General features: G+C 39.9%; 5 protein-coding genes, 1 long non-coding RNA gene and 1 pseudogene across 9 annotated transcripts in view; 4 read left to right on the forward strand and 3 right to left on the reverse strand.

Annotated features, from left to right (window-relative positions):
* The window catches only part of zgc:65811 (uncharacterized protein LOC393524 homolog), an 11799-nt gene extending 8657 nt beyond the window's left edge, over positions 1 to 3142 (forward strand). For 2 of the 3 annotated variants that reach the window (XM_058404798.1, XM_058404800.1), the window contains 2 exons: positions 1136 to 1213; positions 1712 to 2170. In XM_058404798.1, the coding sequence (XP_058260781.1) occupies positions 1136 to 1213; positions 1712 to 1888 (255 nt within the window). In that variant the 3' untranslated portion in view covers positions 1889 to 2170. The other variant, XM_058404799.1, reaches the window with a different exon arrangement.
* Positions 3143 to 11102: 7960 nt separating this feature from the next.
* Positions 11103 to 17806, forward strand: LOC131362679 (epithelial membrane protein 2-like). The gene is made up of 5 exons (XM_058404867.1): positions 11103 to 11259; positions 14370 to 14452; positions 15624 to 15726; positions 16122 to 16262; positions 17330 to 17806. The coding sequence occupies exons 2-5, from the start codon at positions 14375 to 14377 to the stop codon at positions 17485 to 17487; spliced, it is 480 nt and encodes a 159-aa protein (XP_058260850.1). The 5' UTR covers positions 11103 to 11259; positions 14370 to 14374; the 3' UTR covers positions 17488 to 17806.
* An 11731-nt stretch (positions 17807 to 29537) lies between these two features.
* LOC131362982 (uncharacterized) lies at positions 29538 to 31145 on the reverse strand. The gene is made up of 4 exons (XM_058405377.1): positions 31067 to 31145; positions 30939 to 30973; positions 30294 to 30778; positions 29538 to 30177 (listed from the first exon to the last, which is right to left on the reverse strand). Exons 1-4 carry the CDS (start codon positions 31067 to 31069, stop codon positions 29672 to 29674), a joined length of 1029 nt encoding a protein of 342 aa, XP_058261360.1. The 5' UTR covers positions 31070 to 31145; the 3' UTR covers positions 29538 to 29671.
* A 51-nt stretch (positions 31146 to 31196) lies between these two features.
* Positions 31197 to 38815, forward strand: LOC131362981 (myosin-2 heavy chain-like). Of its 2 annotated transcripts, XM_058405374.1 has the most exons (3): positions 31246 to 31301; positions 31490 to 31567; positions 36128 to 38815. In XM_058405374.1, exons 2-3 carry the CDS (start codon positions 31491 to 31493, stop codon positions 38184 to 38186), a joined length of 2136 nt encoding a protein of 711 aa, XP_058261357.1. In that variant the 5' UTR covers positions 31246 to 31301; position 31490; the 3' UTR covers positions 38187 to 38815. The 2 variants fall into 2 exon arrangements, with proteins under 2 accessions (XP_058261359.1, XP_058261357.1); XM_058405376.1 differs by lacking the exon at positions 31490 to 31567 and having other exon boundaries at positions 31197 to 31301.
* Positions 38816 to 54743: 15928 nt separating this feature from the next.
* Positions 54744 to 55411, reverse strand: LOC131362989 (uncharacterized). Its single transcript, XR_009206260.1, has 3 exons — positions 55354 to 55411; positions 55122 to 55156; positions 54744 to 54959 (listed from the first exon to the last, which is right to left on the reverse strand). It is a non-coding gene; the product is annotated as an uncharacterized LOC131362989 (long non-coding RNA).
* Positions 55412 to 64777: 9366 nt separating this feature from the next.
* Positions 64778 to 66531, forward strand: LOC131362623 (uncharacterized; annotated as a pseudogene).
* A 193-nt stretch (positions 66532 to 66724) lies between these two features.
* The window catches only part of LOC131362624 (germ cell-specific gene 1-like protein), a 7246-nt gene continuing 6470 nt past the window's right edge, over positions 66725 to 67500 (reverse strand). The window contains exons 4-5 of the mRNA XM_058404779.1: positions 67395 to 67500; positions 66725 to 66803 (exon numbers count right to left, since the gene is read on the reverse strand). The exon at positions 67395 to 67500 is cut by the window's right edge and continues 191 nt beyond it. Of these exons, the coding sequence (XP_058260762.1) occupies positions 66725 to 66803; positions 67395 to 67500 (185 nt within the window). The remainder of the gene's footprint in view (positions 66804 to 67394) is intronic.

A 67500-nucleotide genomic window follows, 5' to 3' on the forward strand; every position in this document is an offset into this window, starting at 1 on the left:
GGCTCAGTTTCTCAGGTACTCTGTAGCTAAACGAGGCTCAGTTTTTGAGGTACTCTTTAGCTAAACAAGGCTCAATTTCTGAGGTACTCTTTAGCTAAACGAGGCTCAGTTTCTCAGGTACTCTTTAGCTAAACGAGGCTCAGTTTCTGAGGTACTCTTTAGCTAAACGAGGCTCAGTTTCTGAGGTACTCTTTAGCTAAACGAGGCTCAGTTTCTCAGGTACTCTTTAGCTAAACGAGGCGCAGTTTCTGAGGTACTCTTTAGCTAAACGAGGCTCAGTTTCTGAGGTACTCTTTAGCTAAATGAGGCTCAGTTTCTGAGGTACTCTTTAGCTAAACGAGGCTCAGTTTCTGAGGTACTCTTTAGCTAAACGAGGCTCAGTTTCTGAGGTACTCTTTAGCTAAACGAGGCTCAGTTTCTGAGGTACTCTTTAGCTAAACGAGGCTTAGTTTCTGAGGTACTCTTTAGCTAAACGAGGCTCAGTTTCTGAGGTACTCTTTAGCTAAATGAGGCTCAGTTTCTGAGGGACTTTTTAGGTAAACGAGGCTCAATTTCTGAGGTACTCTTTAGCTAAACGAGGCTCAGTTTTTGAGGTACTCTTTAGCTAAATGAGGCTCAGTTTCTCAGGTACTCTTTAGCTAAACGAGGCTCAGTTTCTCAGGTACTCTTTAGCTAAACGAGGCTCAGTTTCTGAGGTACTCTAGCTAAACGAAGCTCAGTTTCTGAGGTACTCTTTAGCTAAACGAGGCTCAGTTTCTGAGGTACTCTAGCTAAATGAGGCTCAGTTTCTGAGGTACTCTTTTGGCTAAACGAGGCTCAGTTTCTCAGGTACTCTTTAGCTAAACGAGGCTCAGTTTCTCAGGTAGTCTTTAGCTAAACGAAGCTCAGTTTCTGAGGTACTCTTTAGCTAAATGAGGCTCAGTTTCTGAGGTACTTTTTAGGTAAACGAGGCTCAGTTTCTGAGGTACTCTTTAACTAAATGAGGCTGCAGTTCTGAGGGACTCTTTAGCTGAACCAGCATCTGATTCTGAATGACTCTTCAGCTAGTCATGGCTTCATGTTTGTGGTTTTATGAGGGTAATGAGAGTGTAGGACTAAGTTAACGCTAACCTTCTCTTGATACGTCTCTCTGCAGAGTTGCTTGCCTTTGATTATGAGCGAGCTGCCGGCCTCTTCAGTGCTGATATTTTTTATGGTAATCGCTGGTATTCTGGTGAGTATAAACCTGCACAAAGAAGAAATTTTATAAAGAAATAACTTTGCTTCATTTGATTGTGGGATTGGACCCTTCAGGAATTAAGAGAATCAGTCTGGTTTAGAGTTTGAGTCAGACCCTGAAGTTTAGGGTCTAAAGCAGAATCAGGTTAAGGGTGTAATCAGGGTTGGGTGGTTTAGCCAGAGTGAGGTTTAAAGTTTGGGTTATAGACAGAGGATTTCTAGTGAAGTTCAGGAGGTTTAGTGATTAATTATTTATTTATTACTTATTTTTGATAAATTATTTAGAGATTAGTTATTAAATTAGAGACTGGTTTAAGGGCTCTTCAGATTGAACAATCATACTCTTTTGTCTCTTTTGTCTGACTATTTCTCTCTCTCTCTCTCTCTCTCTCTCTCTCTCTCTCTCTATCTATCTATCTCCATTGTCCATTGTCTGCAACTCTTTCTGTATCTCTTTGTCTGTTTGTCTCTCCATCTTTCGAACCATCTCCAGATCGTGGCTGTTGTATGCGCTGGTTTTATGTATCAGCAGCTGTCTCGCCCTGTCCTCGCTTCACCCCCGTACATCCCTCTTGCCCCGACTCCTTGTTCTCCCTCCTCCATCACCGTCTGCTCCACTATCCCTCCTTATTCCCCTCCATCCTATAGCACTTCAGCTGAACAAGTCTGACTGAACATATAGGCTCCTGCATACTCGTTAAATCATCCCGCTCTCTCTCTCTTTCTCTATATAACTCTCTGTTTTGGAATATTGCTGGTTATTGGGTGTTTAGTAGATTTCTCTCCACCATCTGTTAGTTCACTGTGTTCTACTTGACACTTTGGTCTATTTTCTCTTCTGGTTTTCACCTCTCTCTCTCTCTCTCTCTCTCTCTCTCTCTCTCTCTCTCACTCTCACTCTCTCCCTCTCTCCCTCTCTCCCTCTCTCCCTCTCTCCCTCTCTCCACCTCTCTGCTAGTTCCTGGTGTTGGTCTGCAGTGTTATGCTGTGCTTCAGCATAAAGAACCGTGTGTACTCTTCACCACCCTTCTACTACTGACCTACAAAAACTCAACGATGCAAAACACCATCCTTGTGTCCTCCACATAATATTATCATTTCCTCCACCCAAAGTGAAATCCTTCCCGCATCCACCCAGTCTTTTCCTACATCCCCCCACTTCACCTCCAGGCCTTCTCCTGCTTCCATCCAAACTTCTCCTTCTCCTTCTACCCACCCAGTGTCATCCAACCTTCTTCACATCCTCTGCCCTCCACCTAATCTTCTCACATCCTCCTCTTCTCCACCCAACATTCTTTCCTCTTCTCCCCCCCCCCCCTGCACTCACACCTTCACTTCTTCTCTTCCATCTATTATACCATTTTTCTAGATTTGTTTTCTCAAGTGGAGTCTTCAAGCAGACATTGAGGAACCACTAAAGAGGACTGTTGTGCCAAACACACATACACACACACATACACACACACACACACACACACTGAGTTGTTTGCATTGAGTTATATACCTTTGAATGATGCACAGGTAAATCCTGGATCTATATCAGTTATTCAAATGTTATTCCAAACTTTTTTAGCGCTTTTCTCCTGAGGACCAGACAAAATTCTACTCTGAGCCAAAATCTGTCTTGCATTCCTATGACTGTGGGGACATTTATTCCTCATAAAGATCTAAAATCTTTGCATATACATGAAATAAATGTTTATATACATTCCCAGTCATACCATACACACACACACACACTATATAGCATTTCCATTTCATCAATTTTCTTTGCCTTTTGTTACTATTGCACTGCTGAACATGTTTATTATTTAGACTCATGGCGTATTAATTTGTCTGAAGATAATTATTAATGTTACATTTTCCTTCTTAAAAAATGTATAAAAGTGTTTTCCTACATTAATAAACATTGGTGTGAACTTTTCATGACGTTTCCATGAGTTTAGTTTCCAAACAGACTGAGTGATCTTCTTCCGAGAAAATGAAAGTTAAAGACTGCTGTGAGAACATGACTCCAAGTTCTAGTGTTTGTGAAGGAGCTTTAAAATGGCTGACGTTCCCACACTCGTTTGAGGCGTGTCCTCACACTCGCACGCCCTCCCGCTCTGCTCCCTCACCAACTCCAGTGTGTTTGTGTGCTAGGTTCTCCAACAGCATGGACGCATGCCAGTCGTTAAAGTTCCCCTTAAGTGATAATGAACGTTGCTCAGCTAGCTGACTGAACAATGCTGGAGTGTGTGAACACAAGCAGAACATCGAACACAGATGTAACAGAAAGGACAATGAGGTCAGTGTGTAGAGAATGTCAGAAATTAACGCAGGATTCTCATTAGAGTGAAAGAATATCGCTTAAAGCTTGAAGTGTTTCAGGGTGTGAGGTTTCACAGGAAGTGTTTAGAACACCACTGCTGGGGTTCAGCTCAGGGTTTGACCTTTAGGGTTTACGGCTCTAGGTTGAGGCTTTGGGGTTTGGTTTGTCCTGATGTGAATTTTGCACATCCATGTTGCTTTTTACTCTATGAAAATAATTTTCATGACATTAAGATCAGATTCGTGTATGAACATCTTTTTAGTTTTTGTTTTTTCTCTCATTCTTATTGTCATGTTTGTCTTATTGCTTTTACCATTATGTACCATTAAAACAAAAAAGAAAGAGAGAGAGAAATAAAACTACTTTCAGTGAGAGCTGTAATTTACATAAATACAGTGGGGTCTGTTCTCCTACACACACACACACACACACACACACACACACACACACACACAGAGTGAAAATAAATTACTGCACACTGGTTTAGCAAAATGAATGAAAGTCACATCTGGCTGATTTTAAGATAAAGGTTAATGCAGTCATGTGTGTTTGTGTGTCTGTAAAATACTTTACTCCTGAACATCATCGGTTTATATTTATCTGTTTAGTAGTTTATTTATTTCTAGACACATTCTTTCACTAACAATATTTAATCTACACAAACATACCCTCGGTGATGTGAGATGTTAATGAACAGAGCATGTGATCTTAAAATAAAGCAATTAAGACCCATCTGTAAGGACCAGTGTTTACTCTGTTTATGAAAGATCTGCATAAAGTGTCCCAGTGAACATGTCTGTGATGGTGAATTAGTAAAATGGTCTAATGAAGCTAAAACTGTAGAGTCATTATTTATACTCACTGAACCAACATACTGTCTTCGTCTTCTTCTATGGGCTTTTCCCTTCAGGAGTCTCCACAGCGAATCATCTCTCTTTACCTATCCAGAAATCTATCACCTATCTTCTGCATCTTCAACACTTGCACCAAATAGCTTCATATCCTCATTTATTCCATCCATAACCAACATACTGTAGTTTAATAGATTCTCATTTGTACAGGATGATTATTTAGTGAAATCTGTTTTATTAATGCATGTGCACTCAGCTTAACATTACGTCCAGTCTGTATGAGTGGACATCAGGGTGTCAGTGATTCTCTCTGTGTGGACGGAAATGTAAACACATATACACTTCATAGTGTTTATTTTTATAGTGATATTTGTATGAGTTTATGTTTATATGAGAACGTCACTTTAAAGTTTCACTGTGACCAGTGTTTATCCAGTAGAGGGAGCTGCACACACACACACACACACACACACATGTTGGGCGGGTCAGTGGGAGGGTACAAGGGTGCCGCGGTTGATGATTCATAATGTTCTGAGTTGCTAAGTGACAGGAGGAGTTGTTTTCAAACTTCAGCGCAATAATGAACGTCTGGAGTGTGTGTGTGTGTGTATGTGTGTGTGTATGAGAATGAGTGTATAACATTCCATTCTAAAAGGGCAGAGAGAGAGAGAGAGAGAGAGAGATGTTCGTTGTAACCATGGAAATACAGAGCTCACCATGGAGACGTCTGGAATGTAAACACCAGATGATGTCATTTCCTGCACTTTTACTTGCCATCCGTTTATACACATTAATTAATCTGAATAATAGCAGTTATTGTCAAGTTACAGCGCTGGATGACTTGACTGACTGGTTCTGTTCTATATTTTAAGACTGTTTAGATTAAAATTAGTAAGACGATTTGAACTGGCTGTGAGCTCTTGGCTAAAACACCTAGCATGGAGGTGACTCACAACTACTTCTGAAAACAGCATGAGCTATTGGAGAGATTGAGATATTTAAAGTTACACAATCTACAAAATAGCAACATACATCGATGTAATTAGAACAGGTTTTAGCACGGTTTGATAAATCAATACATTTTACATATATATTTAATATTGTAGTACTGTATAGCTTCTTTCACTTTATTTTACTTCAGTATTCTTCAATTTCTTTATTGTTTATTTTATTTTGTTTTATTGATCTTGTGTCCATGAAGGGGCTGCCCCCAACCCCCACCCCCCCCGCGCCCACACACACAGATTACAAGTCGCATAACTGTTACTACAAGTTAAATAAGACTCTTGGTAAGCTTGTATATATGGCATTGATCTCTTCTATATTTGTATAAAAATCAAAGGACAAAACGTATTTGAATAAAATATATATATAAAAAAGTATTTATGACTGGAAAGGGGAGTCAGTAATGAAGAATTTTGTGAAATCTTGCTTGACAGGATTCTAAATTCCTATCCTCGGTCATCATCAGGGTGTGTACTGCTGTAGGAAAGTGTGTGTGTGTGTGTGTGTGTGTGAGAAAGAGAGAGATCCTGTTCGGTGCAAATAAACACAGATACACAGATGCTCTGAAATCAACACGGTGTTCTCTTACCTAATGACTGGTTTGTGTATGAGTGTAGAACCGTAACTGTGCTTTTTTTTTTTTTTCATTTAACAGGATGTGTGTGTATGTGTGTGTGTGTGTGTGTGTGTGTGTGTGTGTGTGTGTGGCTTTGCCCACAGGGTGACATGGTGCAGCTAGTGTAGTCAGGGAAAAATAGAGAAAATGCATGTTTACTTTCATGCTTTCTTGTTTGCTTGCTAACCTTTTCGCCTGCAGAATGCTGCCTCTGGCTAGCCCTTGTGATGACCTGGGAAGCTGCCTTGTGCGTAAGCCTGCCCTTGCATGATAACTAGGTGTTTTGTTGGTGCACGCTAATGTTGGTGAGGATCTGAGAGCTGCAGTGGTCCCTTGAGGTTGTTCATGGCCAGCCACTGCCCTGATACCTACTAAGATAAATGCGAGGGGAGCAAACCCTGAGAGAAAAGCTAGGTGTTGCAGGCACACATTAGGTAATCCTTCGGTAGAATGAAGCTCTGGCAACCTTCTGCAGCCCTGGTGGGGGAACTGGCCTCATCATGGTAAAGATAGTGCCACTGGGGTGGGGACTGCACACCCCATGTGATGACCTCTTTGTGTGGGTCTTGTCAGAACTCTGAGTGGACACATCACAGGGTGGTCCAGGGTCTTCTCCAGTTACCTATTATTTACTATTTACTTTAATCAAAAATTAAACAGACTTTTTCAGAAGTTTTCCAACCAAACCTTTTTTAAAGTAATGACCTTATATTTGAATAATTGATACTATAGCCATCTCTCTCTTCTCTCTTCGGCCTTTGTTAAAAAAACTACTCACATTCAGCTCTGAGCCTTCATTGAAACAGAAGTCTCTCAACAATCTCCACCTCTGACCATGGCATACAACATCTGTCCTTATGTAGGTTGAAGAATGGCACTGATGAGATTGTCTGAAAAAAAATGGAAGAATGGTCTTAGAGCCCCTTATTAGGACCCTGCACATAAGTGACATATGGCTATGTGGTTGCTATCAGTTAAGGGTGAGTGGGAGCTGTTTTCACCCACGGGGAATTCCATTTTTCCCTCAAAATAAGAAAAGAGACCCTTTCAGACTGGCGGCTTGGAATGTTGGAACCCTCCTAAGAGACTGAGGTGCAGCTAGACAAATGCTCCAGGATGATGGTTCTGTGAAAGGGAGACAGGTGCACCTTCTTCTGGAGAGGCCAATATCAGCATGGTGTCAGACTGGCAATTAGGAGCATTTTTCCCCAGCCTCATTATAACACCCACTGGAATAAGTGAGAGGCTGATGATTCTCCATATCCCCCAGCAAAGTGTAAAGGATCGCTTCTATCAGCTATTAGAGACACCCTTCACTATATCCCCAGGAATGACAAGATTTTTCTTCTGAGTACCTTTAATGCAAGGGTGGAAAGAAACAGTAAGTTATGGAGTGGGGTTAAGGGTAGACATGGTGTCGGGCAGGTGAAGGCAAATCGTTTGATGCTAGCATTCTGTGGAGAGCAAAAACTCACCGTTAGGAACATACTGTTTCAGCAGAAGTAGAAAACATCTTGCATGCAGTCATGATCTGAACACTGGCACTAACTGGACTACATTATAGCCACACGTCTTGACACCGGCAACACCTAACTGATCCCGGTCAAGAGAGGTGTGGAATGCTGGACTAATCACAACCTGACATTACTACAACTGAGTTGATATGCCAGTGGAGATCCAGTCCCCCACCCACTGTTCCTCACTGTAGTTTCATCCTTTAAATACTGGGGCATTATTCTGTCTGGAGGCTGCAACATCAACCACAAAATACACAACCGGATAAAACAAGCCTCTACAGCCTTTGGCAACCTCAAACAAAAACCTTTTCAAAACAAGCACTAAAGTTACCATCTATAAAGTCACTGTATCACTACTCTCCTCTATAGCTGTGAAGCCTGAGCCATGTACGGCCACCATTCGCCTGCAGTGAATCCTGGGGTTCATGTGGTGTGATTGTGAACCACATTCTGAAGTACTTTACCAGAACAAACTGCAAGAGCATGGAGGCCATGACCAGGATGCCTCAAGATCACCTACCACAATAAGCCCTGTATGGACAGCTTCACCTGGGCCACCAAAACATCACTGAGGAAATGCTGACTCACGACCAGAAGAAGCTGCTGTTAACCAAACCGTTTGGTGGGAGCTCTGCTTTACAGGAATAGAGCAAATCAGAGAGAAAGAAGAAGAATCAGCCAAAATAAGTAAGGACCCGGGACCCACTAACACTGAACACGATGTTAATGAGGAGGAATATGTCACTGGATGTAATGTAACGTGTGTGTGTGTGTGTGGGTTTATTAGTGTTATGCTTGAAACCTGACTCAATACATACTCCAAAAGAACAAGAAAGTGACTACAGAAACCCTGTAAAAGATGCCGCATAAACACTGCAGAAATAATAAACAAATACTCAGAGTGCTACATCAATATTACAGAAAATCTACATGAAAGCTAGAAATATAAATATATAAACACTACAATGTTCCTACAGAACATGTCCAAAGGACTACATACAGTATGTGCTATAAACATACTCAAAACAGTAGCAGATACATTCTCAAAACATAAGCATATACATTAAAGAAACAGATTACTACACAATACTACACAATACTACACAATAGTACACAATACTACACAATACTACACAATAGTACACAATACTACACAATACTACACAATAGTACACAATAGTACACAATACTACACAATACTACACAATAGTACACAATAGTACACAATACTACACAATAGTACACAGTAGTACAAAATACTACACAATACTACACAATAGTACACAATACTACACAATACTACACAATAGTACACAGTAGTACAAAATACTACACAATACTACACAATAGTACACAATACTACACAATACTACACAATAGTACACAATACTACACAATAGTACACAATACTACACAATACTACACAATAGTACACAATACTACACAATACTACACAATAGTACACAATACTACACAATACTACACAATAGTACACAATACTACACAATAGTACACAATACTACACAATACTACACAATAATACACAATACTACACAATAGTACACAATACTACACAATACTACACAATACTACACAATAGTACACAATACTACACAATACTACACAATAGTACACAATACTACACAATAGTACACAGTAGTACAAAATACTACACAATACTACACAATAGTACACAATACTACACAATACTACACAATAGTACACAGTAGTACACAATACTACACAATACTACACAATACTACACAATAGTACACAGTAGTACACAATACTACACAATAGTACACAATACTACACAATAGTACACAGTAGTACACAATACTACACAATACTACACAATAGTACACAATACTACACAATACTACACAATAGTACACAGTAGTACACAATACTACACAATACTACACAATACTACACAATAGTACACAATAGTACACAATACTACACAATAGTACACAGTAGTACACAATACTACACAATACTACACAATAGTACACAATAGTACACAATACTACACAATAGTACACAGTAGTACACAATACTACACAATAGTACACAATACTACACAATACTACACAATACTACACAATAGTACACAATACTACACAATACTACACAATAGTACACAATAGTACACAATAGTACACAGTAGTACACAATACTACACAATACTACACAATAGTACACAATACTACACAATACTACACAATAGTACACAGTAGTACACAATACTACACAATACTACACAATACTACACAAAAGTACACAATAGTACACAATACTACACAATAGTACACAGTAGTACACAGTAGTACACAATACTACACAATACTACACAATAGTACACAATAGTACACAATACTACACAATAGTACACAATAGTACACAATACTACACAATAGTACACAATAGTACACAATACTACACAATAGTACACAGTAGTACACAATACTACACAATACTACACAGTAGTACACAATAGTACACAATACTACACAATAGTACTCAATACTACACAATAGTACACAATACTACACAATAGTACTCAATACTACACAATACTACACAATACTACACAATAGTACACAATACTACACAATACTACACAATAGTACACAATAGTACACAGTAGTACACAATACTACACAATACTACACAGTAGTACACAATAGTACACAATACTACACAATAGTACTCAATAGTACACAATACTACACAATAGTACTCAATACTACACAATACTACACAATACTACACAATACTACACAGTAGTACACAATAGTACACAATACTACACAATACTACACAGTAGTACACAATACTACACAATACCACACAATAGTACACAATACTACACAATACCACACAATACTACACAATAGTACACAATAGTACAGAAGTGCAGCATAAATATAACTATATGAACACTACTACTCCAAAATCCTATATAAATACTGTAATAAAACAAAACCAGACAAACAGCTCTATTAGAATAGCTCTGATTTAGAACATGTCTATCTATCTATCTATCTATCTATCTATCTATCTATCTATCTATCTATCTATCTATCTATCTATCTATCTATCTATCTATCTATCTATCTATCTATCTATCCGGTATCTCTCTCTCTCTCTCACACACACACACACACACTTCCCCTCCTGTGATGAGGAAGGGATTATCTCTCACACACTAAAACTATAACAGCAGCAGTTCCACCACACCACTGTTCCCATAACAACACACACCCAGGACAATATTTAGGAGTTCCCTAAACAAGAAGGATTATATGACGAAAGCAGTCTGGACAGTCACAGTGTGTGTGTGTGTGTGTGTGTGTGTGTGTGAGAGAGAGAGAGAGAGAGAGAGAGAGAGAGAGAGAGTGGGAAAGGAAAACAGTCAATGCAGAGTAAAGGTTTCTTACAAGTTTTGGCAAGTTGAATAGACAAACTACGCCAACACGCGCACGCGCACGCGCACACACACACACACACACACACACACATACACACGCACATGCACACACACACACACAAACACAGCGCAGAAGGAGGGAAGTAGTGATGAAGAGGGAGGAGACTGAGTGGGTTTGGTCCCTTTTTTTCTGCATACACTCACATGAGCTCTCTGAAGTTGGAAAGCAAAGTGTGTAACGGACTGAAGCGCACAGGAGGAGAAGACACACAGACACACACACACACACTCGCCAGCTTAACTACAAGGTAAGAAAACCCACAAAACACACACACACAGTGAATGCGTTTACTCTGCATATGTAAAAAAATATTTTTTAAAAGAAAAAGTGTGTGTGTGTGTGTGTGTGTGTGTGTGTGTGTGTGTGGTTAGTAGCGTCTGAAATTTCTTGGCAGGAGAGAGGAAGAATTTGTGACTTTCCATACACATTTATATCACTTGTGGGGGAATGTGGTAATAAGAGTTCCTAAGATTCATTGGCACACACACACACACACACACACACACACACAAAATTGGGGTGTGTCGTCGTAATGTAGCTGTCTGGTTCAGCCAGATCTGATCCTACCAGCGTTAGAATTGCGCCTCTTCTGATTGGTCGATCCTAACGAGTGAATTGTTGAATGTTCCAGTGAATAAAGTCACTGAGTCACACATCACCCATATGAAGGTGACTCATGCAGAAGGCAGCGATGGGGTTTGGGTCTGTCTTCTCATGTGGACAGTGTGTGTGTGTGTGTGTGTGTGTGTGTGTAATTATGTGTTTGTGGGTCACAAATGTTCCGATTTTGTCCAGTAGAGACCTCTCTCTCTCTTACACAATCAGAGTGTTTACTGAGCTAGTGTTGTGTCTCCAGAAATGTAGCACTGAATTCGGAAAACTACACAATTTTCTGGTTAAGTTTGTCACAGTATTTTTTAGAAATGTGTATAAAATGCTTTGATGTGGAGTGTTATCACTCAGATATGAATCTGACTCCCACTTCCCCTGAGAATGCTGAGAAATGTTCATGGTGGAGCTCTGAGATCTGACTGGTCCAGAGTTAGAGGTGTAGGGCTTGTGTGTGCACATAGCGTTCTTCTTCTTCTTCTTCTTCTTCTTCTTCTTCTTCTTCTTCTTCTTCTTCTTCTTCTTCTTCTTCTTCTTCTTCTTCTTCTTATTATTATTATTACTAGATTAAATGATAGAAATAAATGTGTGTTTCATTTTGAAACACTTCTGAATCTTAAGAATCCGAGGTCCCCACAAGTACCTTCATTCAAGAATGTGTGTGAAAGTAGGGGAGGAGGCTATGCAGAGTGTGTGTGTGTGTGTTGTGTGTGTCTGTGTGTGTGTGCGTGTGTAATCCTCTTCGGATCAACATGCTTGAACATCTTCAGGTGTGTTTGGTTAAGGCCTTTCAGGTGAGACAGCTGCATTTTTTAAAAATTGGATGATGGGTGGAGCAAACTGCTGTGTGTGTGTGTGTGTGTGTGTTTGTGTGTGTGTGTGTGTGTGTGTGTGTGTGTGTGTTTGTGTGTGTGTGTGTGTGTGTTTGTGTGTGTGTCTAGCGATGCAAAACACTTTAGAGAAAGAGAGTTACAGACAGACAGAGACACACACAGAGAAAAAGAGATAAAGAGCAAGACAGACAGACAGACAGACAGAGAAAAGAGTGTTATAAGAGCTTTATTGAGAGTGTTATAACATGTTTATTAATAATTCTTTGTTTTTCTGTTTGTCGTAATGTTAAGGCAATACTGTACACGTTGTGTATACGGTCGTGTCAGTAAAGCTTGTTAAACTGAATTGGATTGAGAAACAGAAAAAGAGACCAGAGAGAGAGAGTGAGAGAGAGAGAGAGAGAGAGAGAGAGAGAGAGAGCGAGACAGGTGGTGAAAGAGTGCTATGTTTGTGGACGAGTTGTAACGTGTCTGAAGCTTTGCACCAAAATGCCACTCCCTAAAAGTAACTGCACAAAATACCTACACACACACACACACACACACACACACACTGCTGGTGTGTAATAGGCATGGTTTTGGGCGGTGATATTAACTGAAATCAATGTACACTGTGTCATCAGCACACACACACACACACACACACACACACACACACACACACACTGACTGACAACCAATTCATACTTCATTCACCAAAGAGTCACTACAGTGATTCACTTCGGTCACAGAGGTTTATTGTGTTTATTGCTGCTGACAGGCTTCACAATCGCAAACTTAAAATCTGGAAAATAGAGTATGACATTTCCATTTCCATTCAAACATACAACGGATGATTAAACATTACGAATCACACTGTTTTATATTTTATTATGTTTTATACATCACATGTGAATCTGTTCCTCACTCCGTGACTCAGTGAATCAGTGAATCAGTGAATTGGTGAATCATGACAGAGACCCACTCCTTTGAGTCAGTGATCCAGTGAGATCCATTCAGGCTCACACAGTCAGCGTTTGCTCTAGTGTTGTAATGAGGGCTGTGTGAGAAACCCAATCCTTCTGAACGTTTACAGGAACATAATAATAAAAGATTTGAATGAAACATTTAACTAAACTGATTGAAATGACTCAAGTCACTGAACAATACAAGTATATATGAATAAATATTCACATTGTACTAAAAAACTGTATGTTTTATATCAGTCAAGTAATCAGTCACGTCTGATGGTATTTAACTACAGAACACACACACACACACACATACACACACACATACACACACACACACGTACACACACACACACACACACACACACGCATACACACACACACACGCATACACACACACACACATACACACACACACACACACACACACACACATACACACACAAACACACACACACGTACACACACACACACACACACACACACGCATACACACACACACATACACACACACACACACGCATACACACACACACACACACACACACACACATACACACATACACACACAAACACACACACACGTACACACACACACACACACACACACACACACACGCATACACACACACACACGCATACACACACACACACACATACACACACACACACACGCATACACACACACACACACACACACACACACACACATACACACACACACACACACATACACACACACATACACGCACACACACACACACACGCATACACACACACACACACACACACACATACACACACACACACACGCATACACATACACACACACATACACACACACACACACACGCACACACACACATGCAAATGAATACTGTATTAATGCTGATAAGGCAGCTTTCTCTCCCTGTCTCACTCACTCTCTCTCTCTCTCTCTCTCTCTCTCTCTCTCTCTCTCTCAGGCATCATGTTGTTCCTCCTCGGCGGCATTTTTCTCCTGCACGTAGGGACGGTCATCCTCCTGCTCGCTGCCACCATTGAGAATGTGAGTCATGATAAATATGTCATGTCAAACAACACTCTCCTGTGCAGAGCCTTTCTTATTCCTGCTCATTTGAAGCAGATGAAGGAGAAGAAGATGATCATATCCTATAAAGTTCTCTAAACTCGGCAGTGGATTCGTCAAATTAAACCGCATGGAAACGCGGCCATCTGAGTGCGATCGGATATTTATTTACTGACAGAGCGTGTAAAAGTGTGTGACGATCGGATATTTATTTACTGACAGAGCGTGTAAAAGTGTGTGACGATCGGATATTTATTTACTGACAGAGCGTGTAAAAGTGTGTGACGATCGGATAGGAGTTTGATTTTTCAGAGATTAATCTGTTTTCGATGAATTCACAACACAAGGAAAAATTTCTATCATAAAAAATCTCTTGATTGTAAGAGATGCAGCTGTGGGTGAGTTGAATGTATTTACACTCAATAAACAGACTTTTAAAACAAAACAAATCAAAACAACAGGTAAAGTCTTACAGCCTAAAATGGAACCTTGAGGAACAGTGTATTAAAAAGTTCTTCATAAAGACATTTAAAGCAGAGCTGCGTGACTACGACGCTGTGATAACTGTTTAAACTGTAAACACTAGAAGTTTAAGTCGTCTTTATTTGTCACATATACATTACTGCCCAGTGAAATTCTTTCCTCATATATCCCATCCTTGGGGGTTGTGGTCAGAGCACAGAGTCAGCCATGATACAGCGCCCCTGGAGCTGGTGGGGTTAAGGGCTTTGCTCAGCTTGGTGGTGTTGGGGCTGGAACCCTGATCTTCTGTTCAACAACCCAGAGCCTTACCCACCTGAGCTACCACCACCCCAATCCTGCTTCATTCATTCTGTTATTTTAATAAAAGATCGAGTTTGATACCTCTCTAGATTTCAGATAAAATATTTTATTATTGTAAACGGATAAAGCGTGTAACATTTCACGTCATTAAGTGTTTAGATTTTGTTCCTCAGACCTCGCTGATGGAAATTTATTATCTTAGGCTAATTAGCCGATATGCAAATGAGAAGAGTAGCGATTACTGGCTAATTAGTGAAATGTTATGAGTCTGTAGTGGAGGTGAAGAAAACGCAGCATTTATTTATCAGAGCTAATTGACTGATGCTAATAAAACGCTAATGCTAATAATTACTCTGTGTGCCTGCAGGCCTGGTGGACTAATGGGTTTATGAACACTGATATCTGGGTTCGGTGGTACTGGCATGATGGTCAGTGGAACCAAACAGCACTTCCAAGCACCTATCCTGAAGGTACAGACACACACACACACACACATATATATACACACACACACACACACACACACACATATATACACACATATACATTAAATAAACAGCATAAATAAATGCATTCTCAATATTGACAGATTGGAGTAAGTGTCATAAATATGAATGAAATGCAGTTTGTGTGTGTGTGTGTGTGTGTTTGTGCGTGTGTGTGTATGTGTGCATGTGTGTGTGTGTATGTGTGTGTGTATGTGCGTGTGTGTGTGCATGTGTGTGTGTCTGTCTGTTTATGTGTGTGTGTAAGAGAGACTGTGTGTTATATACTTTCAGTTGTAAAACTATTATAATTGTTATTTTGCTTTTTTTAGTTGTTATTTAAATTGTACTGTCCTGTGTGTGTGTGTGTGTGTGTGTAGATTACCTCCAGGCAGTGCAGGCCTGTTCAATATTAGCGTGTGTGTTTTCGGGGATTGGTTTGTTCGTGTTCCTCGCTCAGCTCTTCACACTGCCCAAAGGAAAACGTTTCATCCTGTCTGGAGTGTTCCAGCTGCTTGCTTGTACGTACACACACACACACGCACACACAAACACACACACACACACGCACACACACACACACACACACAAACACACACACACACACGCACACACGCACACACACACACACACACACACACGCACACACGCACACACACACACACACACACACAAACACACACACACACACAAACACACACACACACACATGCACACACAGTCTGTAGGTCTGCAGTCCTTCTCATTTCTTACTTGACTGATCTCGAGCCCCACCCATGCTTGTTTCTATAGGCATTAAGGACCAGGAAGGTTTCACTGTTTGTTTGTGTTTAGCCCCGCCCCTTCTGTCTGAAACATCAGATTAAAATAGTGTGTAAGTTTGATTAGGACACAGGACCTGAGAACACAACAGCTGGCTCTGTCCCAAATCACTAGAATATCAGGCCAGTCAAGGCTGTGTCCCAAATACGGAAACCTATAGCGCCCTCTGGTGGTGAGGAACACAAATTAATATTTATTCTGCTTATTTCTAGAAAAAAAATAAGGGTTTCATTGGCTGTAGAATGGTTTCAGGTTTAGGGTCTGAACCCTTTTCTCATGAGGAAATCTACAAGGATGTTGCCCCAGAGGGAAAACCAGTGGACTGATTTACGGGTTCTAGAGCCGATTACTCTAAGAAACAAACCCAAAAATTCTGTGTCTGGATAAAGGTTCTACTGAGGAGAACGGAGCATCCTGGATTTGACCCTTTCCCATGAGTTCACTTTTTTCTCTAGTACACTTTTAGAATAAAAAGGGTTCTTTGACATGTCCAGAGGGTTTAGTTTCTCACAAAGGATCTCCTTTTAAGCAATGTTTTGAGAAAAAGGAACACAGTTTTAGGGAGTTACCAAATGCTGGAACACACATCGCCCTCTGGTGGTGATCAGAGCAATATCACTCTCTTTCTAAAAACAACAACAACAGTAATAATAATAATAACAACAACAACAACAACATCATCAACAACAACAACAACAATAATAATAATAATAATAATAATAATAATAATAATAATAATGTCTCTCTTTGCCTGTCTCACTCTCAGGTCTGTTTATTATGATCGCTGCCTCCATCTACACTGATATTTTCCACAAGAATGAGAAAGGATTTTACGGTCCGAGTTTCGTCATTGCCTGGGTCGCCTTCGCTCTCACCTTCATCTCCTGCGTCATCTACTTCATCCTGCGCAAGAAAACAACCTGAGCAGCTCACACACTCCTACACACACCTACACACTCTCACACACTCCTACACACTCTCACACACTCTCTCTCTCTCTCTCTCTCTCTCACACACACACACAAAACACAGCTTGATCAGATATGTGTGATTGTAGAAGGAGATGATTGTTTATATGCATTAATTCATTCGCATAATCCATAAACTGGAAAATGGTGAGGTAGAAGGGAAAAAAAATCAGAACAGAGGAACAAAATGTGTGTGTGTGGTGTGTGTGTGTGTGTGTGTGTATGTGTGTGTGTGTGTGTGTGTGTGTATGTGTGTGTGTGTGTAAAAAGCTAAATAAATGAAATAAATGTTACAATTTTGGGGAAAAGTCATAGATTTTTAAAATTCATTCCGTACCGTAACGTACCACTTTTATAATGTTAGAAGTTTTTATATTCTGGGTTATAATATGAATATGTTCCAATGAATTACAGATAACTGGAATGAAATGTAATTCTTTATTAATTGCTATTTTAATACAAATATTCCAATTTTGCATACCATTTATTTGCATAAAAACTCTGTGTATGTGTAAATATGGTGTATTTCAGTAGATTATTTCTTGTGTGCTTCTAATTGGTTTACACACATGGCTTTATGAAATGCTCGATTCTGATTGGTCCATGTAGTTATGAGTGCGTCCACGTTTCTACGCCACTCATTTTACATACTTTATTTTTCATCATGCACATTTGTGATGTGAAAATAACCAAATAATTTTCTCAGATTCTGATACTCGAAACGTCAGGAGTCAATCAGTGTGTAAACAATTGTGAAGAAAGCACAGCAAGAACAATTCGTCTTTAGTTGTTTTGTTTTGTTTGTTTTTTTTGTCACGTGATTTTTTTATGCAGTGTGTAATAAAGTTTGATCCCAAAGTAGAGTGTGTGTTCTGTTCAAAACAAAAAGAATGTCAATTTAGCAAGCAAAAATATCTTTAATAAAATATATTTAATATAAAACAGAAATAAGTTTATTAATGTGAATAATACTATATTGCTATTTGTAATACATGTGTGTGTGTGTGTGTGTGTGTGTGTGTGTGTGTGTGTGAGACACACCTGCTGACTGGAGATGTTATAACTGAAAATAAAAAAGCATCATGTAACTGAGGCAAAGTTGATCTTAAAAACATAATTTCGTTATGAAACTCTTTCTCCTGTGCTGGTTTGTATCGTAAACGTCCGTGACCCACTGGTGCCTAGAATTTTGGAAATTCTTTCCAATCACAACATTACTCCTCCAACTGAACTGTCTCATTAAAATCTGTTTACCTTTCCCTCGCATCCTCCAAGCAGCCTAGAGCACCGAGCTCCACCCTGGCTAAGGCTAACCGGAAGCACACTGTGCTCAGGACCCAGTCCTCACAGCACTCTTACTCTCTTCCACCTCCTTGATCACTCCCACACCTCTTCCAAATCTCCTTCCTGTTTTCCCTGGAGGTCTTAATCCTGAAAATGTCGACCCCCTAATCCAAAAGAAAAACCCTATGTGCATTTAATCAGTCTCTTCTGCCACTCTACATTCCCTGTTTTTTTTGCATTAACCCCATAGACATCACCACTTCTAAATGCTTGGGTAAGAACACAGTGATCATCGACCTGTCCTGCTCGCACCACAGCCCAACTCCTAGTATCAACAGTCTAATTCCCAAAGATGTATTTTTGGGTCATGCACCTCTGTAGACCGCTCCATTCAATCAGTCAAATCTGCTGTTAAAGGCATCTTTTTGGCATTAAACAAGGCACTTTACTGTGATACCTACCTCCCAGGCCTTAGTCATGATACAGCTCATGCTATTTCCTGTTTCCAGTTTCCCCCTCAACCAAAGATAAACTCTCTCACCTCACCTCCTTTACAATCATTAGTGCCTCATCTTAGACAGGTGGGGTCTTCAGACTCTACACAGATACTCCTTTAACAAACAGTTTTCACTGCCTTCTACGGATTTCTCATGAATTCACCTGTAATCACTCTCCTTTAATCCTGCCCATGATGCAATGCTAGATAAACACCAGTTCACTCTATTCCCCAAGCGCTCTAAGACTGACCAATTTATTGAAGGTTGCTCTGTCATTAAATCTCGTATTAATCCTGTTTTCTTCCCTCTCTTGTCCATGTTGAGACACACCACCGTGCCACTCCCAATGACCTGCTATTTCTCACGGCTGACAGCCATCCTGGGACAAGCTCCTGGTTTATTTACGAACTGAAGCAGTGGAGTCATCTCTCTGTGGTCTCTCTCCAGATGCCTACACCCCACATTCTTTCAGAATTGGTACAACAACCACAGCTGCTCCTAAAGTAATATTTTAAATACTATGTAATACTAGTGGTATGTCAGGTAATATTACTAAATTTCAGTTTCTTATTTCTTGAAATAAATGTTTGAAAAAGACCACAATGATGCACCGACTTATTTACAGAATTTCATGCTTGTTTTTTAATTAATTCATTTTATATATTGTTTATTTATTAAAATAGTGGAAGATGATAACCTCAACACCTGTTGTTGGTTTACTGGTGAAATTAAGAAACATACAATATTTAAGGTATTGTACAAATTTATAGATGATGATATAGAGATGAGATAGAAATTTAATGTTGTAATGAAGAGACAAGATAATTCTGCAATAAACATTCTCTCTCTCTCTCTCTCTCTCTCTCTCTCTCTCTCTCTATTTATTTTTAAAATTCCACTTATTACCAGTATTAGATTATGTGGAGCTGTGAATGAGCTGATCCTCAACAATAACATTAAATAAACGCATTAATATAAACCTGTCTCATTTATGTGATAATTTCTTCTTAATGCATCTGAATGGCCAGCAGGGGGAGACACAGTCCCTCAGAGGTTAATCAGAATAGACTGATGAATTTTAATCAGAATTAGAAAGAGCTTTATTGCAGAGTATGTTTGCGCATAAAAGGAATTTATTTTAGTGTCACAAGCAACAAGAACAATACACAGACAATAAAAATAGTATTAATAAAAACACACATGTTTAAATAGAAAAATAAATTGAAAAATAAAATTCTCTCAGGTTCTCCGGTATGTTGTTCATTTCATTTGTTGTTGATCTGAAGCTAGGACTGTTAAATATAAGATCTCTTTCAACTAAAGCACTTATTGTTAATGAACTGATTACTGATCAGGAGTTCAGTGTTTGGTATTTAACAAAAACAAATTTTAACCATATTTTCCCTATATAGATGTTTATTTCTTCTTACTGTATCTAATTTGTGTCTAATTTTTATTTCTTTACCGTATTTTTATTCTTTACCTTAGTGTTGGCTAATTATATATATATATATATACTACATGTCATACTGTGTAGGTTTGTGTATGTGACAAATAATATTTGAAGAAACATATTAGATGAAACATTAATTGTAGGAGACATTAAAGACCCTCTGAGAACAGCAGTTGTGTCCACCTTAGATTCAGTAGGTGTTAATCAGAGGACCCACTCAGAATGGGGGTCACACTCTGAATCTTATTCTAACATTCGGCTTAAATATAGAACATATAATCACACTTCCACAGTCGGAAGCTATCTCAGATCGCTATCTTGTTTTGTTTAAAATGCGTCTTAGACACGATATATGCAGTCTACAACATCACCGTGTTAAATGAAGAGAGATTTAAATATTCTATATGTACACATATTATATTATATATGTATTTACATATTATATGTAAATATTTTATTATATCTTTTCATGTGACAACACTGAAGAAATGCCCCTCTGCTCCAGTGTAAAGTAGTGAGTGTCCAGCCTGTATAACAGTGTAAATTTACTGTCCCCTCAAAATAACTCAACACACAGACATTAATGTCACACCCCTAAGTGGAAATGTCCAAATTGGGCCCAATTAGCCATTTCCCCTCCCCGGTGTCATGTGACCCATTAGTGTTACAAGGTCTCAGGTGTGAATGGGGAGCAGGTGTGTTAAATTTGGTGTTATCGCTCTAACACTCTCTCATACTGGTCACTGGAAGTTCAACATGGCACCTCATGTATGAGTGCTGCCAGCATTGCTGCAGAGGTTGAAGGGGTGGGGGGTCAGCCGGTCAGTGCTCAGACCATACGCCGCACACTGCATCAAATTGGTCTGCATGGCTGTCGTCCCAGAAGGAAGCCTAAAGATGATGCACAAGAAAGCCCACATACAGTTTACTGAAGACAAGCAGACTAAGGACGTGGAATACTGGAACCATGTCCTGTGGTCCGATGAGACCAGGATAAACTTATTTGGTTAAGATGGTGTCAAGCGTGTGTGTGGGGGCAACCAGGTGAGGAGTACAAAGACAAGTGTGTCTTGTCTACAGTCAAGCATGGTGGTGGGAGTGTCCTGGTCTGGGCCTGCATGAGTGCTGCCGGCACTGGGGAGCTACAGTTCATTGAGGGAACCATGAATGCCAACATGTACTGTGACATACTGAAGCAGAGCATGATCCCCTCCCTTCAGAGACTGGGCCACAGGGCAGTATTCCAACATGATAACGACCCCAAACACACCTCCAAGATGACCACTGCCTTGCTAAAGAAGCTGAGGGTAAAGGTGATGGACTGGCCAAGCATGTCTCCAGACCTAAACCCTATTGAGCATCTGTGGGTCATCCTCAAACGGAAGGTGGGGGAGCACAAGGTCTCTAACATCCACCAGCTCTGTGATGTCATCATGGAGGAGTGGAAGAGGACTGCAACCTGTGAAGCTCTGGTGAACTCCATGACCAAGAGGGTTAAGGCAGTGCTGGAAAATAATGGTGGCCACACAAAATATTGACACTTTGGGCCCAATTTGGACATTTCCACTTAGGGGTGGAGTCACTTTTGTTGCCAACGGTTTAGACATTAATGTCTGTGTGTTGAGTTATTTTGAGGGGACAGTAAATTTACACTGTTATACAGGCTGGACACTCACTACTGTACATTGGAGCAGAGGGGCATTTCTTCAGTGTTGTCACATGAAAAGATATAATAAAATATTTACAAAAATGTCAGGGGTGTACTCACTTTTGTGAGATACTGTAAATAGGAATAACATTCACAAAATGTACCAGTCAGGATTTAGGCCTCATCATAGCACAGAGACAGCACTGGTTAAAGTGGTCAATGACCTGTTACTGGCTTCTGATCAGGGTTGTGTCTCCCTACTGGTGCTACTGGATCTTAGTGCTGCTTTTGACACCATTGACCACACTGTTCTACTTGACAGGCTAGAACATGTTGTTGGTGTTAATGGAACAGCCCTCTCCTGGTCTTATTTGACTGACCGTTATCAGTTTGTAGATCTAGATGGTGACTCCCTATATATGTTACCCCTTAGTGTCATTATTCCTAAACATGGTATTAGCTTCCACTGTTATGCCGACGACACACAGCTATATGTTTCAGCTAAGTCAGATGAGATACACCAACTTATTAAGAGTGAGCTTTCTGATTACAGAGTAACGGTGGATGGTCTTTCTGTTTCATCTTGTCCAGCAGTAAAAGATCTTGGTGTGATTATTGACTCTGGTCTTTCGTTTGAAGCTCATGTAGATAATATCACTCGGGTAGCCTTCTTTCATCTCAGAAATATAAGATAAGAAATATGATGTCACTTCATGATGCAGAAAAATTAGTTCATGCTTTTGTTACCTCTAGGTTGGATTATTGTAATGTCTTACTGTCTGGATGTTCCAGTAGGAGCAGGAACAAGCTCCAGTTAGTCCAGAATGCAGCAGCTAGAGTCCTAACTAGAACCAGAAGATATGAACACATCACTCCTATTTTAGCCACACTACATTGGCTCCCAGTCAAATTTCACATTGATTATAAAATACTGTTACTGACCTATAAAGCACCAAATGGTCTCGCGCCACAGTACCTGAGCGATCTTTTAGTCTTTTATGATCCGCCACGCCTACTCCGATCAAAGGGTGCTGGTTACTTGGTAGTACCTCAAGTAGCAAAGGCTACAGCAGGGGGCGGAGCTTTCTCTTTCAAAGTCCCACAGTTATGGAACAGCCTTCCAATTAGTGTTGGGGATTCAGACACAGTCTCAATGTTTAAGTCTAGGCTGAAGACACATTTGTTTAGTCGAGCTTTTAATGTATAGTTTTCTTAGGTAAAGGAGCAGATCGGGAAGGTTCATGGTCATAGAGTGTTTGGTGACTGGGATGTGTTGGATGCTGTCATCTTACCACCCTCACATGGTCACTCGGGTTTGCTGACTGTGAAGTGGTTGGATGCTTTATGTCCCGGGAAGCCTTCATGTCTGTGACCTTCTGGCTCTCCCTTTTAGTTATGATGTATGACAGGAAGTATAGGAAGGCACCATCACTAGGAAATAAACTTTGGAGTTCTGGTTTTGGTTAAAATGATGCCTCAGACTCAGCTCATTTTGGATGAATATTAGTTTAATTTTAAATGCTGTAATTTTTATTCTACATTTTTAGATTTCTGTAAAGCTGCTGAACGGACTGCAGGGCTCAGGCCCATCTCCACAGGAGTTTCACCTGATGGAAATCTGTGTAAAGTGAAAGTGATAAACATGTCAAGAACAGACAGAGAGGAACAGAAAACTGGAAGACGTGTCTGTCCTACTGATTCTGGCAAGTTGTGTAATACAAAATGAAAGGAAACCAGATTTTTCACTGATTCCTAAAATTTCTGAATAGGGTTCAATTTGTGTTAGACCTAGTTCCTCATTTCAAAATATACTTTGCTCAAACAGCAGATAGTCTTGTCACACAAACTGTGTTGAAATATGTCACTTGACCCGAACTGTCGATTCCTTGCCTTAAAATGTTTCATCTCAAAAGTGAAAGTTCATTTCTTTACTGTAACATTCATTTGATGCCTACAGCTTGCTCTGTATTTTAAATTGTGTATATATTACTAATACACTGGGTTTTTAATCCACTGGCAGAATAGAAATAAAATTTTGGGACATTTTCAATCAGTTTAAAGAAACGAGGCTGTGAGTCTGATATAAAATGAATCAGGAATCTGTTGGATTTCAATGTGAGATGTGTGTTTTTCCCTCTGTTGAATAATCTTACACAGAATTTTAGTGGTTGAAGATATCACCTTTAAATTTTAGATGCTTATGAACAAGCATCTGGGTCATCGCATAGAAAGCATTCATAAATGGGACTCAAAAATAGCTGATAGATGACAATCACTGGACAGAAGGGATGAGTGCTTCATCTCCTCAGGCAACTCTTATAACACCATCCTTAAAGCTCAGATCTAACCTGTAGCTCTTGCTACCTTTCCTAACATTGTCCCTTTTCTCAGTGTTACTATTTCATCCCAGAAGTATTGCTGTTGCTTCCTTTGATCCTTTAATTCAGTGTCTGTGAACCAAGCTGTGATTTAAAATTCAACATTTGGAATTCTGACTCTGCTGATGATCAGGATCCTAGCAGTCTGAAACTGGATATGGAATTTCAAATTCAAGGCTGTAATGTGTCTTTATCTTCTGAATAAACCTCACAGATATCAACAAGTGAAAATAAATGAGCAAGAGTTATTGACCCGTCATCCCCACACAACCGCCTCACTGCCAGCATTAACAGTTTCATCCCCCGTCCTGGATAATGCTAAACAAGTCCAAACTCTTCCTTCATTTACTAGATGATTCCCTCGTAGCAGATTCAGTGACAAGCTTCTGATTTTCCTCCAACTGAAGCAGCCGCCTCATCCTTGCAGCCTCAGGCCAGAAGCCAACACTCCTCACACCCTCAGGATTGGCACAGCCGCCACAGACTCTGCCAAAGTGCTGACTTCTATCCTAACAGAAATGGGCCGCTGGTCTTCAGCTGCCTACTAATGCTAATTCTAAAGACATTAGCAATGTCCAAAAGCTAATGTGTTCCAGTTGTCATTCAGATATTAAACACTTGCAGGTCACTAAGTCTAATGTGGAGCACTGTTTCACACAAGCAACACAAACCAATCAGTCATCCATTTTAGTCTCTAACAGGCCTCCTCTGTTTCCTGCCTAAATAAAATACATAGACATGGTGGATTGTAGCGTGTTAGAAAACTGGTTAGATACTCAGGAGCTAAACTATTTAGAGTCTTGAACGTAAGTAGTGCTTGTTTATAATCAATTCTAAGTTTAACAGGTAGCCAGTGCAGGGATGATAATTTTGGGGTTATATGATCATATTTTCTTGACCTGGTAAGAACTCTGGCAGCTGCATTCTGGACTAACTGTAGCTTGTTTATTGAAGATGCAGGACAAACACCTAGTAATGCATTACAGTAGTCCAGTCTGGAGGTCAGGAATACATGAACTAATTTTTTTTTTTTTTTGCATCAGATAAAATGTTCCTAAGCTTGGCAATATTTCTAAGATGGAAGAAGGCTGTTTTTGTGATATTGGAAATATGATTTTCAAAGGATAAGTTGCTGTCTAATATTACACCCAGGTCTTTCACTGTTGAGCTAGTAGTAACAGTACATCCTTCTAAATGCAAGCTGAATTGCGAGAGCTTCTGTGTACTGGTTTTTGGACCAATAAGTAATATCTCTGTCTTATCAGAATTTAGTAACAGAAAATTATCGGTCATCCAATCTTTTATATCTTGACACGTTCAGTTAATCTAGACAATTTAGATATTTCATCTGGTTGTGTGCTGTGGTCACTCGCTCTGCTCCTGGACATCAATACACCCAGACATTCTCCTTCTACCTTTTTGCTAGTAAAGAGCATTTGACTTATTTGCACTTGCTTGGTCTTTGCACATTCCCTTTGTAAACAGTGGGCCTGTAGCTCCGCTTACGTCACGCGTGACCTTTCAACATGATCAGATAATACATAATGTCAGGGACGTGCATCCCAGAGCTAGCACTGGATGAGCTTTTGTGGCTAAAAAGTATAAATTTTTTTATTTTTCTAAGAAAATGAGCAAAGGTTTGGCAAGATAAGAGCCTTCTTCCTGGGCTGGGATGGTTTAGAGATTTTTTGAAGCTACATTTAAACTGAACTTTTAGAAGTTCAAACTTGCGGGCACCATTGAAGTTCACTATATGTGTCACGGCCGGGATCCTCGCCCTAGGCGGGGCTCAAACCCTGCCGTCCGTGGTGCACACGTCAACACACGACTAAATGCAGACCCAGACACAGGATCCAGCGAAGCGCTGCTTTTATTGAAACATGAAGACACGACATGGGGAAACAGACGAAAGATGAGACATGGCGTGATTAACTGGAAAATAATAAAGACGGAACCTAGATACAAACAGGATCATAGACGGACAGGAACCACGGAACATGCAACAGTTAACACGCAGGTTAAACCATCATGGACAAGGACATACACAGAAGGATCCCTATTTATAGGGAAAGACATTAGGGTAAACTGGTTACAGGTGACAGGAGAGAGAACGATAGGACAGGTATAACTCGAAAGACACACGAACAAGCAGGCTTCTCGGGTTCACCTGCCAGCGCCCTCCTCAGGCCTGGCAGGGAACAGTCCAGCAGTTCCTGACAATATGAAGAAAAATCCTGAAAGATTTTCCTCAAAAAAAGACATGAACATCTTGGTTGACAAGGGGGTGAGGAGATTATGTGTAGATTTTCATTCTGGAAGTGAACTTCTCCTTTAAAATAGGTTGACAAGAATTGTACTTGCTAGTTCCCAGAAATGATCCACCTCAAATGTGAAAGTTCAGATGATCATCAAATAATAAAAAAAGGAAAGAAATTGCCTAACATTTGACCTTTCAGCTACAGGAGATCTGTGCCTCGTTAGGAACACAAAAGAAAATAAAAATACAAAATGAAAAAGACAGATGAGAATTTATAAAACAAAACGACTTGTGAATAATGTGTATAAAAAGTTACAATGGAACCAAATTAAACAATACTTAGTGAGGAATCAAATATTCATCATGAAGAATTAGCAGAATTTAATAACAGAAAATCACCTGGGATACAGGGACTGCAGGGAAATTATTATCATAGTATAAGATCTTTACTGTATAAAAAGGAGATCAGTCAGAATGAGACATTTATGGAGAAATATTCCACATGAATATGGATTATAAAATCTTACTGAACTTACTCAGTAGAATGAATTTGTCAACAAAGAACAAAGGATTTGACCAGAAAAGTGGCTTTGACTGTATATCTAGAGAAAACCTCTAGAAAAATACAGCACTTTATTCAAAAGTACACATTTATTCAACGTACATATGGGGATAAAGCAGGGATGCTGACTGATCAGTCCACTTCTGAATAAAATAAAACAACAATGTCAAGAGTAAAAGTGTGAAATTAAATAAAATCTGAAGAAGTCTGGATTGGAGATCCATCTAATACTGAAACTGGGAAGGAGAAAAGCAAGAAATGAAAGAGGAACTAAATAAACATAGAGGTAAAAGCAAAAGAGAACTTATATAAAACAAATGATTGTTTAGGAGTAATTGAACTGGAAGCCAAGTTAATAATGACCTTTGCAAAAATGTTGCACAGACAGTGGCAAAAAAAATTAGACAGAAGAAAAAATAGAAGAGCGAGACAACATGTACCTTATACACACTTCTATACATTAATTTCATCTTCAAATGAACTAGATATAAACTGGGAAAGCTTGTCCAACAAATATATACATAAATATAATGAAATAATTATCTTTTATTCCTAACCAGTGAGGAAAGTAAAAAAAAAAGCATTAAAATGTATTCTCTAATAATAATAATAATAATAATAATAATAATAATAATAATAATAATAATAATGTACATGCTGCTGATAAACTGTGCATATGTACAGTCAAACATTGTGTGTGCTTGCTGTTGATAATTCTAATAAACTTATAAACTTAGAAATACTCTCAGTAAAGTTTTATCTAAAAGGCAGTGAAGCAGTGGAAGCAGTGATGGAATTCAAAGCTTCGTCACATGTGATATGTTTCTGAAAGACCATTTAACATCACTAATCTTGAGCTTCCCAGAATAACGAGAGATTGGCATCTCTGATTTGGGTCTTGGAGTGGTCCTAATTCATAGAGATGATGTGGGGCCAAATGTTGAGCCTTTATTTATCAGGAGATATCTGTAAGTGGTGAATTTTTTAGTCTGCCTCTTCTTTCTGGTGGGAGGATAATTTGTTTTTTGGGGGATTATAAGCACAATGTGTCTTCTGGACATATATTATCTTTTTCCCATTGCTTATTTCTCTTTGCTCTTATAAAGGAGTAAGGCTGTATTTAGCAGAGGGAGTGTTTTTTCTATAATAAGGCAAGTGAACTGTTTAAAGAGTGTCTGGTCTCATTTACTAATTCTGCTGCAACTGGGTGAGCTTTCCACTATAATGAGTACAAGATAACATGTTAAACACTCCATCCTTCCAACAGAGAGTTTTAAACAGACAGAAAGGTCACTATAACTTAGAGAACCACTCTGTACCATTGTGGTGAGCAAAAAGCCTCTCAGAATGCACAAGTCAAAATTTCAGGCAGATGAGCTACAACAGCTGACTATGTCTGAGAGTGAGACTGCAGTAGCCACAGACTCACCAAAACAGCACAGTTGAAGACTGTTAATATGTGGCCTGGTCTGATCATTCTTGATTTCTGGCACAGATTTTAGGCTCAGACTTTGGCACTAACTGCATGAATCCACTGACCCAACCTGCCTTGGGTGGAGGTGGTGTCATGGTGTGTGGAGCCAACTTATTCTTCAGGTTTAAATGTGATGTGTCCCATCTCAGATGTTTCTGCTCAACAAAAATCTGGCAACTTGGAACTACAGGCAGGTGATTTTTTAATAAATAATAAAATATAATTTAAATATTGAAATTGTTTATAGAGACTATTGAGCAGAGGATTTTTCACTGCACTGTATGATTACAGACTGGGAAATGATCAGTTTTAGAAGAACAACCAGCTAAACCATGAAAACCATAAAGTAACAATAACAGCTTGCCATTAGCAGGAACCTCAATATTAATTCTGTTGCTTAATTTACATCTGTATTTCTAATCATGATAATTTCTGAAATAAAGAAAAGACAGATTTGGGATTTTAAAATAAATTGTTTTAATTGTCTTTAATGGAACAGAATACAGAACATGAGGGATGAGCATTAAAGCTTTAAAATTTATTTTTTTCTCTTATCGCTAATGTATGAAATCAACAATGAATGTCCATCAGTATCTGTCCCAAGGGTTGTTCTCTGAGGCACAGAGGGCTGCCAGGCGTTGGTTGTTCTCCTTCATCTGATTGATGAGTCTTGGCAGGTCATTGCTGTAGAGCAGCTCATTCCCTGTGATCTGCTCTATGGCCTTCATCACATCCTCCATCACCTTCATCACAGGCTCCTGGAGGATGAATCTGCGAGTCTGATGTTCAGCCACACTGACCCTCCCACTCAGGACACCCAGAAAATTGACGGCACTTCTCACTTTCTCCTGGAACTTAGCTACAGACTCGATCTGTTTCCTCACCTTCTGGGTTCCTTCACGCATCTGACTCAGCTCATAATGTTTCTGACTGAGGTTATGTTCAGTCTGGGAAATCTTGGAATTGTAGTCAGATACTTTATGTTCATATTTTCTCATCTCATTCTCAGACCTTCTCACCTCCTCTTGAGCCACTTGGACAGCTTTGTTTGCTTGATCCAGTTCAACTGCTCCACCAATCATCATGGCAGGACCTGAACAGTGAAAATACAAATTATAGAGTCTGAACAAACACTGAGACATGAAGGTTATGATGATGTATGTAACAGTTCAGATGTTATTATTTTTATCTAGATGCTGTAATTCTCACCTGCAATCCATCCAATGATTGGAATGACCATCAGTCCTGCCCCAACACCTGTGACGATTTCAGCATCACGTTTCCTCTTCTCCTGATCCTGAAGGGTCTGTGTTGCTGAATTCAGATTTGTCCTGGCCTGCTGCAGAGCTCCCTGAGATTCTCTGAGTAATTTCTCATTTGAATCCTGCTCTGTTCTCAAGTTGTCTAGGGTTTGTTTTATTTCATTCATCTCCTGATTGAGTTTTCCCTCATCTTGTATAAGTCTCTCTAAGTTTTCATCCAGACTCTGTAACCCTGAACTAGCTGCCTGTTCTGACTGCTCCAGGAACTGATGAGCCTGCACTATCTGCTGTCTGATGTAGTCGTAGTTGGAGCATTTCCCAGTTACAGGATCTACATCTGCCTCAATAAGAGCCTGATAGACTTCATTCAGGGAGGAGATGCCACCTTTCAGTGGAATTATAACAGCCTCAGCTGTGTTCTTCAGCACAACTCTGTAGAGACAAATATAAATCACAGCCAAGAATACAAGACAAAATGGACTAATTATTATTTTGAAAGGAATTATTTCAGTTTTAAATTTTACTTTACTGTAATAAAATACATTTAAATTTAATGTAAAATGTAATACGTCATTACTGTTTTTTAACTTACTCAGATAAATAGTTATTATAAATAGCCATGCTCATCTGAAACAGAAAACAATCAATTACAGGATCAGCATGTATACCTTAAGACAACAACAACAACAACAACAACAACAATAATAATAATAATAATACCATCTGTAGAAAGCCGAGTGTTCTTTGAGCTCAGGGAATGCTGTTTTATTAAAGATAAGCTCCTTTTAAACTGCTGAATCAGTTTGTGGGGCCTGGACCTCCCAAGGGGAGGAGATTCCATAGACTATAAAATTCTCTGTGATTGTTGAGCTTTCTTACCTGTGCTCCATTTGTGTTGACAGAGCAGACCGAGGACCTCGTCCACATCTTCAGTAAAAACTACCAGGATATCAAGGTACAGATTTTAGACTTTTATACTTTTAAGATATCATCTGTGGAACTTTGATTGGTGTAAAAGTTGAATTGGTCCCAAAACCATCAAGATTATGTTCCAGTTGAAGCAAAAACAAAAGTGTTTAATTATTGTATAACAGCTTTTTTTTTTTCTTCTTCTTTTTTTAAACAACAATTACTGCACTTGAGTATGCTGCCCAAACCATGGTTCTTCCTGCTGTTCAGTGGAATGATTACATGTGGGGAAGGCACAAACCATTTCAGGGGGTAGTTTTCACATATATATCAGACATATTTATATCTTTTATTTTTTTTTATTCTTTTCAATTCTGTTTAATATCATTGTCTGAATCTAACTTTTTTTTTTATTACACCTTAATTTTCTCTAACATCTTTTGCTCTAATGTTTAATGATCTCTAATATTTATTTATTTATGATTTATTCTTTTCTTAATTGTGTTGCAGTTAATGTCCTAATATACTAGAGAGGTCTCCAATCTACAAAGGTGTCATAGGCTAGCTCTAAATGTCCTGCCTTGCAGATGTAGGCAATCCAAGTTAATCAGTCCAGTGGATTCTGGGCAACTGGGTTCTCCTGAAGAGTCACTCTCACTGTGCACTGCTGCTGCCCTCTGCTGGCTGTCAGTGGCCTAGCAGCGCTTTTTACAATTTGACAATTAATCTAATCAAATCAATTGAACATGAATGAAAAGACTAGTGATATTTGGTGTGTTTAATTTTAAAGCCAATTATATATTACTATATCAGGCTTTGGTTTGGTGGGACTGAATGATGTACTCTCGTGCCTGAAGGATTGATGAGGGAATGATAGGGAAAATTCTTTCCTTTACAGGTGCTGTTTGGTTATTTTAGTCTGGATCAGGGAATGTCTCTGTTTTTGTCTCTGTTTCCACTGATGAGATCATTTCAGGATTAAATACAATATCTACTGTTTGTTATAAAGCCATGGATGGTCTGATATTTAAATAGCCATGATATCCATGAAATAATGGAATTTTCACTTTATTAAACAAAATTTAGATGTTAAGGCCCACAGCATTCACCATTAAATCCCCATACTGTTTTTAAAGGAAGTGTAATAAATTATGCTTGTCATTTCCTGACTAGTGCATTTGAATTAGCCTATCACAAAGACAGTTACAGCCAGTTACCTATGCGGACCTGGGGTAGAGTAGGTCCTTAGCACCCCCTTGCTGATTGATTGGTGAAAGAAATGTGAGCCAGAGTTCACTTTTCATGGGCAGCCCCCTGTCAGTAAGGTGCTATCCTGCCATAGTCTGCCTGCTCCACTGGGTGTGTAAAGCTAGAGAACCAGCCTGACAAATAAGGTATAAACACAGTACCAGGCAAAAAACCTAAAAGAAAGAAAGCTCTCACTGCTAATCTGCAGAAGATCTATGATACACGCAAAACTGCTGTTCTTGACGTGGAAGAATTGCAGACTGGTATGAATCCTACTGGAAGGAAATGGAAAACATGACTGAGGCTTAAAAGGCATTGTCTAACCTAAGTACAAATGTTGCTCCTTAGGACAGATAGAAAAAAGCCCTGCTCACCACTCACTACTGCACCAACACCTACTGGATAAACCTTAGCAACCTTAGTGATGTCAGAAGTATGTATGAGGCATCAAGAAGGTGACAGGCCCAGTGTCCTCCAAAAATGCCCCCCTCATGTTGAGGACTGGTGAAGTCATTACAAACCAGTGGCAGCAGCTACAGCTTTTTGAAAACAGGGACATATTCCCCAGGATATTTGCAATGCCAACATTATCACCTTGTACAAAAACAAGGGAGATCACAGAAACTGCAACAACTATTGGAGCAGTTAATTTACTACATACATGACCAAGGCAGCAGCAACTACAGCAAGACAAGACATGAGAGGAATCTCAACAGCTTCCACCTAAGGTGTCTACAGTCCATTTTGCACATACAGTGGCAGGTTTAAATTTCCAATACGAGGTCCTGAATATGTCGTGCCAATATACACAGCTTGTTCACCATGCTTTGATGGCTTGTTCATATCAGGAGGATGGAGCAAGGCTGCATTCCCTAAGTTCCCTTTCGAGGGAACTCAACACTGCGTCAGGGCTGATGCTATGGGAAGGCTTTGTTGAGGAAGTTGTGTCTGAAGCTCCATGCACACACACCAATTTATTGGCTCGGATAGGACACGTGATGAAGGGAATATGCACCAGCATGTCCATATAAGTGCACCTACGTCACATCACTCCAGCTTTCTTTGACTTCAGGAAGTGCTCCTTGTATGTGTGTAAATTATTTGTCCTGTCTGTCTTGACAAGAAACAAGACAAGAGATTTATGGCATCTTAAAATTTTAAGAGGTGTGTGCATCTGTGCCCCCATTTTATGAAAGAGGATGACACACACACTCTTTGTGTTGTTTGTTTGGGAGAAGAGCATGCCCGGTCGGCTCTTGAGGGACCCAGCTGTGTGCCTCATGGCTCGGGTCCCATATCCACCGAGGCGGCACAATGGCTTAGATATGCAGGTTGAGTTGGTAGAAGCTTTCTCTTGTCTCCTCCCTGCTTCGGTTTCCGGAGTTCACGCTGCAATTTCTCCTGACCCAGATGTGGATATCTAGGTCAGGGGAGCCAGAACAATGGTAATCTGGTCTCCAAGCAGCGCTTGACACACTCGGTAGTAGAGACCATTACCCAGGCCTATGAGGCACATGGTATTGCTTCACCTCTAGGGGTCAGAGCTCACTCTCCTAGGGCGGCATCCAGTGCCTTGGATAGGGGTGTTCCACTCCAGGAAATTTGTGCTGTGGCAGGCTGGTCCTCTCCCCACACCTTTATCAGGTTCTATAACCTGGACCTGGACCCCACTCCAGGGTCCCAGGTCCTTCAGGGCTGATTCATGTCCTGTTCCTGGTTTGCTCATGCTCTCTCATGGCCGCGGGGACAGACATCGACCGGCATGTGGCAGCATGGGTATTAAGGTTCCCATAGCATCAGCCATGATGCAGCGTTGAGTTCCCTCGAAAGGGGTCTACACCAGGTTACGTATGTAACCCGGTTTCCTGAGAAGGGAACAAGATGCTTGCCACACTCCAGGCATCCACTTGCGCTTCCTTCAGACAAATAGAAGCTGGAGTGATGTGATGTAGGTGCCCTTATATGGACTTTATCACGTGTCCTATCCAAGCCAATAAATTGGCATGTTTGCACATGGAGCTTCAGACACAACTTCCTCAACAACGCATTCTCATAGTGTCAGCCATGACGCAGCGTCCTGTTCCCTTCTCAGGGAACCGGGTTACATACGTAACCTGGTGTACTTCTACTTCATGGTGGGCTGGCAGAGGGCTCAAGGCCAACAGGTTGCCCTTTTCTGAACTATAATGACATTTGTAAAAAAAATCTTGAAGCTGTCTAACATCAACACTGTCAGTCATGGCATTTAGCAATCTGGGGATACCACAAACAAACTCCTATATGCAAAGAGAAAAAGCTGAAACAAAATACAACAGCAGCTTAAACTCATGGTCAACATTTGGGTGCAGCAGTTGCATTCGAGACTGTCATTCTATTTGACTATTCAGCCATGTGCAAAGGTGCAGATAAACCACCAATCCCCACCCCCACCCACTTGTCTTCTACCCTGATAATCTGTAGTTAGACCATCACCTTTCAAGGACAGATGCCATATTACAACCAGTATAAATCCACTCAGATATACACTACCAGTCAAAAGTTTGGACACATCTTCTAATTCCATGGTCTTTCCTGATGTTTATTTCTTTCTACATTGTAAAACAATACTGATGCTCTGTAAAGCCTTCATAACGGCTCTAATCTGAGGTGATGTTAATTGGTGATTTCTGAGGCTGGTCACTCTAAATGAACTTCTCCTCTGCAGCAGAGGTCAGTTTTGGTCTTGCTTTACTGGGATGGTCTTCATGTGAGCCAGTTTCATCATGGGGCTTGATGGGTTTTGCAAATGCACTTGACAATACTGTTCTTGCAAGAACTATTCCAGAACACCTGACCTTCGTGTCTTAAAATAACAACTGACTGTTTTTTCTTGTCATTACATATGGATTACTGAAGTCCATGTGTGTTATTTCATAGTGTTGAAATCTCCAGGATTGTTCTAGAATGTAGAAAATAAATCCCTAAACAAAAAACATTGAATTAAAAGGTGTGTCCAAACTTTTGACTGGTAGTGTATAGTAATTGCTCCATTAACAATTATTCTTTATAAAATGTGAAATATAATTATCATTGAAATAAGAGATCAGTACATTTAAGAAAAGTGAGAAGTGAGAAAAGCAATGAAGAGAGCTGAAGAGACCAGATCAGAGATGCTGTGCATTGAGTTTGACTGAACTTTAGATGATCTAGATCTTCTAGAAGCTTGAAACCAGAATTGCCACCAACCGCTGAATGCATTCTACCAAGTACTGAATATAGAGTCTAAACTTATCTAAATTAGACTTACATACATTTACAAAAAAAAATTATTATGCTGTTAGTATATTATAAAGATTTTTTACATACATTTGTGAGCATGAGGACAGTGCTGTTATTCAATACTTTTTTGTTATTATCTTGAGGGAAGGATAATATTTTCTTAAAGCAGAAATGTGACAAAAAAGTGAAAACCTATAATTAAGACCCCTCCCCCAAACTAGTCCAAAAGTGACTGATTACTATCTACTGATAACTGTCATTCAATCTAAAGTATTCAATCTAAAGCCAGTGTTTTCATAAAATTTAATTATCAGGAAACCGTTAAAGTTAATCATATCTCATTCAATAATCTTACTTTGTTTTCAGTCAGAACAAGGAAGTGATGGATTTTCAAATTGCAAAGAAAAATCAAGACCTCACCACAGCCGAGGAGATGAGAACCCAAACCAAGCTTGTGATGCAACCGTATGCTAACTGGGAGGAGTATCTGACTCCTGCTCCACTCTCTGTAGCCATCCTGGGAGAGCTGGTCTTCATCTCCTCCAAAACTGATTTCTCCATCAACAAGAACCCACCTAAAGATGGCTACAAGTTCATCAGATACCCAGAGTCATTTCGTGCCTGCCTCATGCAGGTGTGTAACTCAGGCTGGTGGGCTTTCAATGTGGCCCATAAGAACATGGATCAGATTAGACTCCACACCATGGCAGTTCCAGATTACATGAAGATGGCTGTGAAGATCCTGTTCCAAGGCAATGATGAGGTTGTTGAAGCCCACCTCCCTGACCAGCTGGAGAACATCCGTGTCATTGCAGATGACTGTCTTGAGCTGGCCAGTTCAACAGAAAAACATTTTGAAGATGTCATCAACATTATCCAAGAACTGCTGGAAGCATGTGTAAATGCTGAGCACTTTTATGGAGAGGAGCTGGATGCTATCAAGAAGAAACTGGATGAGACCAAGCTGAGGAAACAGTCATCAGAAGAAGCTGCTAAACGCTCAGAGAAAGCAATGAAGGATATGGAAAAGCAACTGAGCGAAGCACATGAAACATACAAGAGTGCAATGGATTCATTACCCAGTGGATGGGACATGATAGGGATGGATTTGGTTGAAGGCATAACTGAAGGCATCACAACTCTGATTCATGGAATAACATCCATAGGATCTGAAGTATTGACACAGAAGTCTTCTAAAGGAACTCAGTTAAAAGGTCAAGAATCTGAAGCTGATTCATTAGATGAAATTGATATTTATAGTAAATCTGCAGAAATCCTGAGATGCACAGAGGAACTTCAAGAGTTTGTGAAGGACAAGACAATCAACTGGAAAGATCTGTATGATCAAAAACACAAAATTACAAAAACAAAATTCCAGGCAGATCAGTTCAAACGAATCAGGGAGAGTTTAAATAAAAGCCCAAATTGTAAAGCAAAAGAGGAAGCTCTAAACCTATGTAACAAAGGCATTGAGATCTGTGAAGAAATAGCAAAGTATGCACCAGAGGAGAAATGTGATGAAGCCAAAACAAATGAGTTGATTGAAATGATCAGAAAACTGAATGAATCAGCTCGCAGTTTTGACAGCAAAAGTAAAGCTGTTACAAATTCTCCTGCTCTGACTCCCAAACCACCAATGATGTACAAAGAAGAAAGTAAATCTGGGAAAGCTTCAGAAAGGGCATCAGAGAATGCCAGGTTCCGCATAGAGCAGAGCCGTGCTCAACTGGACAAGACCAGAGAGATCTATGAGAAGAGTGTAGAGAACATGGAGAAGAACCAAAAGGAGCTGACTGAAATCCTGATCACCATGAGGAGCTGTGAGGTCAAAGAGATAGATTTTAACACCACTATACAAATGCTGGGTAAAGGTATGGATGCCATGGGGAGAGTGAAGGAGCAGTGGGAGAAGATGGTGCGCTTCTTTCAGATGGTGTCCAACATTGTGAAAATCCAGCTGACCAAAACCCTTAAAGATTTTGTTTGCACATCTGAGAAGACACAGAAACTTTCCTACAATGCAAAGCTCTTCTCCAAAGATCTGCTCTACAATCAAGCCTTTCAAGCCTCTAACATCGCCAGCCTTGTCAACATGATCTCTACAACCTACACTGAGGTGTCCACCAAGCACCTCATGGATCGTGTCAGCTCTCTGGGAAAACTGATGGCCATGGACAAGGAAAAGCCAGAGTTTCAGTCAGAGGTGGAGCAGTTACGGAACTCCTGTGATGGGGCTCAGAGAGCCATCTTAGCTCTTGTCCTCAAGAACAAGAAGGAGTTTGAAGAGAAGAGTCGTGCAAGACTGGAGAAGATCGATAAAGAGTTGCTCGCCATTCTCCCTGCTGCTTCTCCAGAAGAGATGAAGAGCATTGAAACAGCTGTTCAAAGTGGATTTACAGAGGAAGAGGATGCAGCCTATGCCTGAGTGAATAAACAAAAATCATACTTCTCTACAATTCCATTCAAAACCTTAAAGCACATGTAACAATGATATTTAATAATAATAATTTGCCACATATACATTACAGTGAAATTCTTTTCTTTGCATATCCCATCCTTGGAGGTTGGGGTCAGAGCGCAGGGTCAGCTATGATACAGACCCCCCTGGAGCAGAGTGGGTTAGGGGCCTTACTCAAGGGCCTGAAAGTGGCAACTTGGCAGTGCTGGGGCTTGAACCCCCAATCTTCCAGTCAACAGCCCAGAGCCTTAACCACTTGAGCCACCACCACCCATATATAAATATAAATAGTAGTAATAATTACTGTAGAGAATTTCTGAAAAAAATAAAAGCTGATACTGCTTCTTTCCAGCATAATTAATGTCTGTGATTTATATGTTCAGTAAAGTCTATGTAATATTAACACATTTAACACTGCATGCTGAATAAGAAATATCATTTGAATTAAACACAATTTCACAAAAAGCAGCTTTGATTTTATAAAGTAATTATGCTGAAATATATTCTCTTTCTGATCAGTGGAATTATAATTATAAGTAACTCATTGCAAGATTCATGTAAAATCTCTAAAGTGCTTGCACTGAATAAATATATTTTTCGGCTTGTATAAAGGTGATTGTGATGTTTGTCCTTGTATTTAAATGAAGTCAACACAAATATTATTACAGGAGTGGGATTATTCTGAATATTATTTCATGATAATGTTATGATAGATTCTTGATTTAATTCAATATGATCTATTCAGTTTTGCTTACTCATGATGTATACATTATAACATGCTCTTGGTCTGTTGATCCTTTAGTCATCTGAGGAAACTGTAGTATTTTTTATGATCAAACCAAGAAATGGTTTCCAAAAATTAATTATAATGAGCTGGTATTACAATGCTTTTGCCCTTATGAGGCGAGTCAAGCAGTGCAAGTGATCATAACTTCATTCATATGAAATGCAATAAGGTCAGTCTTAATTGTTCAGTTTTACCATGAATTTGAATTATGTTATAATACAGTATGCATGAGGCACTCACAATGGGCAAAATTACACTTTAGCAATAAAACAAGTCAAGCCTAATAGGCAGGACTAGTATAAAGGCTCTGTCATGAAACTTTAGTATTATGTATATTTGGACTCTTCCTTGTTCTGTGTAACTTGGAGGCACCACATACACAAGTGCTTGGTCCCTGCAGATTACTGCTTGCGGATATGTGTATTATTACTAATTTTATTCCTTATCTTTCTTCAAACAAACCCTGGAGATAAAACTATGCATGGAGATGAAAAATCCAGGAGAAATTCCTGGATAACTGGCTTCAAACATTACATTTCTAAATATATGAATATAAGTTAAGAAAAAAATACACATTAACATAACTCTGAGATCCTGCTCCACTCTGCACAACACGGGGCTCGCCAGCAGAAACATGGAAGAGTAAGCTGCATCCTACAGCGTGCGCAGGTGGTGAAGGAAGCGAAGCGGTGCTAAGGACAGAAATTAGAATCAAAATTTCAACAGAGTGGCTCTAGGAGTCTGTGGCAGGGACTAAGGACTATGACGGACTACAAAACACCATCTTCCAGATTGGTGAATGCGGACGCTTCTCTGACAGACGAGCCAAACACCTTTTATGCTCGCTTCGAGGCTGCAACTCATAGTGCTAATGGCGTTTGCAGCGCTAACAGCGCTATAGGCAGCACACACGAGGAGCATGCCAGAGAGGAAAACGCATTCATCATCTCGGAGCACGAAGTGAGAAAGGCATTCACGAGAGTGAATACCAGGAAGGCAGCAGGACCAGATGGCATCACGGGTTGGGTCCTGAAGGCCTGTGCTGTCCAGCTTGCTCCTGTGTTCACTGAGATCTTCAACCTCTCCCTGGAACAGTCTACAATTCAGACGTGCTTCAAACGGTCCACCATTGTTCCTGTCCCCAAGAAACCCCAGCCCGCCTGCCTGAACGACTACCGCCCAGTGGCCCTGACCTCAGTGGTGATGAAGTGCTTCGAAAGACTCATCAGAGACTTCATGACTTCTTCCCTACCTGACACCCTGGACCCGCTACAGTTCGCGTACCGTCCCAACCGACCTACTGAGGACGCCATCGCACACCTCCATCATGCAGCCCTAAGCCATCTGGACAGCAGGAAGGGGAATTATGTCAAAATGCTGTTTGTCAACTACAGTTCAGCGTTTAACAACATAATTCCCTCCATACTCACCACTAAGTTGGAGATCTTGGGCCTTAGCCCATCTGTGTCGATAGATCTCCAACTTCCTGCGAGACAGACCTCAGGCAGTACGGGCGGGCAACCATGTCTCACCCTCACTCACCCTCAGCACTGGAGCCCCCCAGGGTTGTGTTCTGAGCCCCCTGCTGTACTCACTGTACACCTTTGACTGTGTGGCCACTTCCAGCTCCACCAACATCGTGAAGTTTGCAGACAATACAGTGGTGGTGGGCCTGATCTCCAATAATGACGAGACGGCCTACCTAGAGGAGATTAAAAACCTGGAGACATGGTGCCAGGTCAACAATCTCCTCCTGAACATCAGCAAGACTAAGGAGCTGATAGTGGACTTTAGCACAAAGCAGGAGAGGAATTACCAGCCCCTCACCATCAACGGGTCCCCAGTGGAGAGAGTGGACAGTTTCCAGTACCTAGGTGTTTACATCACACAGGACCTGACATGGTCCTGTCACGTTACCACCCTAGTGAAGAAGGCCCGGCAGCGTCTTTATCATCTCAGACGCCTGAAGGACTTTAAACTGCCCTCAAAGGTGCTAAAGACATTCTACACCTGCACCATTGAGAGCATCCTGAGGGGAAGTATCACTGCCTGGTTTGGGAACAGCACCAAACAGGACAGGCAAGCTCTCCAGAGGGTGGTGCGATCAGCCGAGCGTACCATCCGCACCGAGCTTCCTGACCTGGACACTATATACAGCAAGCGGTGCTGGACCAAAGCCAGGAAGATTATGAAGGACCTCAGCCATCCCAACAATGGACTCTTCTCTCTGTTGAGGTCAAGGAAACGTTTCTGTTCCTTGAAGGCGAACACAGAGAGAATGAGGAGGAGCTTCTTCCCGCAGGCCATTCGGGCCCTCAACCAGTACACCTAGAATCTGGACTTTCTGGACTTACCCCCACACGACATGACATTCTACCTCAGCTGATTGTTGCACATACAATAATTGCACTCCTTTGTACACTGCACTACTCTGTACACACAATAACACTCACTGTACATCTTCTCTGTACATCTTTGTGTGCACACTGCACTGTCACTTTACTCCCTGTTCAATTGGACATTTATATTTGCCTTATATATACATCCAGAAATACATTTATATATTTATCTTACATATGCACACTGTATATACTGTATTCATTTGTTACACCATTTCAAAGTTGACTTTTTTATCTACATATATGCATATACTGTACACATATATATTATTTATATATTTCACATATACTATATATATACTATATTGTACTGTATTATATTACTATTATATTTTTGTTTTTATATTTGTTTTTTATATTTAGTTTTTATAAAGCAGTTATATATATGTATACATTATATATTATATTACTATTTTTGTTGCTATTTTTATTATTATTATTTTTATTTTTTATTTCATTATTTAAAAAATTAATGCTATATTGATATTGATACTACATATATATATATATACATACATATATATATATATATATATATATATATAGACATATATTTGCATATGCATATCTGACACTTGACTTTCAAGTTATTTTCGTTTGTGATTTCTACCATTTAATTTTCCCGACTTTTCCCTATATATTCTTAACTATATCCCCTACTTTTCATGTCCACACTTTAAATTTTTCTTTTTTACTCTTTCTTTTTTATGTAGGACAGTCGTAAAAAGCATTTCACTATGTCATACTGTGTATGATTTCGTATGTGACCAATAAAAGTTGAATTTGAATAACTGAAAACCAAAGCTAAACTTATACACTCACATGAGAGAGTGACACAGGTACATTGATGAATTCATCCACTGCAGGAAAACCGTAAGACAGTTCAAAGGGAATACCCATAATGCAATTCTCCTCACTGAACCCAAGCATTTAGACGTATCGTATTTAGACGTGGGGTATAGAATACCCCATAAATTCCCACAGTTTGCCAAACTAGAGGCAACAATAATGGTCCTCAAAGGCTATCAACCAGTAGCCACTGGCCCAGCCTGGCCTGTTTTGGCAGATAAAGAAAGTTAGCATTGCAGGCCGAGCAACAAGGTCATTGTAACCAGATCAGGTCCAAGGACCTGTAATACTTAAGCATATCTATCTTCACATAGGTATCTTGCCAGAGCAAGAGAGAAGAGACTTGAGATGCGTGCTTGCCCACATGAGGTCTCTAGGCCTTAGAGAATTGTGAGAACTCTTTGTGAGAACCACTTTCCTGTGGATAGTTTGGGATTCAGCCACGATGTGGGCACATCCGTCTCCCACTCAGGGGGATTCCATCCTTTCTGCCATAAAGGACATCTGACTAGGCCAATGCCTCTCTGCCACTCAGGCTTAGAGGGCGCTTGGCTCTTAGGACTGAGACCTGGGTTTGGCAGCTCCACCCATAGGTGATGGAATGCATATGGCAATTTTTGGCCATACGGAAGTGGCTATGTTCACCTCTGAGGAGTTAACCCACTGTCCCCTATTGCATTTTCTTCCGTTCTGAACAGTGCTCCTTGGGAGATTCCTGTGATGAGGGGCCATCTCTCCTCCTGGGACCTCTCTGTGCTCCTGGAGGGGCTGTCATTAAATCTCGTATTAATCCATGTTGAGACACACCACCGTGCTACTCCCAATGACCTGCTGTTTCTCACGGCTGACAGCCATCCTAGGACAAGCTCCTGGTTTATTTCCAAACTGAAGCAGTGGAGTCATCTCTCTGTGGTCTCTCTCCAGATGCCTACACCCCACATTCTTTCAGAATTGGTACAACAACCACAGCTGCTCCCAAAGAGCATACTGCCCCCTATTGCCTTAGTGAGGCAAGTGTTCCCTTATCCATTAGTAAGGAAAAAAAAAATTAGTAATATTCTAAATACTATCAGGCGTATGTCAGGTAATATTACTAAATTTCAGTTTCTTATTTCTTGAAATAAATGTTTGAAAAAGACCACAATGATGCACCGACTTATTTACAGAATTTCATGCTTGTTTTTTAATTAATTCATTTTATATATTGTTTATTTATTAAAATAAATAAAAAAAAGTATAGATTTTAACCTTCAAGTTACCATTTAGTTGATGCATGAAGACTGTCAGGAGTCCGACTTCACTCAGTGTGCCTGATCTGTTCATCTCTGCATTGGGTTGTGTTGGAAAATATAAAAATATAAAGAAGTGGAAGATGATAACCTCAACACCTGTTGTTGGTTTACTGGTGAAATTAAGAAACATACAATATTTTAGGTATAGTACAAATTTATAGATGATGATATAGAGATGAGATACACGTTTAATGTTAAATTTAATTTAATGTTTTAAGCTAGTACTGCAATAAACATTTATTCATTAAATCTCTATATTTATTTTTAAAATTCCACTTATTACCAGTATTAGATTATGTGGAGCTGTGAATGAGCTGTTCCTATAAAAAACAATAACATATTAATTAAATGCATTAATATAAACCTGTCTCATTTATGTGTGATGATTTCTTGTGTGAATTTCCCTTTGGGATATCTATCTATCTATCTATCTATCTATCTATCTATCTATCTATCTATACTATATTGCCAAAAGTATTCGCTCACCCATCCAAATAATCAGAATCAGGTGTTCCAATCACTTCCATGGCCACAGGTGTATAAAATCAAGCACCTAGGCATGCAGACTGTTTTTACAAACATTTGTGAAAGAATGGGTCGCTCTCAGGAGCTCAGTGAATTCCAGCGTGGAACTGTGATAGGATGCCACCTGTGCAACAAATCCAGTCGTGAAATTTCCTCACTCCTAAATATTCCACAGTCAACTGTCAGCTGTATTATAAGAACATGGAAGTGTTTGGGAACGACAGCAACTCGGCCACGAAGTGGTAGGCCACGTAAACTGACGGAGCGGGGTCAGCGGATGCTGAGGCGCATAGTGCGAAGAGGTCGCCAACTTTCTGCAGAGTCAATCGCTACAGACCTCCAAACGTCATGTGGCCTTCAGATGAGCTCAAGAACAGTGCGCAGAGAGCTTCATGGAATGGGTTTCCATGGCCGAGCAGCTGCATCCAAGCCATACATCACCAAGTGCAATGCAAAGCGTCGGATGCAGTGGTGTAAAGCACGCCGCCACTGGACTCTAGAGCAGTGGAGATGGACGAGTCTGGGTTTGGCGGTTGCCAGGAGAACGGTACTTGTCTGACTGCATTGTGCCAAGTGTAAAGTTTGGTGGAGGGGGGGTTATGGTGTGGGGTTGTTTTTCAGGAGCTGGGCTTGGCCCCTTAGTTCCAGTGAAAGGAACTCTGAATGCTTCAGCATACCAAGACATTTTGGACAATTCCATGCTCCCAACTTTGTGGGAACAGTTTGGAGCTGGCCCCTTCCTCTTCCAACAGCAAGGTCCATAAAGACATGGATGACAGAGTCTGGTGTGGATGAACTTGACTGGCCTGCACAGAGTCCTGACCTCAACCCGATAGAACACCTTTGGGATGAATTAGAGTGGAGACTGAGAGCCAGGCCTTCTCGTCCAACATCAGTGTGTGACCTCACAAATGCGCTTCTGGAAGAATGGTCAAAAATTCCCATAAACACACTCCTAAACCTTGTGGACAGCCTTCCCAGAAGAGTTGAAGCTGTTATAGCTGCAAAGGGTGGACCGACGTCATATTGAACCCTATGGATTAGGAATGGGATGTCACTTAAGTTCATATGCGAGTCAAGGCAGGGGAGCGAATACTTTTGGCAATATAGTGTATCTATCTTAATGTTTATTATGCTTAATATTTCTTAATGCATCTGAATGGCCAGCAGGGGGAGACACAGTCCCTCAGAGGTTAATCAGAATAGACTGATGAATTTTAATCAGAATCAGAAAGAGCTTTATTGCAAAGTATGTTTGCGCATAAAAGGAATTTATTTTAGTGTCACAAGCAACAACAACAATACACAGACAATAAAAAATAGTATTAATAAAAATACACATGTTTAAATAGAAAAATAAATTGTACATACAGAATAGAATATGGTGTAGAGATGTACTTGGATGTAGTGTGGTAACAAATAAATATAAGGTTATTGCACATATTTTTATTTCACAGTGGGGGGAATTTTTAACTTAATGATTCTGAAGAACATTTTCTGAAGAACGTCTTTAATGTTTACCAGTAAAAGATATTAAAAAAATATTAATAAAGCACAGTCCCAAGTAGAATTTCGTCAGCATCAGTAATGTGATATTCTGTTGTTTAAACTTCAGATGAACATTATTAAAGAAGTATATTTAAAGAATTAATAATGTCATATTCATGTGTTTAATATTGGTATTGAATGAAATAGTGTTCTCAGTGTTGTTGCAGCCAAACCATAAATTTCAGTTTTGTGAAGAGTGAAGCTAAAATATCTCTGAGGCCCTCTAGTGGCTGACAGTAGAATTGCATTGTAAGTTAAATCTCTACAAGATACAAGATACAAGGTTTCTCCAGGACCTGGTGCTACATAAACATACAACATAAAGATCAAATACGGAAAAAAAACAACAACAACACAGAGCTAGGACCAAGGTTTATGTCCTAGCCACATAAAGTGCAAAGTGTGCAACTAGGTGCAAACAGTGTACATGTGTAGCGAAATGTAAAAAATGAAATGGGATGAAAATAAAATGATGTACAAATAATTTTAATAAATAATTTTAAATAAATACATAATTTTAGGAGTAGCTTTCTATAATTTTCATGTTATAACTCCCTCAATATTATACCTTATGATAAATACGTTTCCTAGAAGTTATGGTGATGAATAAAGGGGCATGGTCAGTGACATGACTGATGGCTCCAACATACACCTGAATCTCTGGACAGTTCTGTAGCAGAGCCATGTCATGTTCTGCTGTGAAGTGTTCTAACTTACCCTCATGAGGAATTCTCTCAGGTTTTCTGGTATGTTGGTCATTTCATTTGTTGTTGATCTGAAAATAGGACTGTTAAATATAAGATCCCTTTCAACTAAAGCACTTATTGTTAATGAACTGATTACTGATCAGAAGTTTAGTGTGGTAGTTTACTACAAGTTTACTGCAGTAGTCCAGTCTCGAAATAACCAGAGACTGAACAAGCACCTGAGTAGCCTGTGTGGATAGGAATGGTCGAATCCTTCTGATGTTGTACAGAAGAAACCAACATGAGCGTGTCACATTAGCAACATGGGAGGAAAAGGACAGTTGATTGTCCACGGTTACCCCAAGGTTGTGAGCAGTGGCCGAAGGGGAGATCATTGAGTTGTTCAGAGATAATGCAGAGATCCTGGGCTGGGGATGAATCACCTGGGATGACCAGCAGTTCAGTTTTGCTGGGATTGAGTTTCAGCTGAAGAGCTGTCATCCATGATGAAATGTCCGCCAGACACACTGAAATCTGAGCAGAAGCTGTGGTATCTGAGGGAGTTGGGTGTCATCAGCATAGCAGTGGTATGAAAAGCCATGTGAGAATATAACCTTGCCAAGAGAGTGGGTGTAGAGAGTGAAAAGGAGAGGAGTGACCAGGTGGTGTTGAGTGACCAGGTGAGGTCCTCCGCCAGGTGAACACCAAGTGCTCTTGATGATCTCCACATTGGACCCGTCAATGTTCAGTGGAAATTTGCCACTCTGTGCTCTCCTGAAGTCAACAACCATCTCTTTTGTTTTCTCCACATTCAGAGACAGGTTGTTGGCTTTACACCAGGCTGTTAGCTGCTGCACCTCCTCTCTGTACGCTGATTTGTTGTTCTTGCTGATGAGACCCACCACGGTCGTGTCATTGGCGAATGTGATGTAGTTGAAGCTGTGCATTGCTGCACAGTCGTGAGTCAGCAGAGTGAAAAGCATTGGACTGAGCACACAGCCCTGAGGAGCTCCAGTGCTCAGTGTTGTGGTGCTGGAGATGCTGTTCCCGATCCGGACTGACTGACAAAGTAATGAAGTCATGAAGTCCAAGATCCAGTTGCAGAGGGAGGTGTTGGTTCCCAGCAGTCTCAGCTTCTAAATCAGTTGCTGAGGAATGACTGTGTTGAATGCTGAACTGAAGTCTAGGAACAGCATTTGTACATAAGTGTCTTTATTGTGCAGGTGGGTGAAGGCCAGATGGAGGGTTGTGCTGATGGCATCGTCTGTGGAGTGATTTGGACGATACGCAAACTGCATGGGGTCTAGTGATGGTGGCAGTAGGTTCTTGATATGCCTCATGATGAGCCTCTAGAAGCACTTCAATCAGGAGAACACCTAAAGCTTGAACTCCTTCTGGAGTTTTTCATAATTGCACTACATGGTATATATATAATATATATGTGGTGTATATATTCTATCTTTCTATCATTCTATCAATCATTCTTTATATTCTTTATATCTTTATATTCTCACACATCACTGTACCATATTCAGATCCAGTCCCTGTATTAGGATAGTACCTATTTTTGATATATTTATTTTTAATCGCAAATTTCCACAATATTTCCACCATATTTTCCTGAAATGCCCTGATGATGCTATGATGTTTATTTCTACTTATTGTATCTAATTTGTGTCAAATTTGTATTACTTTACCGTATTCTTATTCTTTACCTTAGTGTTGGCTAATTATATATCAATGACAATTGTAAAAAGCATGTCATACTGTGCATGATTGTGCATGTGACAAATAACATTAAAATTTGATTTGAAATCTAGTTGTTTCTTTAGACAAAGCATTAATTGTGGGAGACATTAATATTCATTTTGATGAGGCTGAATCTGAGAACAGCAGTTGTGTCCATCTTAGATAGTAGGTGTTAATCAGAATGTAATAGGACCCACTCATAATGGAGGTCACACTCTGGATCTTATTCTCACATTCTGATTAAATATGTGTCTTAGACACAATATATGCAGTCTACCACATCATCGTGCTAAACACAGAGAGATTTACCAAGAGTCTCCCAGAATTATCATGCATGATTGGTTCACCGCTTGGAGTCAGTGTTTCGCTACATCCTAGATACTGTAGCTCCACTTAAAAGGAAAATAATTAAAGAGAAGGAACTAGCATCCTGGTATAATGAACACACAGGAACCTTAAGACAATCAGCTAGGAAACTAAATTGTTAGTATTAATAATAAATATAATAAATGATAACGATAATAATAATCCTAAATTTTAATTCAGTACTGTAACAAAATTATCTAGGAGTAAACCCACTGTAGAAAAGCACACACCATCTACTTGCAGCAGCAATGACTTCATGAATTTTAATGGAAAAATTGATATCAGGCAGTAAATTCACACTATTCAATTAAAAGCAAACTATTTGATAGTTAATCCTGTACATTTCTGGCATTTGGCAGACACCCTCATCCAGAACAACTTCTCATTTTATACAATTGAGGGTTAAGGGCCGTGTTCAGGGGCCCAGCAGTGGCAGCTTGGCGGACCTGGGAATTTAGCTCAAAACCTATTGGCCACACTATTCTATTTCATAGGCTAGAACATGATGTTGGCGTTAAAGAAACAACTCTCTCCTGGCTCAGGTCTTATTTGACTGATTGTTATCAGTTTGTAGATGTAAATGGTGACTTTTCTAAGCATACTAAGGTTATGTTCAGTGTTCCACAAGGTTCGGTTTTAGGCCCACTGCTTTTCCCTTATACAGTTTTATGTAAAAGTTTGGGCACTCTTCTAAGGCTGCATAATAATTTGCTTTGTCTTTATAAAAAAAAAGGTCATGGTGATATGCCATTCTGTTTCGAGAGAAAGCTGGAGGTTTTCACAAAATGTAAATTAAGTTTACACTGCAAACACATGTGCAACCATAAAAAAGGATATTTAAGGTAGCCAATTGTTAGTTTGTTTTCCCCTGATTCTCTACTAGAAAGTAGCAATATGGTAACCCCAAAAGAACTCCCTAATGACCTAGGAACTAGGATAATATTCATATTATCATATTATGATAATTCATCAATATGAATTAGGAGAAGGACATAAAAAGTTATCACAAATATTTAAGGTCTCTGTCTCCACAGTCAGAAATATAGTTTGAAAATGGAAGGCCACAGGAACAGGAATGATGTGGTAGGCCTAGAAAAATATCTGAAAGGCAGAGGTGAATAATTGTTAGAATGGTGACAGACAAACCACAGACCACCTCGAAAGAGCTTCAAGAACATCTTGATGCTGATGGTGTCAACATACATTGTTCCACAGGCCAGTGCACTTTGTACAAGGAAAGGTTGAATGGAAGGGTGATGCGGAAAAAGACACTTCTGCGTACTGCCAACAAGCAAAGTCATTTGAGGTATGCAAAAGCTCATCTGGACAAGCTGGAATTATTTTGGAATAATGTGCTGTGGACAGATGAATCTAATTTGGTCACAACCAGAAGTGCTTTGCATGTTGGAAAAGGAACACAGCTTTCAAGGAGAAGAACCTGTTTCCTATTGTAAAATCTGGTTGAGAGTCCATCATGTTATGGGGCTGTGGGGCAAGCACAGGTACTGGAAACCCTGTTAAAGTTCAGGGCCACATGGATTCCACCCAGTGTCAGCAGATTCTTAATAACAAAGTTCAAAAATCAGTCAAGAGGTTGAAGTTATGCCAGGGTTGGTTGTTTCAGCAGGACAATGATCAGAAGCATTGCTCCAAATCTACAAAGGAATTCATGCACAGACACAAATACAGTGTTCTAGAATGGCCATCCCAGTCTCCAGACTTAAACATAATTGAAAATCTATGGAGTGATTTGAAGAAAGCTGGCCATGCTTGTCAGCCATCAAACCTGACTGAACTGGAAACATTTTGCAAGGAAGAATGATCAAATATACCTACAACCAGGCTTCAGGGCCTTATCAGTGGTTATAAGCTGTTATTTTAGCACAAAGAGGATCTATTAAACATTCATGTGGTGATTCGATTGTATTGCTCTGTAATCACTTTGCGTTAAGCCTAGTTCCTCATTTTAAAATATACTTCGCTTAAACAGCAGATACTCTTGACACTTAAGTGTTGAAATATGTCAGTTGACACGAATTGGACTTGCAAATTCCTTAAAATTCCTTAAAAACGTTTCTTTACTGAAACTTCCACTTGATGCCTATAGCTTGCTTTGTATCTTAAAGAAATGTATGATTTTCTGTCTGAGAGTCTGATATAAAATGAGTCAGGACTTCATTGTGAGATGTGTGTTTTTCCCTTTGTTGGATAACCTTACACAGAATTTTAGTGGTTGAAGACACCTTAAAATTTTAGATGCTTACTGTATGAACATGGGGAATCTCATGGAGCAGAAATTGGTTTGATATAATAATTTATGTGAATGAAAAAAATTCCTCCTAGCTCTAAAAACAGCCCTGTGTGTCTACTTTCATATGAGCTTCATTTTAACTCCCTCTGTGGATTGTGACATGACAAAGACAACCAATCGGGAGCGAAGAGTTAAGAGGAGCAATTGCCCTTTTCATTTCTCAATCAGCACCTACAAAAGTTTTTCCTTTGTCAGAGATCTTCTTGACTTTGCCTTTTCTACAGATGAATCGCTGTAGAGCTCATGTACAAGAATCTGTATTTAAAGTAATTAACCTCTATGGGCCTAAAACAAAGGGTGGTGGTAGCTCAAGTGATTAAGGCTCTTGGTCAATGACCGGAAGAGCCACAGCATTGCCAAGCTGTCACCGTTGTGCCCTTGAGCAAGGCTAGGGGTGCTGCATCATGGCTGAGCCTGCGCTCTGACCCCGACCCACAAGGATGTGATATGTGAAGAAAGAATTTCACTGTGCAGTAATGTGTATGTGACAAATATAGACAACTTAACTTATCTGTCTACACCAACATGTGTCAAAGGAGGCAAGTCAGGTGTTATACTGCATACTGGCAGATCGCCCATCTGCTGACGTATGACAGAACTCCACTGTCTGCATAGGAGGAATTCATGAATGAATGGGACTCAAAAATCAATCACTGGGCAGAATGGATGAGTGCTCCATCTCCTCACTCTTAGAGGACCATTCTTAAAGGTCGGATCTAACCTGTAGATCTTGCTGCTTTTCTTAACACTGTCCCTTTTCTCAATGCTGCTATTTTATTTCTGTTGCTTCCTTTGACCCTTTTATTCACAGTCTGTTATTTAAATTCAACATTTGGAATTCTGACTCTGCTGATGATCAGGATCCTAGCAGTCTGAAACTGGATATGGAATTTCAAATTCAAGGCTGTAATGTGTCTTTATCTTCTGAATAAACCTCACAGATATCAACAAGTGAAAATAAATGAGCAAGAATTATTGACCCGTCATCCCCACACAACCGCCTCACTGCCAGCATTAACAGTTTCATCCCCCGTCCTGGATAATGCTAAACAAGTCCAAACTCTTCCTCCATTTACTAGATGATTCCCTCGTAGCAGATTCAGTGACAAGCTTCTCATTTTCCTCCAACTGAGGCAGCCTCAGGCTCAAATCCAACACTCCTCACACCTTCAGGATTGGCACAGACTCTGCCAAATTGCAAACTTCTATCTTAACAGAAATGGACCGCTGGTCTTCAGCTGCCTGCTACCTGTATTCTAAATACATTATCAATGACCAAAAGCTAATGTGTTTTTATTGCCATTCAGATATTAAACACTTGCAGGTGGCCACTGAGTCTAATGTGGAGCACCTTTTCACACAAGCAACACAAACCAATCAGTCATCCATTTTAGTCTCTAACAGGCCTCCTCTGTCTCCTGCCTAAATAAAATACATAGACATGATTGAGAGACATGAGACATTTGTGTAAAGCCTAGTTCATCATTTTTCAAAATATGCTTTGCTTAGTAACAGATACTCTTGATAAATAAACTGTGTTAAAATATGTTGGTTAACACAAACTGTACTTTCAGAAAACGGAAGGTTCATGGAAAGGTTCAAACTTGCATGTCAGAAAATAGATAATTCATAAATAAAAAGACTGGCTGATGATTGAACCTTCAGTTACAGGAGATGACTAATGACCTCTCCCTGGACAATGTGTCAATAAGGGGAATGGTATCTGGAATTAACAGATAAGAATTTTTAAAAAGAAACTTGACCCAGTTTTTAAATAATGAAGATTCACTGTAATCACTTGTTCTTCATTTCTCACTGCTGCAAAATAGGCTTTCCTTAGTAACAGGTACACTTGACACATAAACCGTGTTAAAATGTCATTTGGCAAGAATTGTATTTGCAAGAAATTGCCTAACATTTGACCTTTCAGCTACAGGAGATCCGTGCCTCAGATTATTATTCATTAGTGGTACAAAAGAAAATGAAAATACAAAATGAAAAAGACAGATGAGAATTTATAAAACAAAACGACTTGTGAATAATGTGTATAAAAAGTTACAATGGAACCAACTTAAACAATACTTAGTGAGGAATCAAATATTCATCATGAAGAATTAGCAGAATTTAATAACAGAAAATCACCTGGGATACAGGGACTGCAGGGAAATTATTATCATAGTATAAGATCTTTACTGTATAAAAAGGAGATCAGTCAGAATGAGACATTTATATGAATTTGAATGAATTTGTCAAAAAACAACAAAGGATTTGACCAGAAAAGTGACAGACAGTGGCAAGAAAAATGCATTAAAATGTATTCAGAAATGTGTACATGCTGCTGATAAACTGTGTATATGTACAAAGTGAAATTTTAAAATAATGTGTGTGTTTGTTGCTGATAATTCTAATAAACAGAAATACTCTCAGTAAAATTTTATCTAAAAGGCACAGGTGGAAGCAGTGACTGAATTCAAAGATTTGTCAAATGTGAAACATTGTAAGTTATGTTTCTTGGCCTAATAGGCTATTACCACTACATCATACCAAATTAGGCTCGACATGCAGAAACACTTTTTGCTCAAAGCAAATTTTATTGCTCAGGTTTAACGTTGATTGTGTTAAAATGTGTCCTATTTCAGATGGTTCTACTCAACAAAAATCTGGCATCTTGGAACAACAGCCAGGTGATTTTTTAATAAAGCAGCTACATAAACCAACTCTTAATGCTTTCATCATGATAATATTGATGTGAACATTTCTGTTTAAATTGTTTATAGAGACTGTAGAGCTGAGGATTTTTCACTGTGTGATTACAGACTGGGAAATGATCAGTTTTAGGCTTTACAGGAGAACAACAACCAGTTAAACCATTAAAACCATAAAGTAACAATAACAGCTTGCCATTAGCAGGAACCTCAATATTAATTCTGTGGCTTAATTTACATCTGTATTCTTTATTATGATAATTACTGAAATAAAGAAAAGACAGATTTGGGATTTTAAAAGAAATGTTTTAATTGCGTGCAATGGAACAGAGTATAGAACACGAGAGATGACCATTAAAGCCTTTGATATTTTTCTCTTATCACTAATGTATGAAATCAACAATGAATGTCCATCAGTATCTGTCCCAAGGGTTGTTCTCTGAGGCACAGAGGGCTGCCAGGCGTCGGTTGTTCTCCTTCATCTGATTGATGAGTCTTGGCAGGTCATTGCTGTAGAGCAGCTCATTCCCTGTGATCTGCTCTATGGCCTTCATCACATCCTCCATCACCTTCATCACAGGCTCCTGGAGGATGAATCTGCGAGTCTGATGTTCAGCCACACTGACCCTCCCACTCAGGAGTCACTGACCCTCCCACGTCAGAAGATTGACGGCACTTCTCACTTTCTCCTGGAACTTAGCTACAGACTCGATCTGTTTCCTCACCTTCTGGGTTTCTTCATGCTTATGCTTCAGCTCCTCATCTTTCTGACTGAGGTCATGTTCAGTCTGGGAAATCCTGGACTCATAGTAAGATACTTTATATTCATATTTTCTCACCTCATTCTCAGAGTTTTTCACCTCCTGTTGAGCCACATCTACAGCATACTGTGCCTGATCCAGTTCAGCTTCTCCACTAATTATCATGGCAGGACCTGAACAGTGAAAAAACAACCTATAGAGTCTGAACAAACACTGAGACATGAAGGTTATGATGTATTTAAGAGTTCAGATGTTATTTTTATCTAGATGCTGTAATTCTCACCTGCAATCCATCCAATGATTGGAATGACCATCAGTCCTGCCCCAACACCTGTGACAATTTCAGCATTATATTTCCTGTTTTGCTGATCCCGAAGTGTGTGTATTGCTGAATTCAGATTTGTCCTAGTCAGCTCCAAAGCTCCCTGAAGTTCTCTGTGTAATTTTTCATTTGATCCCTTTTTTTCTCTCAAGTTGTCTAGGGTTTCTTATATTTCATACATCTGCCGAATGAGTTTCCCCATACTTTTCATCCAGATGTTTTCATCCAGACTCTGTAACCCTGAACTAGCTGCCTGTTCTGACTGCTCCAGGAACTGATGAGACTGCACTATCTGCTGTCTGATGTAGTCGTAGTTGGAGCATTTCCCAGTTACAGGATCTACATCTGCCTCAATAAGAGCCTGATAGACTTCATTCAGGGAGGAGATGCCACCTTTCAGTGGAATTATAACAGCCTCAGCTGTGTTCTTCATCACAACTCTGTAGAGAAAAATATAAATCACAGCCAAGAATACAAGACAAAATGGACTAATTATTATTTTGAAAGGAATTATTTCAGTTTTAAATTTTACTTAACTGTATTAAATTACATTTAAATTTAATGTAAAATTTAATACATGTCATTACTGGTTTTTAACTTACTCAGATAAATAGTTATTATAAATAGCCATGCTCATCTGAAACAGAAAACAATCAATTACAGGATCAGCATGTATACCTTAAGACAACAACAACAACAACAACAACAATAATAATAATGTGGTTTAATATAATTTAATAATACAATATTAGTATATAACTTTCTGTATTTCTTCTATACATTCTGTTCAGTATTTGTTAAGTGCATGTTATTATTTTAAGAGAGAACTCATACCATCTGTAGAAAGCCGAGTGTTCTTTGAGCTCAGGGAATGCTGTTTTATTAAAGATAAGCTCCTTTTAAACTGCTGAATCAGTTTGTGGGGCCTGGACCTCCCAAGGGGAGGAGATTCCATAGACTATAAAATTCTCTGTGATTGTTGAGCTTTCTTACCTGTGCTCCATTTGTGTTGACAGAGCAGACCGAGGACCTCGTCCACATCTTCAGTAAAAACTACCAGGATATCAAGGTACAGATTGTAATTACTGCTTTATTGTGATGGTTGCACATTTTATCCATCTTTTTAAAGCATGAATGACTTTTAAAAAAAAATATATATTAGATATAATCTGTGGAAATATGATTGTTGTAAAGGTTGAATTGGTCCCAAAACCATCATGATTATATTCCAATTGAAGCAAAAAATTTGACCAAGTGTTGCAACTTGACAATACTGTTCTTGCAAGAACTATTCCAGAACACCTGACCTTCGTGTCTTAAAATAACAACTGACTGTTTTTTGTTGTTACATATGGATTACTGAAGTCCATGTGTGTTATTTCATCGTTTTGAAATCTCCAGTATTGTTCAAGAATGTAGAAAACAAGTCACTAAACAAAAATTGAATTAGAAGGTGTTTCCAAACTTTTGACTGGTAGTGTATATGATGATGTTATGATAATATTATAATAATATTATTAATATTATACTAATATAATTTACATCATACTATTTTTCTTTTCCTGAATTGTATATACATTTTTTGGCTGACTCTGTATATATAAATTGTGAGCATGAAGCCATATATATATATATACACTATATTGCCAAAAGTATTTGCTCACCTGCCTTGACTCGCATATGAACTTAAGTGACATCCCATTCCTAATCCATAGGGTTCAATATGACGTCGGTCCACCCTTTGCAGCTATAACAGCTTCAACTCTTCTGGGAAGGCTGTCCACAAGGTTTAGGAGTGTGTTTATGGGAATTTTTGACCATTCTTCCAGAAGCGCATTTGTGAGGTCACACACTGATGTTGGACGAGAAGGCCTGGCTCTCAGTCTCCGCTCTAATTCATCCCAAAGGTGTTCTATGGGGTTGAGGTCAGGACTCTGTGCAGGCCAGTCAAGTTCATCCACACCAGACTCTGTCATCCATGTCTTTATGGACCTTGCTTTGGTCACTGGTGCACAGTCATGTTGGAAGAGGAAGGGGCCAGCTCCAAACTGTTCCCACAAAGTTGGGAGCATGGAATTGTCCAAAATGTCTTGGTATGCTGAAGCATTCAGAGTTCCTTTCACTGGAACTAAGGGGCCAAGCCCAGCTCCTGAAAAACAACCCCACACCATAATCCCCCCTCCACCAAACTTTACACTTGGCACAATGCAGTCAGACAAGTACCATTCTCCTGGCAACCACCAAACCCAGACTCTTCCATCAGATTGCCAGATGGAGAAGCGCGATTCGTCACTCCAGAGAACGCGTCTCCACTGCTCTAGAGTCCAGTGGCGGCGTGCTTTACACCACTGCATCCGACGCTTTGCATTGCACTTGGTGATGTACAGCTTGGATGCAGCTGCTCGGCCATGGAAACCCATTCCATGAAGCTCTCTGCACACTGTTCTTCAGCTTTGGAGGTCTGCAGCGATTGACTCTGCAGAAAGTTGGCGACCTCTTCACACTATGCGCCTCAGCATCCGCTGGCCCCGCTCCGTCAGTTTACGTGGCCTACCACTTCGTGGCTGAGTTGCTGTCGTTCCCAAACACTTCCACGTTCTTATAATACAGCTGACAGTTGACTGTGGAATATTTAGGAGCGAGGAAATTTCACGACTGGATTTGTTGCACAGGTGGCATCCTATCACAGTTCCACGCTGGAATTCACTGAGCTCCTGAGAGCGACCCATTCTTTCACAAATGTTTGTAAAAACAGTCTGCATGCCTAGGTGCTTGATTTTATACACCTGTGGCCATGGAAGTGATTGGAACACCTGATTCTGATTATTTGGATGGGTGAGTGAATACTTTTGGCAATATAGTGTATATATACACATACAGTATATATAAAAGGTAAAGAGCCTCTAGTGGACATAGTCTAGTACTGCAGGAGTCAGGCCAAAACCATGTCTAGTCAATGGACTGATAAATGTAAAAATTTGTTGTGAGCCGTTTGAGCATCACAAAATCATGAAACTAAACAAACTTACTCACAACCAGTTGTTCTTTCTATGTAAAATGTTTTGAAACATTAGGACTTTTACTGTTAAGATATAAGAACATTAATTTTCTTCTATTATGTCCTCACCATAGCAACATCATTCACAATATCACAAATTCCTTCACAGTTTCACATCAGCCAAGTCTTGCTATTATTCTGACTGATTTTAAACCATATCAGGTGAAAGTAAGGGACAAAACATTAGATTTCTAAAAGTGACACACTTCCTGCTGCCAGTTGGTGGCGCTATGACTGAGACTCACAGTTGTCATGTCCGTGTGATCAGCTTTCTTCTCTTAACATAAAGTTGAGGTTTGATGTACATCATTCAATGTATTAGCCACTTCCTGTTTCCTTTTATTCGCCATAAGTTTAAGGGCTCCTCACGGCTGAACCGTTTGAGATCAAAAATCCCTCATCAACTTTAGATCCTCAATGTCTTCAGATCATAATGGACCCTGTTTGGTCAAAATCATACAAATCTCCTAGGAGGAGTATATCAAATTCCATTGGGTGCGTTTTTCAAACATCCCAAAATAACTGACTTCCTGTTAAGCAGATCCCATGACAGGTGGATGAACATCATTTAGCTCAATGAGATCTAAATGTATCCCGGCTCTCATGCATATACGTGCAAGTGAATATGATCTGTGCAGCTATATTTCAGACAGAGTTCCAGGGGGCGCTGTGACAGCCCTGTGCCACGCCCAGGGACCAGCCACACTGGCCTCTCTCAAACATTTACACTCTCTATGGGAAATATTCTGGAACATTAGGCCTTTTCATTTGTAAGATATGAGAAGATTCATTTTCTTCTATTATGTTCTCATGTAAAGGGTTGCCATAGTAACACGATTCAAGGTATCAAAAATTCCTTCACAGTTTCACATCAGCCGTGTCCCGACATTATCCTGACTGATTCTGAACCAAATCAGGTGAAAGTAAGGGAGAAAATATTAGAGATTTCAAAAAGTGACAAACGTCCTGCTGCCAGTTGGTGGCGCTATGACCGAGACTCACAGTTGTCATATCAGTGTGATCAGCTTTCAATGCTTAACATAATCCTAAGGTTTCATGTAGATCACTTAATGTACACAGAAGTTATTAGCCACTTCCTGTTTTGTTTTATTTGCCATAAGTTTAAGGGTTTCTCACGGCTGAACCGTTTGAGATCAAAAATCCCTCATCAACTTACATTATCAGTGTCTTGAGATCATATTAGCCTGGGTTTGGTGGCGGTTATAATAATGTCTTGAGATCATATTAGCCTGGGTTTGGTGGCGGTTGTATCAATGTCTTGAGATCATATTAGCCTGGGTTTGGTGACGGTTGTATCAAATACCTAGGAGGAGTATTTAAAATTCCATTGGGTGCGTTTTGCAAACAACTCAAAATAACTGACTTCCTGTGGATTAGACTTAATGACATGCAGTGTGAAAGTTGTTCAGTTCAATGAGATCTAAGTGTGGACCAATTTTTACATGGATACGTGCAAGTGTGTATCAGCTATGCAGCAAGATATTCCAGGGGGCGCTGTGATGGGTGTGTGCCACGCCCAGGGCTGAGCCACAATGACCTCCTAATGGCCGCAGATTCCAACCTGTCTGCTGATTTTCATGAGTTTTTGAGCATGTTAAGATCCCCAAAAGTGCCCGGATGATTGAAAAAAATAAAAAATAAAAATAAATAAATAAATAATAATAATAATCCTTAGAAGAACAAGAGGGCCCTTCGCACTGCTAGTGCTTTGGCCCTAATTACAAATGAATTCACATGATGCACAATTCATACTATCTATTAATTAAATTATTAATAATAATTTAACAAAAGCAGCATGCAATGACACATGGCATATGTATATTTAAGAAGAAATTAGAATAACTGGGGCATGTAGCCAGGTAAGTAACAAGTACCACATTTGTCAATGGTCCCTAAAATACCGCTTCCGAGTGTCTGTATAAGTAACTTCACCGCAGTAGAGCACTGCACGGTGCCACAAATGATAGAAGAAGAGACATGGCTGGTTTTAGACAAAGAAAATGCAGCTGTTTTTCCGTTTCTATGCTATAGAACATTCTTTATTAAAAGTATAAATGAGGAAAGAAAATAATTAAATAAAGAAGTCTAATTTTAAAAAGGTGTCTGACATTTTCATCACATAATTAAAAAACGATTTCATTTTCATTTTTTTGTTTCTGTTTATAAAAAGAAACTTCAAATAACAAAAAAAAGTACACAGACCCTGAAAACCACCTACTGGGGAATATTTTGGGATTCACGTTTGTCTCCTGCTCGGGACTCCATTCTTTCTGCTGTAAAGGTCTGACTTTAAAATCTGACTAGACCAGTGTCTCTCAGGCTTAGTGGGTGCTCAACCTATGACTGTAGCAGCCAAAGCTATTCCTTTGGGTCTGCTACACATAAGTCCATTTCAAATCTGTCTCAGACACCCTTTTCAGGGTCACAAGGGATATGCATCATGAGCAACATATCCTCCTTATGTGGACAGACCCCGGTTTCTCACCTTGGGTCCCACTCTTAGGGCTTGTCCTTGTCACAGGACTCTTTTGATAGATCCCCCCCTGGGGCTGGGAAGTGGTCTTAGACAGCTGCTCTGGCCATGGCATTTAAGAGGGCTCCTATCTCTTATGGCACACAGATTGCTTGAAGATGGGGGCTATGTTTCTAGTCCTGAAACTCAGGGGCTACCTTTGGAGGTCTGTGTTTGCACCCTCTGTTCAGGTTGGTGCACCAGATCTGACTCTAGGTAGAGACCAGATTTCTCTTGCTGAGAATGATTTACACTCCAGAGCACATGATTGAACTCCATGCTAAGGCAGAGGCTAAGGCCCAGAGAATGGCGTTTCTACCCCTAGGTGATGGAATGTATATTGCAATTTTTGCCCATATGTTCACCAATGAGGAGTTGTCCCACTGTCCCCTATGGCATTTTCTTCCATTCTGAATGGTGATCCTTGGGAGATTCTTGTCAGGGGGTGCTTCCTTTCTCAGGTGCAGGTTCATTCTCCACCCCTGCCCTGATATTTAGAACCTCTGGTCTGGCCCCTGAGAGGGACCAGCTCCTAGACTCCATTCTAGACTATTTTAAACTTTCACCTTTGGTGTGATCACATCATCAGGATCTAGTACACTGCCCTGTTAATACAGTGCTAGAGTTCCTGCAGAAACACCTCTTTGAGGGCCTATCACCCTTTATATTGAGATATACATGGCAGTCATTGCTGCAAGTCGCGTGCCTGTTCTCCAGTTTCTCTGTGTGGTTATGCCTCTAGGGATTACAGCTCACTCCACTAGGTGTATTGCCTTGTCCAACACTCTGGTCAGGAGCATTCCCCCCCCCAAGAATATTTGTGCTGTGGCAGGTTGGTCCTCTCCACACACCCTTATCAGGTTCTATAACCTGGACCTGGACCCCACTCCAGGGTCCTTGGACTTAAACGGTTAATGATGCTATGCTCTTGGCTCATTTGTGCTCTTTCACAACCTCTCCCGAAAACATCTCCCGAAGTGTTTTGGCATTGGTATTGGTGTTCCCATAGCGTCAGTCATGACGCAGCATCTCGTTCCCTTCTCAGGGAATATGCGTAACCTGGTGTAGTTCTCCTGAAGAGTCACTCTCACTGTGCACTGCTGCCGCCCTCTGCTGGCTGTCAGTCGCCTAGCAGTGCTTATTACAATTTGACAAATAATTTCATCAAATCACTTGAACAAGAATGAAAAGACTAAGTGATATTTGGTGTTTTTAATTTTAAAGCCAATTATGTATTACTCTATCAGACTTTGATTTGGTGGGACTAAATGATGTACTTTGGTGCCTGAAAGATTGATGAGGGAATGAATCCTTTGATAAGGAAAATTCCCTCCTTTACAGGTGCTGTTTGGATATTTATGTCCAGACACTGTTTCCACTGATGTGATAATTCTAGTCTTAAGTACAGTTTCTACTATTTGTTATAAAGCCTAGAATGGTCTGATATTAAAACAGATTTGATATTCATTAAATAATGGAGTTTTTACTTTGTTTAAAAAAATTTAGATGTGAAGGTCCACAGCATTTACCATTTTATCCCCATATTGTTTTCATGGGAAGTATAATAAATTATACTTGTCTTTCTTGACTAGTGCATTTGAATAATTAGCCTATTACAAAGACAGTTACAGCCAGTTACCTATGGGGACCTGGGTTAGAATAGGTCCTTAGCATCCCCTTGCTGATTGATTGGCGAAAAAATGTGCCAGGGGTCACTTTTGATGGAGAGATCATTGCATTTTACTGGAGAGCCACCATCTGCCTAAGCTGGGCAGCCCCCTGTCTGTAAGGTGCTATCCTGCCTGCTCCACTGGGTGTGTGAAGCTAGAGAACCATCCTGACAAATAGGGTACAAGTACCCATAAAGGCAAAAATCTAAAAGAAAGAAACCTTCAGCTCTCACTGCTAATCTACTTGCAAAGGAAACCCTTGGACGAACCAAGCCATCAAACTTCTGACATTGCTGTAAACAACATGCTCATTGTCTTCACTGAACCTCTCTTATCAGGTGGTGAGAGGATTATCTTCCTCCATTTGCTAACCTCTGGCCTAGTCAAAATCTTTAGAGTATAAACCCCAACCCTTTGCTCTACCCAAGAAAATAAAAACCATTTTCATGAGGTCTTGGACGAAGCATGATCCAGGAATCCACAACTGATAAATACTTCATCTCCTTGCTGACTTCAACACAAGAGTGGGAGCTAATCATAAAGTCTGACCTATCTTCCTCATAAAAGAGACAAGATGATTAAAAATGGCCAACACCTGCTGGAATCATACTACTCCCACGACCTATGAGTGACCAACACCGTCTTTACATGCAAGGAGATTCATCAGTTATCATGGAGACATTCCTGCCACTGGCAACAACTTGTCCTCATCATCAACAAACACAGAAACTGGAAGGGTTCTCCTCAACTACAGCTACCACAGCACTGACTGCAACATTGATCACTCCTGCATGGCCAGCAGGGTGTGAGTAGCTCTGAAAAAGCTGCATCACACCTAGAAGAAGGTCTGTCCACATATTAACATCTGCAGTACAAGCAAGCCGCAAAGACACAGCAATTTACCAGCAACTTGCAGAAGGCTTAGTAACAACATTGAGACCAAATGGCTCCATCTCTGAGAGGATGTGTACAACTCCTCCATCACTGCTTTTAGAAAGAAGAAGTGAAGAATTGCAGACTGATATGAGTCTGACTGGGAGGAAATGGAAAACATGACTGAGGCTTACAAGGCATTGCCTAGCCTGAGTGCAAATTTTGCCCCTCAGGACAGCTAGAAGAAAATCCCTACTGACCACTCACTACTGCACCAACACCTACTGGCTAAACCTTAGCAACACCATCCAGGAAGCTGCTGACATATCATGTGGAGATATCAGAAGTATGTATGAAGGCACCAAGAAGGTGATGGGCCCAGTGTCCACCAAAAGTTTCCCCTTCATGTTGAGGACTGGTGAAGTCATTACAAACCAGAGGCAACAGCTACAGCTCCTTTGCCTTTTTTGAAAACAGGGACATATTCCCCAGGATATTTGTGACACCAAAATTGTCACCTTGTATAAAAACAAGGGAGATCACAGCAACTGCAACAACTATTGGGGCATCTCCCTTCTTAGCATCATCAGTGATCCATTCACTCATTTCACCCTGGTATGCCTGTTTACCCTTGCCTCTGGTTTACCCTGAGTCCCAGTGTGGTTTCAGAAGCGGTTAATTTACTATTTACATGACCATTTCACTATGCCAGCTGTCTATCTTTGGTCCAGCACCTCCAGCTTGCTCTCCCTCAACACAAGTGAATTTCAGGATCACCAAGGCAGCAGCAACTATGATAAGACTGAATTAGAGGGCTTGGATCAAACCTAACAGAATGATCCAAGCTAATTGTCTACCAGGCTTGCATACTCAGCACACTCCTTTATGGCAGTGAAATTTGGACCATCTACTCAAGGCATGAGAGGATAGCTTCCACAACTTCCACCTAAGGTGCCTATAGTGCATTTTACACATACAGTGGCAGGATAAAATGCAGAAAACAGAGGTCCTGAAATGTGTCAATATGCACAGCTTGTTTGGCATCCTTAGCAACAGGCACCTTTGATGGTTTGGTCACACCAGGTGGATGGAGGGCTCAAGGCCAACAGGTTGCCCTTTCCTGCACTATAAGGTCATTTGCAAAACAAAAAACTTGAAGCTGTCTAACATCAACATGTGTTAAAATAGTGCAGACAACCACTCCGCTTGGTGCCTTGCAGTCAGTCATGGCATTTAGCATGTATGAAAAGTGAAAAGGCTGAAACAATATGCACCAGCAGCTTACGCTTATGGTCACCCTTTGGGTGCAGGAGTTGGCATCGAGACTGCCATTCCAAAAGTGGACTATTCAGCCATGTGCAAAGGTGCAGATAAAATACCAATTCCAACCCCCAACCATATAATCACCCTTCGAGGATGGATGCCATAATACAACCAATCCACTCACATATACAGTAATTGCTCTAATAACAATTATTCTTTATAAAAAGTGAAAAATTATTATAATTGACATAAGACATCAGTACATTTGATTACCTGAGAAAAGCCCAGGCTTGAATCAATAACATCAATGAAAAGAGCTGAAGATGGCAGATATGAGATGCTGGGCAATGAGTCTGATTGAACTTTAGATGATCTAGATATTCTAGAAGCTTGAAACCAGAATTAGCACCAATTGCTGTATGCATACTACCAAGTAATGAATAAAGGGTCTAAACTTATCTAAATTGGATTTTTTTTTTTAAATTTGTTTTAAATTTATTTACAGTATTTTTTTTTATTTTATTGTGAGTATATTATCAAGACTTTTACATACATACAGGTATGTGGGCATGAGGACAAGCTGTGCAAGTGCTGTTATTCAATACCTGATTGTTATTATCTTGAGGGAAGGATAATAAAATTTTCTTAAAGCAGTAAATGTAACACAAAAGTGAAAACCTGTTATTAAGGCCCATCCCCCAAACTAGTCCAAAAGTAGTCCTGACTACTAAAGTCAGTCAATCTAAAGTATTCACATATTCAATCTAATGCCAGTGTTTTCATTAAATGTAATTATCAGGAAACCGTTAATCATATCTCATTCATTAATCTTACTTTGTTTTCAGTCAGATCAAGGAAGTGATGGCTTTTCAAATTACAAAGAAAAATCAAGGCCTCAACACAGCCGAGGAGATGAGAACCCAAACCAAGCTTGTGATGCAGCCGTATGCTAACTGGGAGGAGTATCTGACTCCTGCTCCACTCTCCATAGCCATCCTGGGAGAGCTGGTCTTCATCTCCTCCAAAACTGATTTCTCCATCAACAAGAACCCACCTAAAGATGGCTACAAGTTCATCAGATACCCAGAGTCATTTCGTGCCTGCCTCATGCAGGTGTGTAACTCAGGCTGGTGGGCTTTTAACGAGGCCCATAAGAACATGGATCAGATCCAGATTACATGAAGACGGCTGTGAAGATCCTGTTCCAAGGCAATGATGAGGTTGTTGAAGCCCACCTCCCTGACCAGCTGGAGAACATCCGTGTCATTGCAGATGACTGTCTTGAGCTGGCCAGTTCAACAGAAAAACATTTTGAAGATGTCATCAACATTATCCAAGAACTGCTGGAAGCATGTGTAAATGCTGAGCACTTTTATGGAGAGGAGCTGGATGCTATCAAGAAGAAACTGGAAGAGATGAAGATTAGAAAAGTATCATCAGAAGAAGCTGCTAAACGCTCAGAGAAGACAATGAAGGATATGGAAAAGCAACTGAGCGAAGCACATGAAACATACAAGAGTGCAATGGATTCATTACCCAGTGGATGGGACATGATAGGGATGGATTTGGTTGAAGGCATAACTGAAGGCATCACAACTCTGATTCATGGAATAACATCCATAGGATCTGAAGTATTGACACAGAAGTCTTCTAAAGGAACTCAGTTAAAAGGTCAAGAATCTGATGCTGATTGCTTTGATGAAATTAATATTTATAGTAAATCTGCAGAAATCCTGAGATGCACAGAGGAACTTCAAGAGTTTGTGAAGGACAAGACAATCAACTGGAAAGATCTGTATGATCAAAAACACAAAATTACAAAAACAAAATTCCAGGCAGATCAGTTCAAACGAATCAGGGAGAGTTTAAATAGAAGCCCAAATTGTAAAGCAAAAGAGGAAGCTCTAAACCTATGTAACAAAGGCATTGAGATCTGTGAAGAAATAGCAAAGTATGCACCAGAGGAGAAATGTGATGAAGCCAAAACAAAGGAGTTGATTGAAATGATCAGAAAACTGAATGAATCAGCTCGCAGTTTCGACAGCAAAAGTAAAGCTGTTACAAATTCTCCTGCTCTGACTCCCAAACCACCAATGATGTACAAAGAAGAAAGTAAATCTGGGAAAGCTTCAGAAAGGGCATCAGAGAATGCCAGGTTCCGCATAGAGCAGAGCCGTGCTCAACTGGACAAGACCAGAGAGATGTATGAGAAGAGTGTAGAGAACATGGAGAAGAACCAAGAGGAGCTGACTGAAATCCTGATCACCATGAGGAACTGTGAGGTCAAAGAGATAGATTTTAACACCACTATACAAATGCTGGTTAAGGGTATGGATGCCATGGGGAGAGTGAAGGAGCAGTGGGAGAAGATGGTGCGCTTCTTTCAGATGGTGTCCAACATTGTGAAAATCAGTCTGACCAAAACCCTTAAAGATTTTGTCTCCACATCTGAGAAGACACAGAAACTTTCCTACAATGCAAAGCTCTTCTCCAAAGATCTGCTCTACAATCAAGCCTGTCAAGCCTCTAACATCGCCAGCCTTGTCAACATGATCTCTACAACCTACACTGAGGCTTTCTCTTTATGCATACATTCACACTTCTTTTTCTTATAACATATATAATCTAATATTAGTCTAAAAAAAAGCGCATAACTTCACAAATGGACTACCATTGTGCCGAAGACACAAAAAAGACAAAGAAAATAACAGTACACTAAAATAACTCATACTGCCCTGTTAATTAATAAAACTAATTTAACTTACCCCTTGGTCCAGTGTCTTCACAGCCCCCAATTCCTGCACAATCTTACTCAGAGTCTTTTCTCCACTGCAGGTTAATTACAAGAGCTGCGTTCCAATCAGCAGCTGATTCCTCACGAAGTAAACTGCAATCCAATCAGTGTTAAGAATTCCATTCACAATCTATACCTACCTTTTCCGTTTTGTCTGAATTGTTGTTATGTTTTTGGTTTTGTTATTTTGTTTTGCAATTCTCGGCCACATAATAACCCAATGTTAAGGCCTGAATTTTTTTCGACCTGAATTTGAAAGCTCGCATTTTGTCGACCTGAATATTAATACCAGAATTTTTTTTTTATTAATTATAATGAGCTGGTATTCCAAATCTTTTATAAGCCAAGTCAAGCAGTGCTCATAACTCAAGTGATCATAAGTTATCATAACTTTATTCATATGAAATGCAATAACATCACTCTTAATTGTTCAAATTTCGCATGAATGTGTGAATTATACATATAAAATCTCCATATTTAACTAGTATCAGTATTATTATTTTTTTATTATTATTATTTTTTTTATCACAGATACATAATTAGAGGGAGCTGTATTCTTCATGTAGTGTCTGGGGAATACAGGAAGCAAGAGCAGGGATGGAGGGAGAGATGGAGAGAGCAATGGAAGAAGTAGGAGAGAGAGGAGAAGAAGGAGAGAGAGCTGAATGGAGGAGAGAGACAGACTTTGATGGAAAGAGAGCAGGATGATTGGGGCTGTGTGGAGATGTAGGGGCAGGAGGGAACAAGCCTTGAGGAGATGGAGGGCAGGAGTATAGAGAGAGTGGGGAGA

Source organism: Hemibagrus wyckioides, linkage group LG12 (assembly GCF_019097595.1).
Source record: "Hemibagrus wyckioides isolate EC202008001 linkage group LG12, SWU_Hwy_1.0, whole genome shotgun sequence".
Taxonomy (NCBI): domain Eukaryota; kingdom Metazoa; phylum Chordata; class Actinopteri; order Siluriformes; family Bagridae; genus Hemibagrus; species Hemibagrus wyckioides.

Bases quoted from the DNA above. Each gene is read 5' to 3' on its own strand.
- LOC131362679 (XM_058404867.1), top strand. From the start codon at position 14,375: ATGTTGTTCCTCCTCGGCGGCATTTTTCTCCTGCACGTAGGGACGGTC. The intron at 14,453-15,623 runs GTGAGTCATGAT...GTGTGCCTGCAG, and splicing joins TCGCTGCCACCATTGAGAAT to GCCTGGTGGACTAATGGGTT. The intron at 16,263-17,329 runs GTACGTACACAC...TCTCACTCTCAG, and splicing joins AGTGTTCCAGCTGCTTGCTT to GTCTGTTTATTATGATCGCT.
- LOC131362982 (XM_058405377.1), bottom strand. The intron at 30,779-30,938 runs GTAAGTTAAAAA...TTGTCTCTACAG, and splicing joins TATAATAACTATTTATCTGA to AGTTGTGCTGAAGAACACAG. The intron at 30,178-30,293 runs GTGAGAATTACA...TTCACTGTTCAG, and splicing joins AATCATTGGATGGATTGCAG to GTCCTGCCATGATGATTGGT.
- LOC131362981 (XM_058405374.1), top strand. From the start codon at position 31,491: ATGCTGCCCAAACCATGGTTCTTCCTGCTGTTCAGTGGAATGATTACA. The intron at 31,568-36,127 runs GTAGTTTTCACA...CTTTGTTTTCAG, and splicing joins GGCACAAACCATTTCAGGGG to TCAGAACAAGGAAGTGATGG.